Source organism: Gossypium arboreum, chromosome 7 (assembly GCF_025698485.1).
Source record: "Gossypium arboreum isolate Shixiya-1 chromosome 7, ASM2569848v2, whole genome shotgun sequence".
NCBI classification, from domain to species: domain Eukaryota; kingdom Viridiplantae; phylum Streptophyta; class Magnoliopsida; order Malvales; family Malvaceae; genus Gossypium; species Gossypium arboreum.
In genome coordinates this window covers 81893529-81965617 of record NC_069076.1, presented here as the reverse complement: position 1 = coordinate 81965617, position 72089 = coordinate 81893529, and the positions used below count along the sequence as shown (strand labels likewise).

Genomic DNA, 72089 nt, shown 5'->3' with positions numbered 1-72089 from the left:
TGTGCGATACTACTCAAATTATTAAAGCATGCCAACAAATATGGCAAATTGCACATTGAGTTGCAACCAACAATGCACCAGATAGCATTAACCTTTACAGCATTTACATCAAGTAGACAAGGTGTCGAATCCCAAGTATTAATTTTTTTTCCCAAAGCATCTAATATTTCAACCATCGTAGCATGCCAATGAGGAGTTTTAACCGCTTGTCATGCAAAGTTTAGCCCTCCAACATCAAAACCTGACACATGTTTAGATGCAACTATCAAGGCTTAGTCATGAGTTCTTCAGTACATTTCTTAATAAGGTAGAATAAAATTTATTTCAAAAATTTTTAATTTTTGAGTTAATCGAATTGAGTTATTTGAGTTATTCAAATTATTTGAGTTTGAGGCGGGTTGAATTTTACAATTTGAATAACTCAAATAATTCCAATGACAAATTGGTATAAATACTTTTTTGGTCCCTGTGAACTTTGAAAATAAGCAAATTGGTCTCTCTCACAACAAAAATTACAAAAGAAATAAAATAATTTTCAAATTTTCAAAATAATTTTAAAATTCAAAATTTTTATTTTAAAAAATAATAAAATTCTAAAAATATATTTAAAAATTAAAATTCTAAAATTTTCTAAAATAATAATTTTGGGACATAATTAATTATTCAAAATTATCATATACTCAAGTATCTTTCTTTTCTTTTCTTTTTTCTTTTTCCTTTTTTTGCTTTGAAAATATTTTCAAATATATATGGTTTCAAATTTATGTGTTCTAATATGAAATTAGTTATCTGTAACAATATTTTTATTTGACATGTTTAATTTTTTAATTTAACTCCAACAATTTCACTCGATTCGACTTAACTCGAATTTTATTTCACTCGACTCGATTTGAAAAAAATTCAAATTGAGTTAGGATGATAAAATAGGACTCATAAACTCGATTAATCTAAAATTTTTTCACTCAATTCGATCGAACACCCACCTCTACTTCGTAATATAAATTCATATTCCAATAGGATGGGTAGACACAAAAACTACATTATGAGAAGGTGGTCGCATGCCAACAGGAATGGATGAAGTAGTTGGAGTAGTTTTTCCTTTTTACTAGGAAAAAACTAAAAACTAATTCTAAAACAAGAGAAAAAAGAAATAAAAAGATAGAATGTTTTTACTTAGAAATGCAAGTAATCTTCTATAAAACACTAGGGTTTTCTCTTGGAAAAATTACAATTAATTCTTAAAAAAGAAAAAATAATAAATGAAATCAAAAGATAAAATGATTTTTTCATGTAAAATCCAAGTTTTTTAATAAAACCTTAGGTTTTTCTTTTTACTAAAAAACTAAAATTAATTCTTAAATAAAATGAGTGACTAAATGAAAAACTTATTAAATATAGATGACTAAATTAAAATGAACGTTAACGGTAGTATCCAATTTGCAAATTTTTTATTTTCGATACTCAAAATGAAAATTTATAAACATTGGTGACCAATATTGTAATTATCCTAAAATAAAAGTAAATTTGCTAAAATCATCTAAAAAAATTATGATAATAATTAAAGTGTTGAGCTAAGTAACCAAGAGAAGGACCCATAACGAATTTTGTTAAATGAAAACTTAGACCACTTGTGATTTAAAGAAAATGGAAGTTTTATGGCATTGTTTGAGACCATATTTGTTGGATGTCCCAAGTGATGTGATGGTGCCAAATTGAGTGTTCAACTTCATCATCAAGGAATTACATGTTGTCTTTCTTAGTTCCTTTTGGTAGAACATCTTGAGTTACTAAATCCTTTATCCAGAAACCAGAAGATGAGAACTCACAAGCATTATCTTCACTATACTAACTAATAGAAAGCAACTTCATCAGATGTAATAAAATTTGATATGGTGGGTGTAATAGGAAGAATAGAACCATTTCCAGTGTAAATGTTCATATGATGGTGACAAGGAGAGAAGTTGGAATTGTATAGTATGAGCATAAAAAATAGAATCTCTTTCAACAGTTAATGACACAACTGCAAAGGCCTACTTACATAGCCATTATCCAACACTTTACTACACTTCAATTATCATTGTAGATGGGTTCTCACAGCTGCATGCATTTTCTTCAAGGTGATGTCAAAGCTGTGCATAAATTTGTGATTTCCGTAGTAAATAATTTTATGGATGTCAGGCTTGCCATTTGCCTCAAGCTTTGAATGGTTAGGGTAGCTAGAAAGGTTAAAAACAAAATGTCTGGTCTCACATGCTGTCTGACACCATCTAAAATATTGTATCTCCCCTTGTGTCTTTTACTACCATAGGGATTACAGCTTATATACTAAATTCAAAGTTATTTTAATTTGATTCGTCCGGATATTTCCAACAAATATTTCCAACAAATATTCAAAGAGAGGTTTTAAATTGGTTGATATGAGAATCAGTATAGATTAACTAAATCGAATAAAAAATGATTAAAATGAACTTTTAATATTTTTATAAATATTTTAATAATTTATATTCTAAAACTTTAAATATATCCTATACATAAAAAAAAATTCAACTATAATTCAAGGATTGAAATCTCTAATATTCAAAATCAACTTTATCATATATTTAATATTTTATATACAATCATTTATTTTATGTGGCGATTAATTATTATGATAATCTTTATAACGAAAATCATAAGAACTAAAATAATTTCAGCTCCTAGATTAAAGTCTTTTTAAGCCATATATTTATATATGTCATAAAACAAGAAAAAACAACATTAACTTTTTTTACTTCAAAAGAAAAAGACGATTGATTCTTAATTTAGATAATATCGGTATTGTTGTCAGTGTAAGAGAACATGGGCTCGAGTGTGTTGAAGTGTATTATCCTCTTATTTAAAGTTGGGGAGAGGTTATAAGTAGTTTTGGGTATTATATCAAATAATAAAGACTAAAAATCATAGTGCTACACTTATATGAAAGGAAGTCCATAAAAAAAAAAGGGTGAAAAAAATTAAAGCAACTTACTTTCTATTTATCATTTACATTTTTTTTGTTCTATGAAAGCAAAAATTAAATCGATCTTACTAATATATAAGTAAAACAATTACATAAAAAATGTACCAAAAAGTCGATTGAGACTTAGTTCGATTGGTATGGGTATTATTGTCCATTCAATAGGACTTGGGTTCAAGTACATTGAAGGCATTTTATCAAAAAGAAAAAATATGATTAGAATTTATAATGAAATTGTACCAAAAAAATTATTAATAATTACAATTTACAAAGTTACTAATAAAATAATTACATTAAAATCTTGACTTGACCCTTGTAGCTGATTAATTACCTTCTTTGCATGTCCTGTAAGTTTTTAAAAGTAGATTATATTAATAGTCACTAAATTATTTTAAATTTTTTATTATTTCTTTTTTTTTTTTTACGTTAGTCAACTAGTGATCAAAAAGACAAAATTGAATAGTTGGGTAACAAAAAGTCTTTATAATAATCTATAATTAGTTGACCATTTTGTAACTTTTCATAATTGAATGACAAAAAGAAATTTTCATTTCTTTTAAATAGTGATTTCAATATAGAATAATTATAAGTTTTAGTAATTACGGTAATTATAAACTTGGTTATACATTATGTTTCAATTTCAATTCATTAGGATATGAATATGGTAACATTAGGTAAACATTCAATTCTACAATTGCATGTCTCTATTCTTATTGTCATCATATTTTAACTAATTGAGATTAAAATTGAAATAATTGAGTGCATAACTACTATGACTGTTTTATTAAATATTACTATATTCATGGAATATCAAAATCATTCACTCACTAAAATTGAAATTAATTATTAATTGTACAATTCATAGTTTTCAAATATTTTTTATAAATTTACTTAATTAAATATATTGTTAAGAAATTCATATTTTCTTATTAATAGCTTCGTTAATTATTAATAATTTTATTAGAAAGTGTAGCTTTTTTTATGGAATTGTTAAATTACTAAAATTGATCAAATCTTTGCTCCCCAAAAAGAAAAAAGTAAATTAAATCTGAAAAGTAATTTTTTTATAAAATTGTACTTTTATTATTATTTTAGTTTTCATGATTTTTATTATAAAATTTTCATTATAATGCTCAATATTAATTTAAGAAAATGAAGCAGCAATGATTTTATGAAAATTAAAGAATTAGACGATAAATGATGCAGTACGAGATCTTGGAGGTGATTCTGATTAAGATGGCGTAGGTAGGATCTTTCATACTTTAGAGAAAACAAAAGTAAAAGAAACTAGAAAAACAAAACCCTAAAAAAAAAAAAAAAGGGAGTAATTATTAGGATAAAGATAATGATGAAAATATATGTCCTGAATATATAATATTTTTAGAAATTAAAAAATAACATGGGGAAGAATAATCCCATAAATGGAAATATGCAAATGCAAGAATGATTTATCTAATTTTCTTAATGGTGAAGGGTATCCTTAAAAATATAATAATAGACACAGAAATATAACTGTCAAACCGATATATAAATAGAGGGGTAATTGATACCTATTTTTGAATAAATACAATTGGTGACTTATTAGCCACGTCTGCTCTAGTGCAGTACAAGATTTGAGACACAATTCAACATCAGATTATTCTTTATCAATAAATCTACCACATATGTATGTCCCTCCTACAATCCACACATCAAAGTGTGCCAACTAACTTAAAACCCATTTATGTCTCAACTCATTTCTAAAGTAGAATTTCTTCTATTTGAAATCTGGTGATTTAATAAACACTTCATTATTTGGAGCCGACCATACCTTCAAAACTAGGCACTGTTGACATCTAAGAATTGAACCGATTGGCGTGACTTTAGGTTGAGATAAAAAGAACCCAGTTCTATTGCAAAAAATAATTATCACAGACAAGTAAATTAGCAAATATGAAAAATCCCAATAACATACTACCAAGCCAGCATTGACAACAGCAACCAGCCATCAACATTCCACATTTTATATGCACTTAATGCAAAGAATCCATATTCTATAGTTCACATTACGACTGTCAATCTCATAATCAAAATTCTTGCAACCAGGCAAATATGTTTTCTTCTTTTGGCTCATTCAACAAAACTACAACTTTGGCTAACCAAACATATAACATCCGATTCTAGGTACACCATTTTCTTTTTCCGAATTGCTTATCTAAATCACCTAATATGAGAATTGAGAATGCATATTATTATGGCCTCAATGAACAATGAAATCAGATATACCATATAACGATTTACTTGCAACTCAGGAAACCCTGTTGCTGACGGCTTGATACAGGGATCTAAGCTGCGTGTTCCATTTATCTATAGCAGTGTACTTCTTCATGCCCTTTGATCTGCCATGCATAAGTACAGGTCAAATCACGTTCACATTAGTTCAACTTCAACCACCCCTACTATGTAGTAATTATTAAGGAATAGAGCTGACCTGTCACCCCGCTCCAACAGCCGGTTCACTTGATCAATATGCCCCTCAATACGATTATCCAAGATCAATGAAACTAGCAACTGTTCAACATCTTTTTCTGGCACATTGAGCTCCTGAATATTGAAACCTCAAGGAGTTTAATCATATATTCTCCTTTTAAAAAACTCCAGAATTTTATCATATAAAAGAAGAATCAATAATTAAATAGAATATCTGACACAACTGACTAGAAAGATAAAACTGTAGCCTTCACCTTTGATATGAAAGGGATCCGGATTCTTGTATATGGTTTTATTAGCTTAAGTAGCACTTGAGTTCTGACATTCTTCAATAGATCTTCGATATAATTTCGGATGAATGGATCATCCATGATTGTCCTTCGGTTACTCTGTGGAAGTCCAAGTTAGCAACTCTAAAGGGGGAAAGAAAGGTCCCAAGCTTAACAATAAGGAAAGCAAAAAGATGCTCTAAGATTTTTCCAAACCTTGAGGATTTTTTCAAACTCTATTATTTCATTTCGTTGATAGGCCGCTATAAGATTTGTCATTGCCAAAATCTCAGGGTCATTTTTGTACCTGTAGGAATAGCAATCAGGATATATATATATAGGAAGAGAGAGAGAGAGAGAAATGGTATAGATATAAAAGAACTTACGGCTTTGCTTCCTGGCCATCAAAAGGATTAACTTCGGATTCCATAAGCATATTAGCCAGAACAAGGTATCTGGCAATGACACGATAAAACAATCAATTTGAAATTTTATCCAATTGGGTAAAAGGAGTAGAAACAAGGCATTTATAGAAGGCATCCAATTCCTTATTTTTCTCTCTTTCTGTTCACACCGTAGCCTATCATTTTTATTTGTGCTCTTGTCAGATATTTTTCTCCTTCCATTCTCATTTTGTCTATCCCTACTTTTCTCTCAGTTTTGCTCTCCTAGTTTCCACTGACTGGGATTTTCTTCATATCTCCTCCACATATTGAACATTCTATATAATCTATCCTCAACCTTTCAGGTTGAACATTAATTTTGTTTTCTTACATTAGTTTTGTAAGTGAGCATTTTTCCTCAAAGTAGCCACTTCAGACATATTTATAGAAAAGTTACTTATTTGCTGTAGACCACCCTAGTGCCATATCAAAGGCTGGCAAGCAATCAAGTATCAGAGAATGAGCTTCAGCTCTCATGTCAGAGCTTTACTATTATAATACTAATAATAAGGAGGGAGAGTGGAGTCAATATCAAATATGAAATGAGAAAAATGCATATAGAATAAAAAATAGGAATGGCAATCATACTTAAGACATTGAATGCGTCTCTGATTCCCAGCTTCATCATAGTTCTTGAAAGCCTCAAAGAAATCTGTGGCTGCCTCAGCCCATTGACGCTCAGCCATATGCATCTTGCCACCACATTCACGAATTATTCCCATGATCCGTGGATGTGGTATAGCAGACTTGATAGCAAGTGCTTTCTGGTATAATTGCTGCATTTAATCCAACATTTCAGACTCAGCTAAACCGCAATTGATTCTATTAAGAAGCTAGGAGGACAACTACAAAAATTATGATTAATGCTTGACCCCCCCCCCAAACACACACACAGAGGTTCTTTCTATTCAAGGCTGTAAAGGGTACATGATTTTAAATTAAATGAGTCGCTTACTTCACACGAGTAAATAAAGAATATTCAACTAAGCTTCCAAAAATCCTGGACCAGCTCAAATGGACCTTTGTAACTCTGTATCCATATTTCATTTTGAAAGGCGTTTACCTTGAGCTTTTTGTTGTTCTTTGTCTCCGTATACATTTGAATTTCAATTGCATATACCTCCAGAAGCTGACTTCCCTTTTTCTGATCATCTGTACCATCTTCCCTTTGACACGATTTGTGAAGTTCCTTCAAAATCTGAGAGTGCAATATATTAGCTGATTATGTTCTAACATTCTATATTGTGGATAAATGAAATTAAAAGGTTTTGAGAAGATACCTTGCTCATTCGCCCATACTCGCCCATATCAAACCAGATCTTGCAAAGCTTTAGATTTGTCTTAAACCAAAGTCTCTGCATGACAAGAAGAAATACATCAGAGCTTGATACAAATGCTGAAGCCATAGATTTGTCCTAAACCGAAGTCTCAGTGTGATAAGAAGCAAAATATCAAAGCTTGAAATAATGCTAAAGCTCTGAATATTGTAGATTAGATACTTTCTAACCTCATTCTTTGCCTCTTCAAGGGCCTTAAGAGTGGTCTGATAGAATTCTTGCAGGAGATCAAAATTTTGACTAGCTGATCCAGAAACAAAATCCATAATATTGTTTATACATTTTTCACTGTAATTTCGTGTCACTGCTGATTTGATGTACGTTAGCATCTCCCTGTATGAGTCCATCATTTCTTTATACTTCCCTAAACGGTAATAGAGCTTTACAGTTTGCTTCAAAGCTTTGAATCCCCTAACAGAGAAAATATGAGCACAACATTGAATATTGATAAGACTCAAACCAAATACATACTTTTTTGGTGAAAGAGACTATTTTTTTTAATGGAGAGATAAAACAGTAACTACAATGTGCAACGTGCAAGAATCTATTCATATAAATAGAGTTCTTTTGTAAAGTTAACATAACAGAGAAGTCCATCCAAAGTGAAGAGGCAACTGACAGCATATGCTCTTATATTATATAGCTAGCATGTGCAAAATCATAAAAAGGAAAACAAAAAAGCATTGGCGACTATTACAGAAATGCTAGGAAATAACCATAATATACCTGAAGTTACAACTACAAAGGTCAATTCCAGAGAACTCACCACTCAGCCTTTTCAGGCTCCATGCTAACTACTTCAGAAAAACCAACAAGTGCTCCTTCAGGGTCTGTTTCTACCAAACCTTTTATAAAAAGAAGAAGTATAAGTGATAAAAAGTAAGAAATCAATAATTACCAACTAACAAGGTTTAACACATATATCCAAACAGAATTGACCCCTGATCTCTCACCCACCACTGCTATAAGGAAGAGGACATACTATTTAGGGACCAATTAGGATCTGATATCAGGACACTGAAAATGCAAACACATTTTCGCACACAAATACATAACACTAAGCACAGTCCTTTAAAAATAAAATGATCTCAACAAAACATATATTCACCCAAATGAGGGATAGACAAAGAGAGAGAGCCAGAAAACGTTAATTTAAAACCTAATAACAGCGATAGTAGAGTAAGACGGGGGTCTCATAATCAACCTAACATGTTCAGTTTATTATTCAAACACTGCGCAGCAATTATAACTAAAATAATTTCCCAATTTTACAGACTTAAACCCTAGCAGCAGTTCACAACCATATTCGAAAGGTGAACTGTTAACTCTAATCAAAGGTAAAATGTTGAAGTATATAAAAATATAAAGAAACATAAAACATCTTTTATAGGTAAAGTTGAAACAAATCTTGATCATAACCATGTCAAATTTTGAGATTAGAATATAATATGCCCAAAAATAAAAATAGAAAAAGAAACCTTTGGAATTGTAATATTGATTCTCAATATCAACGTCTTGCTCCTCGGGCTCCTCATCAGAGTACTCAAATCCATAATCTTCCATATCCGCATCTGCCCAGTACCAAAAACCGATCGGTTTTATCATAAACTTATAACGAAACTTACATATAAGCTAAAAAACAAAATTTATATTTGAATAAAAGAAAATCAGAAAGAAAAGGAGAGAAAAGGAGAGACCTGAAGCCATGGTTACTCTGACAAAACTGGAGGATCAGTAAATTTCAATGTTCTCGAAAATAAGAGAAGCGAAGGCGAAGGTGAAGCTGTCGATTTGTGAAATTATATTAAAATGAATTTACTTTGTGTTTAAATAGAACGATAATCAGGCAAATAAATTTTGGTTTCCAATCCCTCTGCTCTTTTCATAATTAAAATGTATCTCCTCTACTTTTAATTTCCACAATTTAGTCCTTCTACTATTTCCATTGAAGTTGAATTAGGATGACTCTACATCTTCAAAATGAACATTTTTATTGATGTGACCAATTTAAAATACCACGTAAGGTATGTAAGGAAAATAAAATTACTGGCTATCACTCTACTTCAATTGTTAAATCAAAATAGTCAAGAGATGAAATTTCTAAGACTAATGTGCTTGGTTGAATGAAAAAGTGGAGAGATGGAAAGAGTGAATGGAAAAGAGAAGGGACGATTACAAAGAAGGTCGGTTCACCCATTCTAAGGCCAAGAGTCGAATAGGTAGAGGGACTTAAAGATGAATAGTTTTGTGCGGAAATGAATCCCCTTACTATGTGGTATCTTTGGGATAGTTATAGGTAAATAAAAATTCTTATCCAATTATGTTACTCATTAAGCCATGAGAAACCCGATAAAGGATCAAATTCAGTCTAAAATATTACATTGCTAAAAATATTTTATATTTTTATAAATATAATGTTATCCATGTCGCATATTTTATGTTATTCATTTTAATATGATTATTTAAAAAATTATTCTATTTTTAAACTATATATTTAGATAATTAGTCTTCATGTCCAATCACATTCTATTTTTGATTTATACTTGATTTTATTTTTGAATTTATATATGTAAACAAGTTAGGTTATAAAATCACTTGTGAATTAATTCACATTATTTAAATTATTTATTTCTTAGGATTGAACCACATTATTGAGCTAGTTTTATTAACCATATATATTCATTTTATTTGTTGTGTTATATAGTGTTTTAATTTTCTTATATGTACTCTTTTTGTTGTATATCATTTTATTTCAAGTTTAACGTAATTATTTAAATACAATTTTAATATTTCAAAATTTATAATTATTTTAAAATTAATTAGAGGATAAACCACTAAAATAGTTACTTTTTGTGTCTCAGGTTACATTTTAGTCACTTATGTTTGAAATGTTACGATTTAGTCACTTACGTTGTCGTGCTATAACATTTTAGTCACTAAGCATTAATTGACGTTAACGGTGTAACGATAGGCTGACATGACACGTTAAATCATCATTTCAAATGAAAATTTTAGGTTAAATTATAAAATTGGTCCTTATTTTTTTCATTTGTTAAAACTAGTCCCTATACTTTTTTTTGAATAATTTAATTTCTTTATTTCTTTATTTTACTTTTCTTCTTCCCCTTTATTTGTCCACCAAATAAACCAAGTCCTTGTGTAACACCCCATAACCCCGAATCGTCGTCAGAACAGGGTTACGAGGCATTACCGGACAAATCAGACAACTTACGAATAATTCACAAATAAAATAACATTCATAGTATAATTTAATAACTAAGTCCCTATAATGAACTCTTGAAGTCTAAAACATGTATTAAAAGTGAAACGGGACACGTTCAAGTACTCTGGAATTTTTTTTTATAAACTTTGACAGCATTTTTGCTTATTTTTACATAAAACCCCCTACAAATTAAACCGTATCCATTTCAAATATAACCAATTCAACCAACTCATTTCACATACTCATTTTCTATTCTAAATACCTTCTAATCAAATTCAATCAATATAATATCAATTTAAATTTATCAACGTACTAATTAAATTGAAATGGATAAACTTTTTTTTTTCATTATAATTCTTAGACTTGTAGTACTAACATTTTTAACCATTTATATTCAAAACATAATAACCTTTATACACATCCTATGTACATGCCACATTACCAAAAGAAAATATACATCACCAAAAGTTTGCTAAAGTCGGGCCTGGCTTTAGATGTTGGTTCAGTACTTGACTTCTACAACCTGCACATGGAAACAACCGTACGCTGAGTATGCATATACTCAGTGGTATCACTATAATTCAATTTATAATTAAATACATTTAATCACACACATACTTTTACATTACAATTATCATCACTTAATGAACAATTCAATCTTTTTATGTTATCATTTGAATATATATATATATATATATATATATATATATACCATTCTTATTTCTTTATTTCAATTATCACCTTTCACATATGTCATATCATTCAAATTTAGTTTTATCAGTAAATTTATTTCATTTATCCCTATTAAGTTGACTCGGACTCGGCGGATACACGGGTTCCAACCAACACACCAGTACGGCACATTGTGCCTTAACGGTACACAGTACCTAAACAGCAATCAGTAACGATAGCGGTAGCAGTAACAATAACAGTAACAATAACAATATTCAACACACAAAGTGTTGAATCATATGATAACGATATAAAGATTCAACACATAAAGTGTTGAATCGATAATGAATAACGATAATGATGGTTGGCACATAAGTGCACGATCGAAGAAGGCAAAAACTTGTACTCTTCCATATCTTATGGCATGTCAACCATATCCGACTAGCCTGACTAGTTAATAGTGTATTTAATTCACTTTTCAGTACAATTTCCATCTAAGTTCGGTATCAAATATAATTTCTTATTTCATTCAGTTTCACAGTATTGCAGTAATTCATTACTTCAGTAATTTCACAGTTCAATGCAGTATACATAACAATATTCAGTAACTTCACAATTTGTAGCGACGTAAAAATTTTGGTTTGGGGTCGCTAATTGTGGCGATTAAAAACTTGGAAATTGAAATTTGATTTAAAATAAACCGGGAGTCGCCACCGATCCTTTTTTCCAGGTGTGATCGGACACCTATTAGATTTCCTTTTTTTTTTAAAAAAACGAGAGAAAGGCCGAGTTAAGGTCTACGTTAAAAGGCAGAGAAAACTTAGGGTTCGGGAGTCGGTTACGCGCGAGGAAGGTATTAGCACCCTCGCGACGCCCAAAAATTGGTATCTCATAAACAAGTGTTGTCTTGATTTTCAAAAATATGAGTTTAAAGTAATATTCAATCGTGATCCGGTTCAAAAGACGAAAACTTTCAATTTTTGATTTCCTTTTGAGAAGGGTATACCGATTAAACACGACCCGACAAATTCCACTCAACATAGCAATGGAACCGTCGACTTGGTATTAAACCGATATGTTGCCTTTGATTGTCGAAATTAATTTAGAAACAAGAACGTGATTTTTAAAACGTGTAAGACATAATGAATACAGAAATAAATAAACAAATGAAAGGACTAGGTATACATATTGAAGCAAATGACAAACATAACAAAAATATTGAAACAACAATCGTGCATGCAAGACTAAATATGACAATAATATCAAAACGAAAAAAACATTGAATATACATATGTAAAAGTGACATTACGAATATATACATAAAAATAGGGATGAAGAGATTTACATAATAATATTAATATGTGCACATAATGTATATATACATATAATAAAATACATGTATTGATAATATATATAATAAGAATAAAATAAATGTAATAATATACATATAAGAATATAAAATCTAGTTAAGACTATGGAAAATATATAAAACGATTATGATTTAAAAAGATAACATTGAAAATATGTATATACGTAATATAGAATCGAATATATATATATATGTAATACATATTAAAGGATACATATAATATACATGTACTTCAAAATAATGTTAAAAGAGTAACTATTAATTATATTGCATGAAATATACATATACATTAGAAATGATAACGACATAGAATGAACTTATACTAATACATTACGTGGATATGTTAAATGCGTGGGTATAAATAAATTGGACATTAGAAATACTCGATATGTATGGTGTTCAAAATATATACATAACATAATATATATAAATATATATACACAACGTAGTATTAAAATAAACATAATATATATATATATATATATATATATATATGTTGAAACTAATAATAATAAAACCGTCGATAATACTTAATAAGTGTATGTCTATACACTGAAAATATACTGTAATAATACATAAAGTATAGTATTAAAACCCATGTCTTTAATATAAAAAATACATATATATGTAATAATGTAATATTAAAACATTTACAAAATTTATACACAAAAAGAACTAATAGTAATGCCACATGTATACGTAAATATATTAAGTATATACATACATAAAATATACAATAATACAACAACACTAGTAATAATAATAATAACGTAAAAGTGACAAGGATATTGGATAAATATATAAAATAAACAAAAAAAGGACTAAAATTAAATCACAAACGAAGTTATGGGGCCAATTTAAAAAAAAGACAAAAATATGGGGCCTATTTGAACACGGGTAAAACCATGGGGTATTAAAAGTGCAATATTTCAAACTTTCCAAAACGCTGCGCAGGTAAAGGACCAGAATGAACTCGGAGCAAAATTATTGGGGCGAATTTTGAAAGAAATTAAAGGAGAAGGGACTTATTAGAACGCGCGTTAAACTATGGGGGATCAAATAAGTAATTTATCCAAACACTTGAAACGACACTGTTGGAAGGGGGACTAAATCACAAAGTGTAATGGATTTCGGGGTCAATTTATAAACAATGAATAACTTGATTGCGAAATATAAAAATACGGAAGGGCCAATTGCGCAAATAGCCCTTCCGCTCAAAAACACGCGAATTCTACCCTGGTGCGGGTCGGGTCGACCCGACCAGCGCCCAAAACGACGTCGTTTATGTATTAAAGGGGGTCCAAAGCAGTGCGTTTTGGACCCTATATAAACCAAGTTTTTTGTTTTTTCATTTAAACAGAGAGAAAAAAAAGAAGAGGAGGAGAGAAAAGAGGAGCGGGAAAGAGAGAGGGAGGGGAGCTCCGCCACGGGCCGGCCACCTGACGATCACGGAGGTCATTGGCCATGCCGGCCACGGAGAGGTATTTTTTCGATTTTTTCTTCTTTGTTTTTTTTTGCTTTTTTTTTGTTTATATTTTATATACTTTAAATATTGTTTTTATTTATTTAGATATTTAGATATAATAGAAATAGGTTAGAAAATAAGACCAAAAATAAAAACTGAAAAAGGTTACCTTAAGGCTTTGATTTTGGGATTTTGGCCACCGAATTTGTATTATTCTCGTATCTTTTCTATGTATTTCAATCTGTCTATGTATGTGTTGAAATCTAGTTCTTGTATTGATGTCTTTTGAACACTTGAATGAATGTTAAAAACGAAAACAGAAAAGAAAAACCCCCTCGTTCGATTTTGCTTGTGGCTTTTATAGCCAAAAATACAATATTTTGTTACTGTTTATTGCTCCATTTTTTGTCCTTTAGCTTTGCTTGTTTGCAGGTGTGGCAGAGGCATGGTGGTGTGCGTGTGGCTCTACATGCGAGGGGCGTGGTGGCCGACATGGTGGTATGGAGAGCTGGGGCGCCAGGGTATGGGGCTGATGTCAGAACAAGTGGAAGCCAAAAATGGGGCTAGGGTTTTGGTTGTAGATGGGCTAGGGTTAGTGGGTTAGTTTAGGCTGTTTTGTATTGGGTTTTAAGGGGCTTGGGTAATTGGGTTGTATTTGGTTGTAAAGGGGTATTGGGTCTAGTTTGTAATGGGTCAGTTTGTTTTAAGTGGGCTCCGGGTTAAGTAATATTGGGCTGGGGTTAAGGGTTTAATATTTGTAATGGGTATTGGATTTTGGGCCTAAAATTGGCTGTCTGATAATGCCTCTTTGCTCATTGTCGTGTAACGGGAATAGAGCAAAGACATAAAGAAAGGCCAGTTTTGCTCCGTCTTGCCGAGTCTTGATTTCATCGGTGCTCTTCTTGTTCAAATAGTTTCCTTCTAGTCCATCTCATCTTGTAGCTTTGGTTCAATCCACCGCATTTTCTGATATATGTCTTGTAACTTCAATCTTCTTTAATGTAACTTTAAGGATATGAAATATGCGGCTTCAATCTGCTCTTTTATCACTTCAGTGAGATGAGATTCGTGATCTTCTCTTCTGTAACTCTAGCGAGGCAAGATCTGATATCCTCGATCAGCTCCACTGCAACTTCAAGGAGACCGGACTTGCAACTTTGACCTACTTCACCGCACTTCAGGGTATCCAAATCTGGTGTTTTCCATCAGCTTCAATCTTTAGTCTTTGCTTGGCGTGTGATATTGAGTTCAACTCATTTCTCGCAATATGAATTGACTCTTTAAAAACGGACATTAAAAACAAAAATTGAAAATACCTCAGCAGGTGAACTGAGGCTCAACTCATTTCTCGCAATATGGGTTGATTTTTGAAACATAGAAATTAAAAGCAGAAATTAAAAGGCTCAACTCACCTCTCGCAACATGAGTTAATAATTTGAAAAGTAGATTTGAAAAACGGAATTAAAGGCTCAACTCACCTCTCGCAATATGAGTTGATCTTTGAAAAATTAAAATGTAAATTGAAAATAGAAATTAAAAAGACTCAACTCACCTCTCGCAATATGAATTGACTTTTGAAAATAGAATTTGAAAATACCTTAGCGTGCTGTAAGGCTCAACTCACCTCTCGCAATATGAGTTGATTTTAGATTTAATAGGAATTGAAATTTCCTCAACGTGCCCCGAGGTTCAACTCACTTCTCGCAATATGAGTTGATTTTTGAAACATAAATTGAAATTACCTCAACGTGTCTTGAGGCTCAACTCACCTCTCGCAATATGAGCTGATTTTCTTGGAAAACATGAATTAAAAAGCGGAAATTGAAAATACCTCAGCGTGCCCTGAGGCTCAACTCACTTCTCGCAATATGAGTTGATTTTTGAAACATAAATTGAAATTACCTCAACGTGTCTTGAGGCTCAACTCACCTCTCGCAATATGAGCTGATTTTCTTGGAAAACATGAATTAAAAAGCGGAAATTGAAAATACCTCAGCGTGCCTCGAGGCTCAACTCACTTCTGCAATATGAGTTGATTTTTGAAACATAAATTGAAATTACCTCAACGTGTCTTGAGGCTCAACTCACCTCTCGCAATATGAGCTGATTTTTTGGAAAACATGAATTAAAAAGCAGAATTGAAAATACCTCAACAGCCTCGAGGCTCAACTCACTTCTCGCAATATGGGTTGATTTTTGGAAAAAACAAAATTGGAGGACAGAAATTGAACATCAAAAATATCAAAACCTGTCATTTGGTAGAATTCAAGTGTCTTTTCATTTGATTCAATGCGACTCTCATTCCAGATTTCTTGCTCTGCTAGAGTACCTGTATATGCCATGCATGACGTTATCATGATATGCACATGTTTGTCTTAAATGCCTTTATGCCTACATGATTATACAGTGCTCCTTAAGTATGTTTGTCGTTTGTCCCTTTTTTTTGTCACGAATTTTCATGATCTGCGTCCATTGCTTTAATTCTCGACTTTTCTTCAGGCCTCATACCCGTCTTCAAATTTCACGAGTAATCGACGTTTCTCAGGTATCACTCTTTCGCCTCTGGTTAAACTTTATCTTTGCTTTGAAGTTCTTGTACTTATCAAATTTTCATCCAGGTAATGCTTAACATCTCCTTTGTTTAGAGTGTGTTATTTCACTATTTATCATGTAAATAAACACATAATGAGATGCATGAAGAAGGTCAGGTAGGGACAAAAATAATATCTCCTATTTATTTATTTCAAGTGTGGCAAACAAAGAAAGTTAACCAATGAGAGCAAAAAATGTCAAAAAGAAAGAAAGAGTCGTATTCAACGGATACAAATGCTCTAGATATTCAACATATGAACTCTTCCACGTTCCTCAATCAATAATCTTTTCGAGCATGGCTTCTTGCGTAGAAGATTTCAAGCTTTCAGAGATGCTTCGAATACTGTAGTCTCACTGTTTATCGTACAGTTTGAAACGTCTGGCCTTGTAAGCCGAATGTTTGCTTCATTAGAATTGCCTCTCGGGTTTTCATCCTAATCTTTTGTGTTTAATCAAAGCGCCCTTTTCGAGTTTTCGCTCTGATCCCTTTTTTTTTTTTTTTTTTAGATGCTCTTTTCGGGTTTTCATCTCAAGCATAATATTTCTTCACTGTATCTAAGTTCACTGGATTCGGTAGCTCCTTCCCATCCATCTCGGTAATGATCAAAGCTCCGCCTGAGAATGCCTTCTTTACAACGTATGGTCCTTCCCAATTTGGCGCCCATTTTCCTCGCAGGTCTTTTTGTATTGGGAGAATCTTTCTCAGCACGAGTTCTCCTTCATGGAATTCTCTTGGTCGTACCTTTTTATCATGGGCAGCGATCATTCTTTTTTGGTACATCTGCCCGTGACAAATTGCCCTGAGACACTTTTCTTCAATGAGGTTCAGCTGATCATATCGAGCTTGTACCCATTCTGCTTCTTCTAACTTTGATTCCATTAAGATTCGTAGAGAAGGGATCTCAACCTCGATAGGTAGCACAGCTTCCATTCCATAGACTAGAGAAAAAGGAGTTGCTCCCGTAGATGTTCGCACAGATGTGCGATATGCAAACAGAGCAAATGGAAGCTTCTCGTGCCAATCTTTATATGTCTCAGTCATTTTCCCAATGATCCTTTTGATATTTTTATTGGCTGCTTCTGTAACGCCCCCACACCCGAGACCGTCGCCGGAGTCGAGTATGAGGTGTTACTAAGCTTAGTTTAACATTTTTAGAACTTTGAATTATTTGTTTCTACATTCACAGCTTTTAAGCTACTTGCGTCACAGTCACAAGAAAATCATATCTCGAGTTACAAAACTCGAAATTAAGATCCGTAAATTTTCCTGAATCTAGACTCATAAAACTATCTAATAATTTTTTCTAGAATTTTTGGTTGGGCCAATTAGTACAGTTTATTAGTTAAAGTTACCCCTGTTTCAAGACTCGACTGGTCTGACCTCTGTTTACTACGAACCACATTTCTCTCTGTACAAAATACATATGACTATGAGGTTTGTTTATACTAAAACTAGACTCAATAAGGATTCTGAGGATATAAAATACACCACATAATTATATCTTTACAATTTATGGTGAATTTCTAAAGTAGGAACAGGGATTCAGAAACTGCTATGACTCTGTTTCACTAAAATTAAAATATCTTCTAACATATACTTCCTTTACTTGTTTCATTTGTTTCATGTGAAACTAGACATAATAAGCTTCAATTTGATATGTATTTCACCACCAAATTCAATTTCTATGATTTTAGTAAATTTTCAAACTCGCGTTAGTATTGCTGCGGTATTCTGTTTATGGTAAATTTCATCCTTTTATGAGTTTTATGCACTAAGTATCTTAATAGTTTTCCTTAACATCAAACATAATCTAAACTAACCATTTTCATAATTTATCATTATCAAGCATTTCCTCAACCATTTCACAACCATACCATAAGATCATTTACACAAAATGGGTATATTGCTATACATGCCATACTTAAATTTACAAGCCATTTACCAAAAATCTTCTGGATAGTGTGACTGAGCCTTCGACCTATCCCGACTCCTGAGCTGGCTTGTCCAAAACTACAATGAGTAAGAAGGAGGGAGTAAGCATAAATGCTTAGTAAGTTCATATGCAAATAATAAGTAACATAACAAACAGTTATACCAGTCAACATTAGCATACATCACTAAAACACATATCACATTTTTAATCATTTTTCATCATCTTATTACCTTATCGTGGTTGTATCAATAGTCAACCCGAGGGTTAAATACATACCTGTCCAAAATATCCATTTCACATCACTTACCAATACGTCTCTTTACATCTCGAATATTCCTCCATTTGAGTAGAACTTTACCCGTTGAACACATCGGAATATAATTCGGATACATGGACAACTTGCACATAAGTGCCATATATGCAATCAAGCAATCATGTAACCCGCCCATAAGCGAACTCGGACTCAACTCAACGAGCTCGGGCGTTCGCATCCATAAGTGAACTCGGACTCAACTCAACGAGTTCGGACATTCGCATCCATAAGTGAACTCGGACTCAACTCAACGAGTTCGGATGCTCAACCATCCTAGTGACATGTCACTTGTATCCTAATCTATTCCTAAGGTTCAAACGGGCTTTTCCTCGAACACTTATCCTTGCCGTCTTCCGTAGAATGCCAAATCAATACTCAGTAACAATTATATTTAACAAGTAGTTCACATAATTTACATATTATTTGAAATTAACCACAAAGCATACATTTCATAATAAAATTCAGCATAACACATAATTAATATCAATAACTTAAAAATAACAATTATGCTACATTATTTACACATGAACTTACCTTGATACCAAAATACAAAGATTTTGCAATTTAGTCCACAATCTTTTCTTTTCCTCGATTGAGGTCGATTCCACGTCTTTCTTGATCTAAAATAACGCATTTAGCTTATTTAATACTCACATTATCAAATTAATCCTTAACTCAAATTTTGGCAAAACTACAATTTTACCCCTAAACTTTTGCATATTTACATTTTTGCCCCTAGGCTCGGGATTAAACTTTATTCCTTATTCTTATGTTTTACAACATGCTGATCACTTTTCTCTTCTATGGCAACATCAAATTCTCACTCTAACATGTACTTGTGACTATTAGGTATTTTTACCGATTAAGCCCTTTTACTCGTTTTTGCTTAAAATCGAGTAGTACAAGTTGTCTAACATAATTTAAAACTTCATATTCTATCATAAAACATCAAAATACACAAATTTCACCTATGGGTATTTTTTCAAATATAAACCCTAGGTTAAATTATTGCTAACATAAGCTTTATCGAGTTGGGATCTCAAAACGTAAAAATCATTAAAAGCGGGCTTGGAATCACTTACTATGGAGCTTGGAAGCTTGAAACAAACCCTAGCTATGGAGAACCCTTGAAATTTCGGCCTAATGAAGAAGATGGACAAAATTGGCTTTTAATTTTGTTTTAATTCATTTTAATAACTAAATGACCAAAATACCCTTACTACTAAACTTTCCAAAAATTCCTTCCATGTCCTAATTTTGTCCATGAACTTAAAATTGGTAAAATTGCTATTTAAGACCTCCTCATTAATATTCCAAAACAATTTCATACTAAAAACTTCTAGAATGCAAGTTTTGCAACTTATTCGATTTAGTCCCTACTTTCAATTTAAGCACTTTAGGCATAGAATTTCATCACGAAATTTTCACACAATCATGCAATTATATCATAAACATCAAAATCATTGTAAAATAATTATTTCTATCTCGGATTTGTGGTCACGAAACCACTATTCCGATTAAGCCCTAATTTAGGATATTACAACTTCAACAGCCCCGTTCATCTTTGGGCGATAGGGTGAGGAGTTATGATGCTTTATGTGGAACTGTTCGCACACTTCTTTCATCATCTTATTGTTCAGATTAGTGGCATTATCTGAAATGATTCTTTCAGGCAAACCATACCGGCAAATGATTTCTTTTTTCAAAAACCTGCAAACTGCAGTCCTCGTCACATTGGCAAACGAAGCGGCTTCTATCCATTTTGTGAAGTAATCAATGACCACAAAAATGAATCGATGTCCATTTGATGCTTTTGGAGAAATTGGCCCTATAACGTCCATGCCCCACATAGCAAAAGGCCACGGAGACGTCATGACGTGAAGGGGCGAAGGGGCTACATGAATTTTATCGCCGTAGATTTGACATTTGTGACATATTCTTGCAAAATTGATGTAGTCACTTTCCATCGTCAGCCAATAATAACCGAGTCTCATGATCTTTCTGGCCATATTGAAACCATTGGCATGTGTTCCGCAGATTCCCTCATGGACCTCTTCAAGTATTTTTCTAGCTTCAACATCATCCACACATCTCAAGAGCATCTGATCTTTTCCTCTCTTGTACAAGATGTCCCCATCAAGAACAAATCCTGCTGCCATTCTTCTAATTGTTCTTTTGTCGTTCTCATTCGCTTGTTCGGGATACCTTTGATTCTTGACATATTCTAAGATATCATGGAACCAAGGTCGCCCGTCTACTTCTTTCTTAATGCTACAACAGTGTGCAGGGACCTCGTATATGCTCATTTTGAGGGGCATTATTTCTGCTTCTTTACTTGCTTTGAACATTGAAGCCAAAGTGGCCAGGGCATCAGCTAATTGGTTTTCTTCTCGAGAGAAGTAATGAAAAGTTATTTCTTTGAATTCCTTGATCAATTCAGCTACTAAATCACTGTATTTAATCAATTTTGGATCCCTCACTTCCCACTCTCTACGGATTTGATAAACCACTAGGGCTGAGTCCCCATACACCTCTAAGATTTCAATGTTTCGTTCAATAGCTGCGCGAAGCCCCATGATACAAGCCTCATATTCTGCTATATTATTGGTACAGAAGAAGTTCAGTCTTGCAGTGAACGGATAATGGTTCCCGTCTGGTGATACCAGGATTGCGCCAATTCCATGCCCTAAAGCATTTGACGCACTATCAAAGCACATCTTCCATGACTTCTCTTTTGATGACTCGGATTCTATTTCTGTGATTCACATTAAGTCTTCGTCTGGGAAATTGAATCTTAAAGGCTCATATTCCTTTGTCGTTCGAGTTGCTAAGAAGTCAGCTATTGCACTCCCTTTTATCGACTTCTGACTTACATAGGCAATGTCATATTTCGAAAGGAGGATCTGCCATCGTGCCATTCTTCCTGATAGTGCCGGCGACTCCATCACGTATTTTATTGGGTCCAGCTTTGAAATCAACCATGTCGTATGGTACAACATGTATTGTCCGAGTCTTGAGCTACCCAAACGGGCGCAAAAAATTTTTCAATGGACGAATACTTTACCTCATATTCAGTGAACTTTTTGCTGAGGTAGTAGATCGCCGTTTCTTTCTTTCCTGACTCGTCGTGTTGCCCCAGTACGCAACCCATTGAATTTTCGAACACAGTCAAATACAAAATCAATGGTCTTCCAGGAGTTGGTGGTACTAGCACTGGAGGACTGGACAAATATTGTTTTATCTTATCAAAGGCCACCTGGCATTCCTCGTTCCATTCTCCCGGGTTATGTTTTCGAAGAAGCCGAAAGATTGGGTCGCATTGGTTGGTAAGTTGAGCGATAAATCGGGCGATGTAGTTTAATCTCCTAAAATCCTCTAACTTCCTTTTGCGTGCGCTTGAGGTGGTAATTCTTGGATGGCTTTTATTTTATCTGGATCAACTTCGATACCTCTTTCATCGACAATGAAGCCTAGCGACTTTCCGGAGGTAGCCCGAATGTACATTTGGTCGGATTAAGCTTTAGTGAAACTTTCTCGACCTTTCGAACAACTTCTTGAGGTTCACTACATGCTCTTCTTCCCTGGATTTAGCAATCATGTCGCCGACGTAGACCTCTATTTCTTTATGCATCATATCATGGAATAACGTTACCATAGCCCTCGATATGTTGCCCCAAAGATTTTTAACCCGAATGGCATCACCTTGTAGCGTAACGTTCCCCACATTGTTATGAAGGTAGTTTTCTCCATATCCTCAGGGGCCATCTTGATCTGATTATACCCCGAGAATCCATCCATGAAAGAAAACAATGAATGTTTTGCTGTGTTGTCCACCAACGTGTCAATATGTGGCAAGGGAAAATTATCTTTTAGGCTTGCTCGATTTAGGTCATGGTAATTCATGCACATTCGTACTTTGCCATCTTTCTTTGGTACCGGGACTATGTTAGCCACCCATTCTGGATATTTGGAGGCTTGTAGGAAGCCAGCATCAAATTGCTTCTTGACTTCCTCTTTTATTTTCAACAGCATTTCAGGCCTTATCCGTCTTAATTTTTGCTGGATGGGCTTGATTCTGGCTTTAATGGGAGCTTATGGACCACTAAATCTTCGTCTAGCCCTGGCATGTCCTGGTATGACCATGCAAAAACATCTTTGTACTCGCGAAGTAGAGCTATCAAATTATGCCTGGTGCTCGCTGAAATAGAAGTCCCAATCTTCACTTCTTGTTTCCTCTCTTCAGTGCCCAAATTTATTGTTTCCACAGATTCTTCATGAGGTAAAATCTGTTTATCCTCTTGTTCCACCATTCTTAACAATTCAGGAGACGAGACATAATCTTCAGCATTTTCTTCAGCTTCAAATTCTCCTAAGCAAACAGCCTTCTCAAAATCAATTTCAAGATTCGTAACGGGCTTATTCATGTCGTTAATATCTGAGCACCTGAAAGTTGAATGGAAAAGGAAGCTATAGAGGGACATCCAACAAACAAAAAATTATGTTGTGGCAATGAGGCAAATGTAAGGATAGGCTATGAAATGAGAAAATGATTAGTGATAATGCGAAAATCGTGACAAAATGCATCTCCATTGATATTCATGATAAAGAACGAATGCAAACTCTTACAAAAGAATTCTATTATATCTAAGGATACAATAGAAGGTTAATGTTTAGCATTACTCTGAAGACTTATAAACTACAAGAAGCTCCTCAGCAGTCCAATTGTTCAACATGAAACCAGGAGGGCAAGGGTGTATCCTCGAGACATCTTTACTTGCACCGACTTCTTTGTCAATGACATTTATATCGACATTCGAAAACCCTTTCAATTAACCCCAGCATGTTTCGTGGATCATCTTGTCCAGGGTACATCATTCCCGCAGATGTAAATGTTTTTGACAAAGGAGGGCACTCTATTGGTTTCCATTCTGGTTCTCGGCCCAAAGTTCTTGCAATTCTTCTCTCTTGATCCTTCTTCCATTGTCTTCTTCTTTGACGCATGTCAGGCTGGAACCCCAAACCGTATCGGGCATTGTGGTGCACTGGCTTTAAAGCCCTAACTATTCCTTGCAGATGTCTCTCTAAACCTCTTCTCACACGAGCTCCCCTTCCTACGGTAAACTTGACACCCATTTTGGTATTTCTCGATAGTTTTGGCATCGAAATTCTGTTTCCTTCAGCGATGAAAGTGGCATTGACGAATTCAAGGGATCGAAAGGAACATTCCACTGCGTTCTTGCTTACTTCCAGGTATGGCACATCGCCAGTAAATAGATGCTACAATGTCTTCTTCGCCTCGATTGTGACCAAACAACCATCCATGATAAATTTCACCTTTTGATGGAGGGATGATGGGACCGCTCAAAGAGAATGGATCCAAGGTCTTCCCAAAAGGCGCTTATAAGAGGGTGTAATGTCCATGACTTGGAACTCGACATCATAAATGTAAGGGCCCACTTCCAAAGGGATTTTGATCTTTCCCATGACTTCGCGCCTCGTCCCGTCGAATGCTCTTACCATGGAATGACAGGGCTTTAAGTAGGACAAATCCATCGGTATTCTGGAAAGCTAGCCAATGGCATAACATTTAACGCTGACCCATTATCGATGAGTACGTTCGGTATTATGTAGCCCTTGCAGCGGGTCGTGATATGTAGCGCTTTCACCGAGCCTCTACCATTTAGCGGTATCTCATCATCACTAAAAGAGATGAAGTTGTCTGCATTCAGATTGTTTACCCACCTATCAAGCTTTTCGACAGATATGTTGTTGGCCACGTAAGCTTGATTTAACACCTTCAATAAAGCATTCAGGTGTGGCTCTGAATTCAACAGTAGAGATAGAACTGAGATTCGTGCTGGCTGCTTACTCAATTGTTCCACCACACTATACTCATTGTGCTTAATAAATTTCAAGAATTCTTGAGCTTCTTCCTCATTCACGTGCTTTTAGTTTCTTGCACGGTGGAATTTCTTGCTCGACTTCGACTTCGTGCATCACTGCTTTCCCTTTTTGCTTCAAGTCGCTACTTTTCTTTACCGATTCAACTTCTTTAGAATAACATCGTCCACTTCGAGTAAAATGACCTACCTCCCCAACATCTTCAGTTATGGCTTTGGACTTTTCAACTTCCGGTGTAACGATATTAACATCATATCTCCACGGTACTATTTTGTTGTCCTTATACGGGAAAGGAGACGGTACTTCAATTACCATCTGTGGTTTCAATGGCTCTCTCATCGCGTCGTAATAAATTACCAACGGTCGATCAGCACCATAAGGGGGCCCTGATGATTGGCTATCAGAGACGTATACTTCTCTTTAATTGGCATCTTCCCTCTTGTTAAGGACCTTGATCTCCTTATTATCCATCCGGTCTTGAAGTAACCTTTTAAAGTCCTCACACGACTGAATGTCATGTCCAACAATCCCATGAAAATTGCAAAAACTTTGACCTTCTTCTCCAAAAATTCTATTAGAGTGACTGAGCAATCCTTTCTTAACCAATACCTCCCAGATTTTCTGCAGAGGCGCCCTTATTTCTGAAACACATCTTCTATCCTTCCATTCATCCTCTTTCCCCACTGTGCTCACATTCCCTTCGGTATGGTTAGGGAACGGGTTCCCCGTGGCGTTACTGGCACTATCAAATCGTAGGATACCTGCGTCAATGAGTCCTTGAACTCTTCTTTTGAAAGCAAGACAGTTCTCAGTAAAGTGGCCCTGGTTCCCTGCATGGTATGCACAACTAGCGTTTGGATCGTACCATTTCGGGTATGGAGGTTTAAGGGGTGCCATGTAATGGGGAGATATTAATTGCTTCTCCAGAAGTTTTGGGTACAGTTTCCCATATGATCTGAGAATAGGGGTGAATTGTTGTCTCTGGATTGGGCCTTGTTGGTCTTGGTTCATTTCGGGTTGGCTTTGAGTGGGTAGAGTGTTTTGTGGGAATGTGGTGACGGGCCTTTGGTTATTCATGGCGTATACAGGGTAGGAAGGAGGTGATGCTTGGTAGTAAGGGGTTTGAGGAGGATAATAGAAATTCGGGGATGGATAATTTCGAGGTCGGGGTTGGTTAGGATACAAATTGGGAATGTAACGACTCCGAGTTCCCACCATGTGGGCTTCTGGCTCTTTCTTCCTTACGGGTGCTGCTTTTCTTGAGCCTTCTGATCCTTCCATTCTACCGCTCTTGACGGCATTTTCTATGAGTTCACCGGATATTACGATATCTGAAAAATCCTTCGTAGCACTTCCTACCAGCTTGTCATAAAATGGTGCTTTCAGAGTATTGATGAAAAGGACTGTTATCTCGGTCTTAGTCGATGGAGGCTCCACTTGGGCGAGATATCTCTCCATCTTTCGCATCTTGTCTAAAGGATTCTGTTGGTTTCTTCTCCATCATTTGCAAGGCCATACGGTCTGGCACAATATCCGATACATGCTTGTCTCTGCCTTAAAATCGACGCCAAGTCCTTTCAGATCGAATCTTTTCTCTACTAAGTTGATTGTACCACCAAGAGTGACCTGTTAGACTATCTTGAAAGCAATGTATGAGTAGTTTATCCTCGTTCACATAACCAGTCATTTTTCGACAGAACATAATGAGATGTGCTTTTGGGCACCTTGTCCCATCATACTTCTCAAAATCAGGCACTTTGAACTTCTGGGGCAAAATTAGATCAAGTACCAAACTGAGTTCCTTGGCACCTAGTGCGGAGAAGACTTGATGGTTTTCTATTGCTTTGAGTCTTTCCTCTAGACTCCTATATTTTGCGTCATGGTTATCCAATTTCAACTTGGCTACCTCTGCTGGGTCATCCAGATCTGGAACTAGTGGATCAGCAGGACTAGCCCCTGGGTTTGACGCGAATATTCCTTGCCCCAAATTAGTGGGTGGAGCAGGTGGCATAGGTCGATGTTCCAAACCAGTGGGTTCCCCTTGAGTATACCCTCTTTGTGTTGTATATGCGAGCGGTGAAGTGAATCCTGGGGGATAGAGTGGATCCTGATCGTGGTGAATTCTTGATCGAGATTCCTCAATGTCAGGGCTCCGCATGGGTCCCTTTCCTTTAACTAAATCTGACATCATCTCCATTATCTTGGCCATTTGATCTCTTTGCTCGAGTGATTCCTCTCGAGATCTCACCATTAGGTCTCTCGTTTCTTGTTGCGATTTGGCCAGTTGCTCTTGTAATTCCTTTTGAGCCCTTTCCAACCTTTCAATTTTCTTATTGAATTCAGCCTCCATCACTTTAGCTTGTCGGCGCGTTTTATACTGATGATGTGGTTTCAGTCTTGTGGTATTACAACTGCGAATTATATATTTTGTCTTCAGCGATCGAGTATGGAATATGCAATGTATGGATGAATGCATGAACGAATGCACGAGTGTCAAAATGTTAGTTATGCAAGGAATGCAAAAAATTGGTGTTAATTTCAAGATAGCCCCATATTTAGGCATTTCATTTATCAATATAGTCTATTACACAAAGTTTCCATTTTTCCAACGGTTACACAAATTTCCTAGCCACATTGCCTTGCTTCTTCACTTGCTCTAAAAACTCTGATATGCTCAATCTTTGGCTCGGAGGGAATTGGCAACTGAGAACTTCGGCTTCATCTGATAATTGAACAACTTGCATAGCCGCTTTGCGAATTTCATTGATCAAGAAGTCGTGTTGCATTTCTTTTTCTTTGAGAGTTCCTTCATACGCGTGAATGTCCCTATCGTACTGCTCACTCTTTTCTTCTAGAGCCTTCAGGAGGTTATCTAATTATTGTTGACGAGATTGCAGCATATTTTCTAGATCTCGTGTTTTCCTTTTTAATTCTTGATGTTCAGACTGACTATTCGCCAATTCTGCAGTCACTATTTCATACTCGGCGTTCTTCCTTCTTAACTCTATCACAACGCGCGCAGCCTTTTCCTCCTCTTTCTTTGCTTTTCCTTCCAAAACTCCATTCCTCCCTTGATATTGCTAATTTCTTCCTTCCATTCTCATTGTCGACTTGCCCAACCCGCTATTCTTTATAGTGTTTCTTAATTTCTTGTTTTCCAAATGAAGGTCCCTTAAGTCGTTTCTCACGATCTCGGCTTCTCTTTGTACTTTTTCGATTCGGACCTTTCAACCCGAGCTTCAATCTTGGTGATAGTTTTCTTCTTGAAGGGCACTAAGGTCCCGAGACATCTTGGCCTTTTCTCATTCGAATTCTTGTCTTGCCATTTCCAGCTCAGATGGCGTTTCCTCCGAGAAAGGATTCTGGATGGTGTAGTTTGTTGACGAGATTTGCTGACTATTTACCCGTTGCTTCCTCCATATGTCGTAATCTTGGGTAAGGGTATCAGCATACAAGGCTAATTCCATGAAATGAATTTCCTTCCAAGACTTTGCAGTGTCTCGGACTCTCTTCATATATCCTTCACCCGCAAAACGAACTCGAATCGTGCTAATCCTCCGATTATGGGAGGAATTGTCGCAAGAAAATTGCCTTTGGACCAATAGCGGAGCATATCCAACTCCTCCCATAACCCAAGTAAAGGTACCCAATCTTGGCTTCCACATTTGTATAATTGAATCGAAGGACGGATCCGTGGTGCTCTCCATGTTATATCCTCGGCGAAGATTCGAAAGATCGATACCCAATGTTGCTCGGTGACTTCCTTGACCATTCCTTCTTGAGGTAAGCTTCTAGCGGGAGAATGTTTTAGAAAACATATGGAACGGGTGCACTTTACCTTCCGTAAGTGACTCAAAATCCAAACATTGAGCAATCACAGATCCGATAAATCGTCCCTCCCTTTTCTTCGACAACTACTCAAGGACCAAGGTCTCGGCTAGGATGGTCGGGACAGGTTGATTCCTTGTTTTAACCTTTCAAGAAATCAACTCATCGCAACTTCGAGATGTCCGAGAACTTTTGGGAAAATGACCAAACCATAAATGGCCAAAGCGAATAGATTTACCCTTTTCAAAGATGTCGGGATGGTTCGAGTCAAATCTCGTAGGGAGGACCATGGAATGCAAATGGTTTCATTCTTCTTCTTTATCATTTTTCAGCCCATGCATCGGTCATGTCATCGGTCTCACTAACTTTTTCTTGAAGGTCATCGGCTTAGGCTCCTTCACATATATTTTGCCGAATTGTACATTGTCGATGCGAGTAAAGCAAGATACTCTTCTATGGTTGGAGTCATGTCTTCTTGATTGAAGGTGAAACAACGATAAGTCGGGTTCGAACCGAACCATGGCTTGAATCAACTGTTCGCTCACACGGATGGTGATCGGTGAGCTATATCTCCATACCTCTCGGTGAAAATGTCTCTAGTGTCTGAATCCCACTGATTCCAAATTCGAACCAAATCCTCAAAGTTATTTTGGCAAATATTTACAGTTATATGTTCGGGCAAATTGGCGACACACCCTTCTACTAGACTATCCCCCTTTTCTCTCTGAGTTTTTAGAGACCAGTCCCGAACCATGACATTCTTCTCGGTTATTTGTGTAATTGACTCCTCTATCAGAAACCCGTTTTTTGGCAACCAACCTTTAATCAACACCTCTCTAATATGATGCCTTGATGCATGATGAAAATAAAAATGAAAACAAACAAACTTGGTTAGTAAACACAACAAATATAATTTGAAAAGCAAACTAAACTACCCAATCCAATTATTTTGCATAAACAGTGTAAATGAAAGGCAAACGGCATTTTCCCCGTGTACTTATTTTGGTGACTATAAACGGACAGAGGTTCGGCATGGCTCTAATCGGATAGCTCGTATGGTTCGTTATATGCAGTCTCGGTTCTAGACAGGTACTCGAATTGCTCGTACTATCATCTGCTAAGATCAGCACGAAGCCTCGGTCATAACCTATCACAGGCTCACGAGTTCAATTCGAGGGATTACATTTACTTATGCCTATGCGGAGGGACAAGTTAACTCACGAAAGCATAAGTCATATGTAACCCAAAAGTATTCACTAGCCTGTGCGGAGGGACGAGTTAACTCACGAAGGCGTAGCGTTTACTTTCACTTAAACGGACGGAGCCCGGGTAGAGAACTCATGTTATGCGAAAATGCAAGTGCACGGTGTGTGGGGAAAAACTCATAAACCTTTGTGTTTTACTTAAAGAAACTAAACCAAAATTAAAGCCATAAAAATTGAAAACTGAAAAACAACCAAATAACAAGTTAGAAGAAATATTTACAACACGATACAAATGCATGAATTTTGAAAACGAGATTTTCGGATCACGACCAAATATTTACTTTGAACAAAGAAATTTGAAAATTTTGACAAAACGTGTTTAATTCGACTCGACTCGCAAGTTTGGTCCCCAGTGGAGTCGCCAGCTGTAGCGACGTAAAAATTTTGGTTTGGGGTCGCTAATTGTGGCGATTAAAAACTTGGAAATTGAAATTTGATTTAAAATAAACCGGGAGTCACCACCGATCCTTTTTTCCAGGTGTGATAGGACACCTATTAGATTTCCTTTTTTTTTTAAAAAAAACGAGAGAAAGGCCGAGTTAAGGTCTACGTTAAAAGCCAGAGAAAACTTAGGGTTCGGGAGTCGGTTACGCGCGAGGAAGGTATTAGCACCCTCGCGACGCCCAAAAATTGGTATCTCATAAACAAGTGTTGTCTTGATTTTCAAAAATATGAGTTTAAAGTAATATTCAATCGTGATCCGGTTCAAAAGACGAAAACTTTCAATTTTTGATTTCCTTTTTTTGAGAAGGGTATACCGATTAAACACGAGCCGACAAATTCCACTCAACATAGCAATGGAACCTTCGACTTGGTATTAAACCGATATGTTGCCTTTGATTGTCGAAATTAATTTAGAAACAAGAACGTGATTTTTAAAACGTGTAAGACATAATGAATACAGAAATAAATAAACAAATGAAAGGACTAGGTATACATATTGAAGCAAATGACAAACATAACAAAAATATTGAAACAACAATCGTGCATGCAAGACTAAATATGACAATAATATCGAAAACGAAAAAAAACATTGAATATACATATGTAAAAGTGACATTACGAATATATACATAAAAATAGGGATGAAAAGATTTACATAATAATATTAATATGTGCACATAATGTATATATACATATAATAAAATACATGTATTGATAATATATATAATAAGAATAAAATAAATGTAATAATATACATATAAGAATATAAAATCTAGTTAAGACTATGGAAAATATATAAAACGCATTATGATTTAAAAGATAACATTGAAAATATGTATATACGTAATATAGAATCGAATATATATATATGTAATACATATTAAAGGATAAATATAATATACATGTACTTCAAAATAATGTTAAAAGAGTAAATATTAATTATATTGCATGAAATATACATATACATTAGAAATGATAACGACATAGAATGAACTTATACTAATACATTACGTGGATATGTTAAATGCGTGGGTATAAATAAATTGGACATTAGAAATACTCGATATGTATGGTGTTCAAAATATATACATAACATAATATATATAAATATATATACACAACGTAGTATTAAAATAAACATAATATATATATATATGTTGAAACTAATAATAATAAAACCGTCGATAATACTTAATAAGTGTATGTCTATACACTGAAAATATCTGTAATAATACATAAAGTATAGTATTAAAACCCATGTCTTTAATATAAAAAATACATATATATGTAATAATGTAATATTAAAACATTTACAAAATTTATACACAAAAAGAACTAATAGTAATGCCACATGTATACGTAAATATATTAAGTATATACATACATAAAATATACAATAATACAACAACACTAGTAATAATAATAATAACGTAAAAGTGACAAGGATATTGGATAAATATATAAAATAAACAAAAAAATGACTAAAATTAAATCACAAACGAAGTTATGGGGCCAATTTAAAAAAAAAGACAAAAATATGGGGCCTATTTGAACACGGGTAAAACCATGGGGTATTAAAAGTGCAATATTTCAAACTTTCCAAAACGCTGCGCAGGTAAAGGACCAGAATGAACTCGGAGCAAAATTATTGGGGCGAATTTTGAAAGAAATTAAAGGAGAAGGGACTTATTATAACGCGCGTTAAACTATGGGGGATCAAATAAGTAATTTATCCAAACACTTGAAACGACACCGTTGGAAGGGGGACTAAATCACAAAGTGTAATGGATTTCGGGGTCAATTTATAAACAACGAATAACTTGATTGCGAAATATAAAAATGCGGAAGGGCCAATTGCTCAAATAGCCCTTCTGCTCAAAAACACGCGGATTCTACCCTGGTGCGGGTCGGGTCGACCCGACCCGCGTCCAAAACGACGTCGTTTTATGTATTAAAGGGGGGGTCCAAAACGGTGCGTTTTGGACCCCTATATAAACCAAGTTTTTTTGTTTTTTTCATTTAAACAGGAGAAAGAAAAAAAAAGAAGAGGAGGGAGAGAAAAGAGGGAGCGGGGAAAGAAGAGAGGGAGGGGAGCTCGGCCACGGGGCCGGATCACCGAAACAGTTCTTGGAGGTCATGGCCGGCATACGGAGAGGTATTTTTTCGATTTTTTCTTCTTTGTTTTTTTTGCTTTTTTTTTATTTTGTTTATATTTTATATACTTTAAATATTGTTTTTATTTATTTAGATATTTAGATATAATAGAAATAGGTTAGAAAATAAGACCAAAAATAAAAACTGGAAAAGGTTACCTTAAGGCTTTGATTTTGGGATTTTGGCCACCAAATTTGTATTATTGTCGTATCTTTTCTATGTATTTCAATCTGTCTATGTATGTGTTGAAATCTAGTTCTTGTATTGATGTCTTTTGAACACTTGAATGAATGTTAAAAACGAAAACAGAAAAGAAAAACCCCCTCGTTCAATTTTGCTTGTGGCTTTTATAGCCAAAATACAATATTTCACATTGTTTATTGCTCCATTTTTGTCCTTTAGCTTTGCTTGTTTGCAGTGTGGCGAGGCATGGTGGTGTGCGTGGTGGCTCTACATGCGAGGGGCGTGGTGGCCGACATGGTGGTATGGAGAGCTGGGGCGCCAGGGTATGGGGCTGATGTCAGAACAAGTGGAAGCCAAAAATGGGGCTAGGGTTTTGGTTGTAGATGGGCTAGGGTTAGTGGGTTAGTTTAGGCTGTTTTGTATTGGGTTTTAAGGGGCTTGGGTAATTGGGTTGTATTTGGTTGTAAAGGGGTATTGGGTCTAGTTTGTAATGGGTCAGTTTGTTTTAAATGGGCTCCGGGTTAAGTAATATTGGGCTCGGGTTAAGGGTTTAATATTTGTAATGGGTATTGGATTTTGGGCCTAAAATTGGCCTGTACACAATTCAATTCAATACTCAAAACAATATTCAGTATTTCATAATTCAGTTTAGTATCAGTCTCAATTTCAATACCCAATCATAAATTTATCATTTTACTAAACACTTACCTTAAATACTTACCACACATAAGTATTAAATTAAACACATAATAATGATAAAGTTTGAATTATAGTGATACAAACTAGAATTCTCTTCGGATTTAATCCTTGACGATCTTTTCTTTTCCTTTTTGGGTCGATGCTTCAGGCTCAATATTTGCTACAAACAATTAAAATAATTTCACAATCATTAACACAACATAATTTAATTGCTGAAATTTTTATCTAACTTTTACTTTAATTCCAATTTAATCCTAACTAAACCTATATATTTTTCTTTCTCAATTCATACCTTTTTACTACTCAATTTCTTGCCAAACTCACATTTAACTCTTTAATTTTTATCATGTTTTCATAATTTTGAATTTATTTCAATTTAATCCTAAAACTCAAAACTTATAGCTTAGTTTACAATTCAATCCTTTATTTAATTCCAATCAAAATTTCTATCAAATAAACCCCCAATTCCATCATTTGTTCAACATAAACCCCACTCAAAAATCTATTAACTTTCAAAATTTCAACTTAAATCCAAGAGTATTTCACTCTAGAATTCCAAAAACATCAAATTTATAAGAAAAAGACTTGATTAAACTTACCAATTAAACTTCAAGCTTTAAAATCTCAGTTTTCCCTTTCTTCTTTCTTTCCCACTTTCAAATGGCTTTCTCTGTTTCTATTCTGTTTCTTTTTGTTTGTTTTGTTTTTTATTTATTTATTTATACTTTCGTGGTTTATTTTATATTTATATTTAAGGTAATTTAATAATTATAAAAGATCTATTTAATAACAATATAATTAATACATTTGTATACATGTTTCTTTGTACATTTGTATACTATTATTACTATTTATTTGTTTTTCTTTTATTTATTCAACAAATAAAAATCTTATAATATCAATATTTAATTAATAAATATCTTTAACTTAGAATTTAAATAAATACATAATTATAATACAAATGTATATATTCATATTATTACAACTGTCATTATCTAATTTGTTTTTCATACCAAAAATCTTATAATTTTAATTATTTATCTAATAAATATCTTTAACTTATTAATAATAAATAATAAATATCTACTTAATAAATAATACTTTTATTACAATTGTATTATACAAATTATTACACATGCATCATCTCATGATCCTACATTTGTCAACTTATTAATTTATTCACTAATATAATATCTATTAAATAATAATAATCAATATATATCTTTTACTTATTATTGAAGAAAATATACAAATATATTACAAGTATATTTTCTTGTATTTTACATATATTTAATTATAACCATACAATTGACATGTTTTGGTTTATTTACTTATTTAAGTTATAAATTAATAATACTATAAATTAACATAATATAATATATATATATATATATATTTATATATAAATAATTAAAACAAAAATCTTAGATTTTAACGCATATGTGCCGCCTCATTTCATATAAATGGTTTAATTTCTATTTTAGTCCTTTTTATTTTCTATTACTCTATAATTCAAATTTTACCCTTATTTAATTTAGTCCTTTTTACTAATTACTCTAAATTGAGCTAATTTCACTTAATTAAAACTTAATTAAACACACTAATAGACTTATAATTATTCCTAATAATTATTTACGAACCCCTTTTACTAAGATGGAGGCCCAATAACACACTTTTCCGGTACTCACGAATTTTGGGTCGTTACACCTTGTTTCTTTCACATGATTCCTAAATTGAATTTCACTTCAAACCGAATATCAATCATTCTTAATCAAATCTCGCTTTAAATATAACCTAATTTTGAAACTAAAATTGGATCTAACTAATCAACATAAAAAACCATGTCATTAATCAAATCTAAACATAAGTTGGATTCTTTATATTCAAAACAATTTTTTCCAAACTTTTACAGAATCGTGTAGATTATTCCTTTTTTTTTCTTTTATTTTCTGACGAAGACAATTAAGCAAATGATAAAATTGATCTAAACCTTTTTGGATATTCCCAAGCAAGCTTGATTGGAAGCCGAGTATGGATGAATCGAAAAGAGAAAGGGAGTATGGAACCAAACTGGTTTAGGTAAAGTTGAGGGTAAGTTTCGTATGATGATCGTTTTAGTCATTGAGAGTATAGAACTCGTTTGAAAAAACTGTGAAACAATGTAGTTCTGAGAGGGCGAGAATGTTGTAGGTAAGATAGATACGGTAGTCATGGGGGTTGGTTAGAAGGTTAAGGGAATAGACTCAGTAAACTTTGTTGAGGTGAACTACCATAAGTCACGATTGGTGAGGTATTTGAGTGAGGCGAGTTTGTGGACTAGGTCATTGAGAGGTCCAAATTGGTTCCTTAAAGCGATAATAGACGATGGGAGTTTGTAATTGTGGAGTGAGAATATGCGAAGCAAGTTTTATTTTGGTTTCAACTTTCGTCTTTTATTTTTTCATAAACATAAAAAAGTTTTAACGAATGAAAAACATAGAAAAACTACATTAAAAGAGATGGAGAAAGGAGGAAAACAGAGGGAAAAGCATAATAGAATGGAAAATAAATAAATAAAAAGGAAAGTTAAAAGAACATGAAAGAAAAAAATTAAATTTCTCGAAACAAAAAAAAAATATAGGGACCAATTGTATAAATTAACATAAAATTTTTGTTTGAAATGATTGCTTAACATGCCATGTCACTTATCGTTACACCGTTAATGGCACTTAACGGTTCAAGAACTAAAATGTTACAACATATTAACGTAAGTGACTAAAATGTAACATTTCAAACATAAGTGACTAAAATGTAACATGAGGTAAACAAAAGTGACTATTTTAATAGTTTTCCTTAATTAAATAATATGATGAAAAGTAAATAATATTCTTGTCAGTCCTTTTATATATTATAGATAAATAGAATAAATGGATCCTAAACTTAAAAAAAAAAGCAAGGACTGGGATTCCAAATAGTTTCTTTATTAGGAAAAATATTATCACCTGAGGTACTTATTACATTTCATGTAAACAAATATAAGTTAAATTCTACTATTAGTCCCTCTACTTTAATAAAGTTGTGAATTTAGCTCTTGTACTTTAATTTGGCCATTTTAATCCTTACATCTTTTGAATTATAAAATTCTAACCCTCACCAAATAATAACTATTAAATTCATTAAGTTTTGTTATTTCCAAAATTTGCCTTAACAAATACATTATCACATGTATAATGTCATATTAGCTAGTTATTTCCACATATTACTTATTAAAAGTCCAATTAATGGATTAATGACGATTATTTCCGTCAAGAATGAAATTTTAAAATTTGAAAAGTATAAGGGCTTAGAATGATCCAATTAAAGAATATGGATTAAATTTACAACTATACGCATAGCATAAGACTAGTAATTGCATATAACCAAATGTATATAACTACTATTGTTTGGTTCATAACTAAAATTGATCAAATTAAAATATAAAAACTAATTCCATAATATATGTAAAATATGAGGACTAACAATAGAAATTAACCAAAAGTATATGATGTACTTTTTTTTCAACTGATGTATTTCATTTAACATCCTTTTAAATAAGATATTGAATTAAAAATTTTAAATCATACTAGAAATTTTATCACACATGTATGTATATGGAAACCCCGTATTTAAAACATAGATATTAGTTTTAAAATAATATACTATAAATAAGGAAACATCACTTTGAAACTAATTAATAACAACACATGAAATATATAAGATATTAAAATAAAATATATATATTCAATTATGTGTAAAATGAAATTTAAACACATAAATATATCATATTAAGAATGTTAAATGCACTACAATTATTTATTATAGTGTTGTCATCAATATTGAGTTATTGTCAAGTTGACTTGTGACACCAACTCAATCGACATCATTATCAATACTTAAAAATTTATCATATACGTATGCATGTGAAAATTGCATATTTAAAACACAAATACAATTAGCATATAAATATCACATTAAAATAAAACCTCGGTTCAGTGGTAAATTTAAATCCCATCACATGTAATTTTTTTATTGACTTTCAAAAAAGTAAAAGACTAAAGTACTATCGAATAATATAACTTATTTCAAATACGAAAAGACATTTTTGTAACTTACCTAACAAGTTGGCATCTGGTTGACTCGTGACAACAACTCAGTCAAGGGCTTAAATAATAGCATAGATATAAAATTAATGAAGGTAGTAAAGTATGCATAATATAGTTAAAATGTAAATATTATATTAAAATAAGGCTTTAGTTAAGTAGTAAAATTAATATTTGATAAATGTAAATAACAAAAGTTTAAATTCCACCACTTGCAAATATTTTATTAATTTTTTAAAAATAAAAAAAACTAAAGTCTAGAAGAATATTTTCTTAATTTTTTAATTTATTTAATACTAAATTAATTTGTAACACAACTCAATTAAAGACTTAAATGATAATGTAAATTACTTATTTATTTTCCTTAAAAAGCATTATTTTGGGTTTGACCCAAACTTGAGTATCTCAAGAATATTAGTATAAGATGGAGATAAATGGTGTAGGCATGTTTGAAAACATGTGCCCCTCGTAGCTTTGTCTTTGGATTTGTTCAATTATAGCACCCTTAAGGCACATGGCATTCATGTTCACGGCAAATAATGGACTGACCTTTTCACATGGCATATAAAATTTAATTAACATTGTAAATTTTCATCCAAATCATATTATCCCCTAATTTCGATTCTTTCTGGCTTATCTAGCTTTCAACAAGTATGCTTTCTCCTTTTTTTTTTTTTTTCACTCTCTCTAATGGTGAGAATAATTGGACTGTTAAATAAAATAGGTGGAGCTTGGTTATAATCATTCTTTTATTCAATTTTAATTTAGACTCACTTGAAAAGTTCATATTAAAATTTTAAATTAATTTTATTTTATAATTTAAATTTTTATTCAAGAAATAGTCATTTTAATATTTTATGTTTTTTATTTATATGATGTACATCTAGCATACTATACGAGTCATTTCAGTATCGTTAAAATTTTATTTGTTTAGTCAACTTTTTCGTCTAAAAATAACAATTTGACTAAAATTTAAAGTTGAGAACCAAAATTATTCCAAAAAGAAAAAGATTTAACACCAAAATTTCGAGAAAATTCATTCAATATGTCACAACTCAACATGTTCATTATGATCGAATGATTTATTTTCATTTTCAGGCTTTAAAACAGTTCAAAAATATAAACTCGTTTTTTCATCATTTTTTAAGTAATCTTATATGTGCTGCAAGTTTTCATTTTCATTTTTATTTCCATTTTTAGAAACCTACATTCATTTCCAAATGATTCAATTTCTCCATTTTAGAGAAAACTATAATCATTCTTGAATGTTTCCCATTTCTCTTTTTCTAATCATTCCATTCATTTTTATTTAAACACACAATTCATTTATAGTTTCAACGAGCTAGCGGAGGGATCGATTGGACATATGTAGTTGAGGCTCAAATGATTTATAATTAAGTTCCAGCTTTTCGCATATTAATTATAAATTTATTTAGTCACGAAGTCATTCCACTATAGTATCATGATCAAGTTCTCCACAACGACATACTATTACAATGTCTAATGACATTGTCATTAGTGTATTACCCTTATAGGATATCTTGGCCTTTTGGGGATAATATCCGTTCTCCCAATATGATCCTATTTTATCTCATAGTAACCATTACATATTCTTTCATGAAAAATCAATCAATATCAATTAGTAATCAAGTTATCCATTACAAAGATTGATGGCACATGGCCATGTTTACTTTTCATCAACCATGAATGTGAATTAGAGGAAATCATTTATCCATGTTCTGGGGTATGAATTCCACTGTTGTGAATGACTATATACTACAAAAATCGTACATCCAACGCACCGGCTTTTGGTTCCTTATCTATTTGAACTCAGGCTTTTACTTACATCAAAGTGTACGAGTTATGCATACATAGTCCGTCATCCACTTAGGATTTAGGTACGTTACACTATGAACGTCACAAGTGAATAAATCCATAAACGGATTCAAGATCTATTCTACTTCGGTCCTATCTGATGTATTGTCAGTCCAATTAATTACATCTATGTCTCCATCTTTTGGGAGTCATCCGCTCCGATGCCCAAGGCAAGACATCTCTCCAATTGGACTGGATAGACGACATATTAGTCTTTCAATCGATTTGCTCATTTCTGATTAGACTAAAGACATGTTTAAGTTTTTCTACTAATACAAGTTGTCTTTCCGTACTACGATTTGACCACATAATACCGCTTAGTATTAGTTAAACATTTAACAACCAATGAGCAATATTTACTCCTATTTTGCTTTGCGTGCAAAAACCATGTGAGGACATTTATACAAAGCACGTTAATGTAATCAATGAATTTGTTTTATTAACCAATTTATTCAAAAAAATTACAAGTGTATATTGACGAAAATACTACACTTAAGACACCAGATCCAACAATGATTCCAATAAAATGTGATTACTGATAATGCGATTGTTGAAAAAGTTATTTTGCAATGTTTGATATACATTGAAAAGTATTGATTAAAATATCAAGAAAATCTAATTATCGTGTTTGATTCACTAATTATTTTATTAAGAATATAATTGTAATTTACAAATTTACCTTTATTAAATAAAATAATATTTATGTATTTAATATTTTACAATAAACTTAATTAATAATAGATATTTGGATTTAATATTTAATAATATTTTAATTAGATATAAAATTATTTCAAAATTATTTTACATATATTTTCTAAATATAACAATGCATATATAAAATCCTACCTATATAAAATTTGTTTTGCAAAGAATACTATAATACAATTGAAATTTCAATTAATATAGAAATGATAAAACATAAAAGATAAATATAATATGTAAACAATATATTATATAGTTAATTAAATGTGTATATCGAAAATAAAATAAAAAATAAATTTCTAAGCATCAATTGATATAACAAAAAGTTGGTAGTAAAAAAGTAATAATTTTTTTTATCTTTAATAGATTAATACCTAAAGCAAAATAAAATAAAATAAAAATTATCTTTAATATGTTATTAACTTTTCAAATTGGGTATATATCCAAATTGGAAAATAGTTTTGTTTTTGTGAATAGGAGATGTTGGATATGAAGAGACCAAATTGCCCTCTCCCCCTTAATATAAATCCTCGCATGATATCTCCCCAAATAAATCACCATCCCTCGCTCCTCTTCCTTTGTCCCCCATCCTCCGATCCGTCTCTACCCGCATTCGTCCCGCCGTATGATTCAATCACTAGATTTGTTTTTTCTTTGTTACTAGATTATTCTTTTTTTGAATTTTTAGTTACCATTTCTTGATTTTCGCAGGGATTTAACAAGTTTTCAAACGAAAAATGAGGGAAATCCTTCACGTACAAGGCGGGCAATGCGGGAACCAGATCGGATCCAAGTTCTGGGAAGTGGTTTGCGACGAGCACGGCATTGACCCTACCGGACGTTACACCGGAAACTCCAGTCTACAATTGGAGCGCGTTAATGTTTACTACAATGAGGCTTCTTGTGGAAGGTTTGTCCCACGCGCCGTGCTCATGGATCTTGAGCCCGGGACCATGGATAGTGTGAGAACCGGGCCTTATGGTCAGATCTTTAGGCCCGATAACTTTGTCTTCGGCCAATCTGGAGCTGGTAATAATTGGGCTAAGGGGCATTATACTGAAGGAGCTGAGCTTATTGACTCTGTTCTTGATGTTGTCAGAAAGGAAGCTGAGAATTGTGATTGTCTCCAAGGTATAAATTTCTTAGTTTTTAACATCTTTTTCTCATTTAATATTGATTCTTTCAATGGAATTGCTGTAGACTTTTTCTATGTATCTGTTTAACGTTCTCAGTTCGTTTGATTGTATAAAAAGAAAAATAAAACAAAATTGGATTAGTATTATGTTAACAGACCAAAAGTCATTTATGGAGCATTCTAAACATATTTTGGTGATGGATAATGTAGCGATGCAAATAAAGTTTGCCATGTAGATCTTTAATTTTTGAAGGGAAATTTTTAAATTTAAACACTAAAGACTCTAGATTTTTACAGGAATTAACGTTGGTTAAATATAAGATTATTTGTTTGTGTGAATAGGTTTTCAAGTTTGCCACTCTCTTGGAGGGGGAACTGGTTCGGGTATGGGTACTCTGTTGATTTCTAAGATCAGAGAAGAATACCCTGATAGAATGATGCTCACGTTCTCAGTCTTCCCATCACCAAAGGTTTCAGATACTGTGGTTGAGCCATATAATGCCACCCTTTCTGTTCATCAGCTTGTCGAAAATGCGGATGAGTGTATGGTGTTGGACAATGAAGCTTTGTACGATATCTGTTTCAGGACTCTCAAGTTAACTACTCCTAGCTGTGAGTTTCTATTGTTCAACTTCATTTTTTAGTATATGATTGTCTATTCCCATGCTACATTGCCACAAGGTCATTTCCTAAAGTAACTTTCATTTGTCGATTGTAACAGTTGGTGATTTGAACCATCTAATCTCTGCAACCATGAGTGGTGTGACATGCTGCCTTAGGTTCCCTGGCCAGCTCAATTCTGACCTCCGGAAACTTGCTGTCAACCTCATTCCTTTCCCTCGGCTCCACTTTTTTATGGTTGGATTTGCTCCTCTCACCTCACGGGGATCACAGCAGTATCGTTCTCTAACTGTCCCAGAACTCACTCAGCAGATGTGGGATGCTAAGAACATGATGTGTGCTGCAGACCCTCGACATGGTCGTTACCTCACGGCCTCAGCCATGTTCAGGGGTAAGATGAGCACCAAAGAGGTTGATGAGCAAATGATTAACGTTCAAAACAAGAACTCATCCTACTTCGTTGAGTGGATTCCAAACAATGTCAAGTCCAGTGTTTGTGATATTCCTCCTCGGGCCCTGTCTATGGCATCTACCTTTGTTGGCAACTCAACCTCCATTCAGGAGATGTTCAGGCGAGTGAGTGAGCAATTCACTGCTATGTTCAGGAGGAAGGCTTTCTTGCACTGGTACACTGGTGAAGGGATGGATGAAATGGAATTCACTGAGGCTGAGAGCAACATGAATGACCTTGTTTCTGAATATCAACAATATCAGGATGCAACAGCTGAGGATGAACTTGAATACGAGGATGAAGACGAGGAAGGTGTTCATGAGATGTAAAGGTGGTATGCTACTTGATACTATGTCATGTGGTAATGCCTCCTTATACTAGAGAGCGAAGTTTGGCGATTATGTGCTGTTTTGTGTAGTTTAATATATGTGAAAAGCTTGTGTGTATTACTCGTTACGTTTGCATTCCAGCCTTGTTCTATTGGTTTTCAATAATGAAAATTAGTAGTATTGGCTATATCTGTTTGGTTCTTGGTATTACGTATTTCTTTTATATTTGGTTCTAACAAGAAAAAGAAAAGGTTGAGGTACCAAGGTTTTTTTATTTATTTTATTTTATTTTATTATAACATAGATTTAATGATTTGACTAAAGGAAGTATCAATTTGGAAAAAAAAAAGAGTTCAAATATAGAAAAGGAAAAATTTATAATTTAGATATTAATTTATGAATTAAGGCTTTTAAAACTTATTTATAAGTTTTTATTTAAAAAAAAAACACTTTCCTATCTAAACATTTTATAAATTAAAATTTTCTAATGGTAATATTTGAATAACCCTTAGGTTGAGATGGATTAAAGGAGCTCCTCCGCTAGTAACTTTTGACATTAAGGGTCCGTTTGTTTGTCAATAAAATATTTTCCGGAAAATGATTTCTAGAAAATGATTTACTTTTCTGGTATTTGGATGAATCTGTGTAAAATATTTTCTGTTGTTTGGCAGATTTCCTGAAAATAATTTTTGGAAAAGCTGTTTTAAATTAAACAAATATGTATTTAAGAATTTATTATCTTTTCATTGTTTAATTGAGTTTATTATATATATTAATAAATTTATATTTAATATCAAGCATGTACAAGTTGCCAAGTTCTTATATTACTCTAAAAAAGTTAGACAAAAAAAAATTTAAACCATTATATAGGAACCATTGCCATGTTTAGGGATTTAACTTGGACAAAACAAAAATTCAAGCCTTAAAACAAAAATAATTGCTTAGTTCAAATCTGAATGTAAGAACAATTGCCTAACTCAGTGGATCAATAATAAATTCAAGCCCTAATGTAGTTAGGGGTGAGCAAAATCTAATTCGGTTCGAAAAACTCGATAAAATTTTCAAATTTTGAATTAAATAGTTCGAGTTATTTGAGTTAATCAAATTATTTGGGTCAACTCGAATAAAAAAATAAGTTTTTCGGTTTAACTCGAATGTGAATTACATAATTCGAGTTATCCGAAAATCTGAATAAGAAAAGGCAAAACTACGTCATTTTGATAAATGTTTACCTTTTCAAAAGTTAAAAGTCAAAACCATTAAGTAAAAAGGTAAAACTATTTTGTTTTGATAAATGTTTACTGATTAAGTTAAAAGGCAAAACTATTATATTGTTTATGTTGTTAAATAATTATATCGTTTATGTTGTTAAATAATTTTATACTTCGTTTTCTAGTTAAATAATCGGTTCATGTAAGCGCAACATTGAGTATAAATAATAGGATTCGTTAACTCGACTCGACTTGACTCGAATTTTTTTTGACTCGGTTCGGTCCGATTCGAAAAAATTCAAATTGAGTTCGGTTACTAAAATAGGATTCGTCAACTTGACTAACTCGAAATTTTTTGACTCGATCTGACTCGACTCGATCGAATGCTCACCCCTAAATGTAGTATCAATTACCAAATTCAAGTCCCAAAAAATGATACACCATCAAATTTATTAGAAAACTTGTGAAATAAAGTCAGCAATTTCTTTTACTAAAGCGTCCTAGTTGCCTTTGAGAAACAAAAACCCTAGACAATAAAGTTCAAACATTGCAAGCCAACTCATTGAAGTAAACAATATGTGATAGTAAATTAAAGAAAATTCAACTTCAACCAGTCAGATGTGGCCTAGGCTACTCAAATGAAAAAACAATATCCAATCAACAAACTGACAGATGTTCACTACCAAAAATTTTAGAACTATAAACCACATTAATTCTCTTTTCATTGCAATGAAAGAACTTAAACAAGTTAGGCTTTGATGCCTTGTAAGTGATCTTCAGCTTCTTGGTAGGCGGCCTTACCTTAGTGAACACCAATGGGAACTTGATTTTGGAGTTATGGAGCTGCTTGATGCTATCTCTCTTGCATAGCTTGGCTGGGATAGTTGCAGTCTTGATAATCTGGATACATGGGAACCGAACTCTGTTGCAAGAAGCCATCTCAGTGTACTTCTGTTCAGCAGCTCCATTTAAAGTAGTGTCACGGTATTCCTTGTACATGTTATGATAACCAGTACGACTTTGGTAGTAGAGCAATATACCATAATTCTTGATCTTGGTAGGGTTCTTCTCCAATATCTGCAGAGAAATTTGATTTAGATACCAAGCATTAAAAAGAATATCAAAGAATGCATCAAAATTTGTGTTGCCTTCGGTGTACAGATAATCAATATGCAATCACTAACTACAACATTTTTTAAAACCAGTAGCCATTTCCTAGGCTGCAGCTGCCCAAACCTTGTTGGAAAACTAGCTGCCCAAACCTTGTTGCTTCAGTAAAGTAATAGCAAAACCAGCTGCCTAAACTTGCAAAGGATGAGCCCTTTTCACCTTGTTGCAAAGCATACAATAAGCAGTTGACAATCAAAAACCAGGAAAAAGTAGCCAAAGCTTTCGACAAAATACTTTTTGAACCAAACCAAGAAGATGCACTTTGATGGTTTTGCTGTTTGAAAATATGATTTTGAAAAAGAAAAATGAAAAAAAACGTCATTTGTCTTGTCTTTCTTCTAACACCATGTTTTTAAAATTGACATTTTAACTTTTCATAGCAGTAGTTAACAGCAATGCTAAAAGCTTAAAATTCCCAAACCATAATTTTTCAAAGCAATATTTTCCAAATGCACTTTTTTTTAGACCAAACTTTTTACAACTGTAGCCATAATGCTAAGCTAAGCAACAATAAAGGTTGGACTAAACTGATAGATATATTACGCAAGATTTGATTTTGCAATGACAAAAGCCAAAACTCAAAGAAATCAACTAGAATATTTACAGGTTTGATTTATTCACTTACTAATTACTTTTTTTTCTTATTTTAATAAAACAACACTTCCAAATTCACGAACAAGTCATTAGACCTGCTTATTTGCAGCTAAAAAACGACCATGAGAAGCAAAATATTCTTTTGAAAGCCTATCAAGCTTGAACCTTTCAAAAAATAACAAAAACCAACAGTTTCCTTTATTTTCTTTCACTTTCTCAGCAATCAAATAGAAAACTACTATGTTAAATCAAAAACCAAGAGAAAAGGAAATTACAAAACATATCACCAGCATTCATAATCGAAATAAGCACATTCATCCATAAAAATGTCCAGTAATTAAAATCTAGGTTACTTACTTCACTACTCCCTCTCTCTCAGTTTCATTAAAAACTTTAATCTAGGTTTTTTGATGACCATTTCAAGATCCTTTCAGTCCTCTCAAACCAACCACACTGACTACTCATAATTGCTGTGACTCAGCTATGGCCTCTCAAACCCACATATCTCTCAATTTCAAGATTGGTGTTATTGGTTGGGGCTCTCAGGTACCAAACCAAACCCCTAGAATTTTATTTTTATCATTTTATTTTTATCAATAATGAAAAGAACAAAGATTAGAGATTTTTGAAATCGATCGATTTCAATTTCTAGATTATTTTCGGTATTTCTCTTTTCTAAAAATTTGAGTTTGAGAATCCCTAAATCATTCAGGTTTCTTCCCTAGCTAAAGAAACAGAGGAAAGAATAAAATTTCAGGCATAAAATCTGTGGAGAAGTAAGGAACAAGAAGAAAAAAAAGAGCTTTGGTTCATACCTTAAGCCAAGACCCAACGAAGAGAAATGGTATAATCCTGAGAAAGAGAGAAACAGAGGAAATGAAACAACAGCCTGAGAAAATGATATATGCGACGGACTAGAAAATGAAGAACATAAGAAGTAAAAAAAATGAATAAAGGAATAATGAGAGATTTTTACCTAGATGGAGGGACTCGAAAATGTCTTACAGAAATGAAATTGGTAAGACAATTTCCTTAAAACGTAAGACATTTTACCCGTGTCTTGGAAATCATTTTCCAAATGGAAAATGTTTTTAGGCAACCAAACACTGGAAAATAAGGAAAATATTTTCTTGGTAAACAAACGCACCCTAAGTATGAAACATGTAAAAATTAACATTTGTTATAAAGGATGATTACAATGCTTTATCAAGGACCTAAGGAAGGAAAATGAGTACACAATCTTCTATTACAAGCTGCATTGTTAAAAACAATGGGACAAAACCTTTAATTGATTAAAGGGAAATAGTATAACTTGTTTTTAGACTCCCATAATGGCAACTTTACATTACATCTTTGAGTTGACGCATTTCAATCTTGTGTAATAGTCTTTCAAATGTTAAAGTTGGCAATGCCTTAGTAAAACAATCTGCTAAATTCTGACTAGAATGAATTTGTTGAACATTTATATTACCTATTTTTTCAAGATCATGGGTGAAGAATAATTTTGGTGAAATATATTTTGTTTTGTCACCTTTGATATAGCCACCTTTCAATTGAGCGATCCATGCTGCATTATCTTCATATAAGATAGTTGACATCTTTTCCTATAAAAGCAAATTACATACTTTCTAGATATGTTGAGTCAATAACCTTAGCCCAACGCACTCTCGACTTGCCTCATGCATTACAATTATTTCTGCATGATTTGAAGAAACAGCAGCTAATGTTTGCTTAGTTGAACGCCATGATATGGTAATATCTCCACATGTAAATAAATATCCTATTTGAGATCTACCTTTATATGGATCCGATAAGTATACAGCATCAGCATAGCTGACTAATAGGGATTTTAAATCATTTGAATAAAATAACCTCATATCAATAGTCCCTCTGAGATATCTAAATACATGTTTATTTCCATTCCAATGTCTACATGTTGGAGAAGAACAGAATCTTGCTAACAAGTTTACAGCGAAAGATATATCAAGTCTTGTGTTGTTTGCAAGATACACCAATGCCCTTATAGCACTTAAATATAGTACTTCAGGACCAATAAACTTTTCACCATCTCGTAAGGATGAAATTTTTCTTTATTCACATCTAATGATCGTACAATCATTGGAGTACTTAATGGGTGTGCTTTATCCATGTAAAATTTCTTTAATATCTTTTTTCGTAGAAGTTAATTGATGAACATGAATTCTATCTTTTAAATGCAGGATTTGTAAGCTAAGACAAAACTTTATTTTTTGAAGATCTTTCTTCTCAAATTCTTTCTTTAAACAATTTACTATATTTTGGAGCTCTTCAGGAGTTCTAATAATATTTAGATCATCAACATAAATAACAATTATCACAAAATTTGATCCAAACCTTTTTATAAAGACACATGGACAAATTGGATCATTTTTGTAACCTTCTTTTAACAAGTATTCATTAAGACGATTGTACCAGATACGTCTAGATTATTTTAATCTATATAAAATTTTCTTTAATCTAATTGAACAATTTTCTCGAGAAACTCTATATCTTTCAGGGATTTTCATATAAATTTCACTATCAAGTGTGCCATACAAATAGGCTGTAACAACATCCATTAGATGCATGTCAAGTTTTTCATGTACTGCAAGAATAATAAGATATCTAAACGTGATTGCATCCACCACAGGAGAATATGTCTCTTCATAATCAATGTCGGGTCTTTGCGAAAATCATTGTGCTACAAGTTATGCTTTATATTTATGACTTCATTTTTTTCATTTCGTTTTTGCACAAATACCCATTTATATCCTACCGGCTTTACACCTTTAAGAGTTTGGACTACAGGTCCAAAATCCTCACGTTTAGAAAGTGAATTCAATTATGCTTAAAGTGCATCTCTCTACTTTGGGAAATCTTTTCTATTTCTATAATCATTAATAGATTTAGGCTTAGGATCATCATCTTCTTTTTCTACTTCAATAGCAAAATTATATACAAAATTGTTGTCGATAACTATATTTTTCCGATTCCATCTTTTCCCCGAATTAACATAACGTATCAATATCTCTTCGTTATCATCATTTTTAGGTACTTAAATCCCTTCTGGGGTTTTATGATTATAATTAGTTATATCTTTGGCCTCTTCTTAGGAATTTGTCTCTATAATATAATCACCTTAAATATTTGCTTCTTTCCTTTTACGAGAACTTTTATCTTTGGAATCAACCGGTCTTCCACGTTTCAGGCATTGATTACTTTCTTTTGCACTAATAGTTTGTCCTATTTGGATATCAATTAGTATTGTAGCATTTTCAGCTGGTATGTGAGATTTTGTAATTCTCTTTAGGTCAGTAAATGAATCTGGTAGTTGATTGGCGATGTTTTGCAAATGTATGATCTTTTGAACTTCTTGTTCACATTGACCTGTACAAGGATCTAATTGAGATAATGATGATCCATTCCATGTAATTTCTTTTACCAACTGTATTTTCTCTCCCTCTAATGTTGGGAATATTGTTTCATTAAAGTGACAATCAACAAATCGTGCAGTAAATAAATCTTCAGCTAACGGTTCAACTTACTTAATTATAGAAGGAGATTCATAACCAACATATATTCCCAACCTCCTCTGAGGACCTATATTTGTTCGTTGTGTTGGAGCAATTGGAACATATATTGCACATCCAAAAATTCTAAGATGAGAAATATTTGGCTCCTGACCAAAAACCAATTGTAATGGGGAGTATTTATTATAACTTGTTAGCCTGATGCGCATAAGTGCTGTTGTATGCAAAATAGCATATCCCAAAGCTGTAATAGGGAGCTTTGTTCTCATAAGTAATAGCCAAACTATTAGTTTGAGGCGTTTGATAAACGATTCAACTAAACCGTTTTGTGTGTGAACATGAGCTACAGGATGTTCAACTTTTATCCTAATTGACATGCAATAATCATTAAAAGCTTGAGATATAAACTCACCAGCATTATCAAGACGGATAGTTTTTATTGCATAATCTGGAAATTGTACTCTTAATCGAATTATTTGAGCAAGTAGTCTCGTAAATGTCAGGTTGCGAGTCGATAATAAACATACATGTGACCATCTACTAGATGCATCTATCAATATCAGAAAATATCTAAATGGTCTACATGGTAGATGAATACGCCCACATATATCACCTTGAATACGTTCCAAAAATGCGGGAGATTCAACCCCAACTTTAGCTGGTGATGGTCTAATAATCAGTTTGCCTTGAGAACAAGCATCACAAGAGAAATCTTTGAATTCAAGAATGTTTTGGTTCTTTAATGGGTGTCCAATTGAATTCTCAATTATTTTTCGTATCCTAATAGATCTGGGATGGCCTAACCGGTCATGCCAAATAGTAAAAGTATGTGGTTCTACAAACTTCTGGTTTGTAGTAACGTGTGCCTCAATTTCACTAATATGTGTATAATATAAACTTGATGAAAAAGCAGGTAGTCTTTCCAAAACATATTTCTTTTCATATTCAACCTTTGTAATATATAGATATTCAATATTTTTCTCATTCATTGTCTCAATATGATATCCATTAATACGAATATTTTTAAAACTCAATAAATTTCTTTGAGACTTAGTGGAAAATAAAACATTATCAATGACAAATTTTGTACCTTTAAGTAATAATAAAATTGTTCTTCCGGAACCTTCAATAAGTTTTAAACTACTCGAGATTGTATTCATATGAGCATCACGTATTATTAAATGAGAAAAATATTTTCTCTTTAAGTATCTTATGTGTTGTAGCACTATTAATAAGACATATGTCTCCATTGATTTCAGATCCAACAAAATTTTGTTGATCATTTGTATTCTTAGGTCAATAAAGAAATTAAATTCAACTCCTTCCAAGAACTTTAAGCAAATCGCTGCACAAGTTTGAATCACTTTTTTTTCATCAATTTTGGGTAGCCAAGCAACCAATTTGAATGCTAGGTTAGGAAAATAAATAAAATAATTCAATAAGGGATTAGAAAAGGATAGCAAACAATTGAGGTATGGGTTTCAAATTTTTTTTTTTGGGGAGGGGTTATCAAATGAAAAATAAGAACGAGGTAGGTTTAGAAAAAAAATTGAGAATCGTGCTAATAATGTATTATAAAATAAAGAGAGATAGAAAGAATAAAGAATAAAGAAAATATGAAAGCAATAGATAATGAACTTTATTAATTAAAAGGGATGATTACAATGCTTCATCAAAGTCTCTATTTATAGGGATAAAAATATAAAAGAAATAGAGATCGATTCTAATAACTATTAGAATTTAAAGTATATCAAAATTTTATCTTTATCATGATAAACATCCACTTAATAAGATATTCATGACAACATTAACCTAAAAATATTTTTAAAAAGTCAATATTTTTAATTTCTTATTTTAAATTTATAATTAGACAATTTTTTATTGAAATATAACTACACTAGTTTACTCATTTATATAATTTTTATAAGATTAATACTTTAGCAGATTTTGTATAAAAGATATATATTTATCAAATTAATCATTAAATTTAACAATGATCACACATTTTAAATAAATGTGATATCTATATTGTATAAAAAATCAATATATAATAAATGGTTTAAAGTGTGATACATTCAACAAATACTTATACATTTTAAATTTATTATTTAAAATGAAAATAAAGTATCACGTTGAATTGTTATTTATTTAAAATTGAAATTAGAGTTATGGAATATAATTCAATGTTTTATAATTAAATGTTAGTTATTTGTCACCATAAATTGTTGATATTATGTTACACACACTATAGTTATACCCTTCCAATTTAATTATCTAAAGTAATATGAAGAGAATCATAAATTGTTTTCCTTCCCATTTTAATCTACAATTTCTAATAAAATAATAAATTTTCAACTGAAATTTACTACACTCAATTAACTAAATTTAACAAACTAATCTTTAAAATCATATACGGATAATAATTAAGGTGATTTATATTATTATTGCTCAAGAAATTAATTTTGAAAAAATTAATAATTGCTATATATTAAAATTTAATAATAAAAACACATTTTTAATCAATAATTATCTAAGATTTTTTTGATATTTTATTCCTAACAAATATTACTATTTCGATTTTTCAATCTTAAAAAAAAAATTAAAAACAACTCTAACAATTTCTTTAATTCATAAATTTGAGTTCTCCTTTACTTATACCTAAATTAGAGCGAATATTTTGGTTGCTGATATATACTTTTTAAATTACTTTACAAACATTTATTAAATACTGGCACTAAGTTTTAGGCACCTATCTTTTTAATGTATATTTAATTTATCTATTCTCATGAAATAATTATAAATTAATAATCAATGTTAAGCTAATTACTTAAATACTAGAAACTTATTACACGCGTATGTGAGAAACCACAAATTTAAAACATAAATGTATGTTTAAAAATAACATCCAATAAACAATCAAACATATAGTTTCCATGTGAGATATATACGATATTAACATAAAAAAATTAAATTAAATTATGATAAAATGAAGTTTAAACACATAACTAAATGCACTACAATTATTTATCATGGTTTTTTCATCAATAATGAGTTGGTGTCGAGTTGACTTGTGACACCAATTCAATTAATAACATTATTAATAATATATAGCTCGTGGAGATAATAATTTGTGCATATTAAAAAAATTAAAATACAGCTTTGATTGAGTGATAAATTTAAGGTTTTACTATTCTAATTGGCTCGGACTCAAATATTATTATATGCATATTTTTCTTAATTTTGTTAAAATAAAAGATGAATATACCCTCAAATAATATGGTTTATTTTAATAAAGGAATGACATTTCTTTAATTTCTTAACTAAGTTAGTCTTGGATTAATCGTGATACAAACTCAATAAAAGAATTTTATTAATAGTATAGATAATAAACTTAATACCCTTATTATCATTATTTTATAAATAACACAACTAATATAACAAAATTAATAGTATGGTACTTCACACTAATGCATATATGGTTTTCTACATTTATTAAATATTTTCAATTAAAAGATAAAAACTTTTTAAAAATTATTCTCATGTTTAATTAATTAATGAATAGTTTATATCATAAATGCTTTTATAAAGAATCCTTTATCAAATATGCACAATAGTTAAAAATTAATATAAATACATAAAACCCAATTCAAAAAATATACTTTTAAATCTCATATCAATAAAAATAATTAATTTTAGGGATAAACTTTTGACAAATTTAATGTTTCATGAATATTTAAATATCTCACGCAAGAAAAAATCGTAGCTTTCTAATTTATTAAAAATCTATCTTAATATACTTTCATAGAAACAACATTAGGAATTTCATTTTTTCTCAATTGCATATAGAATAAAAATAATTTATATTTGATTTAAAAAAATACATATCTACTTTTTTTTTATTGAAAACTTGTAGTGTTTTATAATTTAGGGGCTTTAATGGATTTGAATACCCCCACATTAGACAAGATTGTTACTTTCTCACCAATGAAAATCAAAGGATGAGACGGTGATAAAAATTCTATTTGAAAAGATGAAAATTAAAGATCGTTTTTGATTTCTAAGGAGGTGAATTTTATTTTCAACAACACAAAGATTCGATTTTTTCAAATACAAGCTATATATATATATATATATATATATATATATATATATATATATAAAAGACTTTATTTTTAAAAAAAATCTGTTGACTTTTGATTCTCTAGCAACTTATAACTGGAGATTTAAGTTTAATCCGTGGTGTGTAATTACCGATTTTAAGAAAATTCTTATAGTTAAAAATAAAAAAATTAAGACCTCATAAAAAAAATTGCATCAAATTGAGATTTTAAAGTTAAAAAAGTTGAATCAATTAATTACTCGTTAACATTTATTAAGTTTGATTGTTAAATTTTGCTAATGTGATTGACAAAGCAAGCAAGCAAGCGAGATACATCATATTAGGGGTAAGCATTCGATTAAATTGAGCTTAATCAAGTGAAATTTTTTTGAGTTAATTGAGTTGGTAAGTCTTATTTTATCATCTTAAGTTGATTTAATTTTTTTTGAATCGAATCAAGTTGAGTTGAATAAATTTATTTAAATTAAATTTAAAATTAAATTGACCATATTGAAATCTTGTTGACAATATGACTAAATTCCAAGTTAAGGAACACAAATACCACATATATATGTATCAAAACTCTTTCAACAAAAAAAAAAAAAAGAAAAAACAAGATAATTAATATGATAGACTTGATTTGATAATTTACTTGTTCAACTTCTCAAATTTGTCATTTTGGAATTTTTAAAAATATGTATATAACTTAGCATTTTTATATGTTTTAAAGATTTTGTTAGGTTTGAAAACACGAAGAGGGGGGATGAATTGGTATTTTAAAAATTTCTACAAACTTTTTTAAATGATAATGAAATGGAAGAAAAACTTGGATAATTTAATTTGTAGTAGTTTGACCCCAATTGGATGAGGCGAGGGGTGTTACAAGTAAAGTACGAAACAAAAACATTTATTAAAAATTTAGATAAAAACCAAATGATGCTTTGGCTATAATGGTAAACTTAATTATTTATCATGTATGGCTTTACGGGTTCAAATTTCATTATGATTAAACTTTTATTGATTTATTATATAAAATGTTAAAACATCCTAATAAAAATGTAACTTAATTTTTACATGAAAGGGTATTTAAGTAATTTCATAATTAAATTAATACCTGATTGACCTATGGCATCAACTTAATAAAATAAATACAATATTTTTAAAAATTAGCATAAAAATAACTTGATGCTTTATTATAATGATAAAGTTAATTATTTATCATGCATGTATTTTGGATTTAAATATCGTTAAATAAAACTTTTATTGATTTATTTATATAAAAACAAAAAAAAACTGCACTCATAAAAATATAATTTAATTTTTATTTAAGATGATATTTTAGTAATTTCAGGTACACCAATGCAGTAAAAGCATAAGTATAGATTTGAGAAAGAAAATAGCAAAAAGATTATATCCAAAAATTTATCTGAAACTAGGATTTTGTTTAAAAGCATTGGGCCGCATTTTAGGTTGGATCATTATAACAATCCAAGTTTTATTCAAACAAAAGCCCAAATCCAATCAGCTAAAAACCCTAGAGACCGGAAATCAATCACTATACTAGTTTGTAAAAATTTCCGCAAACCCTAGATCCTCTTCATCTGCCGCATCTCAGTACCTCCGCAGTTCACTGAGGTAAGCATCCGCTCCACTTTCTGGCAAACCTCCAAGAACTGTAATGAAGGAACAGCAATTTCTATGTAATAAAATCTAATATTTTTGGTTAATTGTTCTGTTTTGCTTGAATATTTATCAATCAATTGTACGGATAGGTATTGGTTTTTTTATATTGTCAGTGAAATGGCAAGGTACTGTGTTTAATTTCCATTTCTTTAACAATTAATTGCTCATTAGAGGAAAATGGGTTTTCCTTCGCACTTATTTTCTAGTTTTCTTCTATCAAAGAGCTTGATTTAGATAACCCATTTCGTTGTTTCTATTTTTTTGTTTATGTTTCGAGGGTTTTTTTTTTTTTTAGAACTGTTAGATATGTAGAATTTGTTTGTTTTCTGATGGGTTTTGAATTGATAATGCCGCGGACTAGAAATGGGTGAGGAAGTTAAGGCTGTGGTTCCTGAGTCACTCTTGAAGAAACAGAAGAGGGCTGAAGAATGGGAGCTTGCCAAAAAGCAGGAGCTTGAAGTTGCAAAGAAGAAGAAAGTCGAGAACCGCAAGCTGATTTACACTAGGGCTAAGCAGTATGCAAAGGAGTACGAGGCTCAGGTAAATTTGTTCTGATTTTGTTTTTGTTTAATTTGATTTTATCAAATCTTAAAAGCTTTGGAATCTTATTGTTTCTGGTCTACAACCGACAGGAAAAAGAGCTGATTCAATTGAAGCGGGAGGCAAAGTTGAAAGGAGGATTCTATGTAGATCCAGAAGCTAAACTCTTGTTCATCATCCGAATCCGTGGGTATGTGATTATTGTGATATTATATTTGTATATGAATATAAATTACTAAATTGTAACATGTTAATGCTTGTTTTCAGTATCAATGCCATGCACCCGAGAACAAGAAAGATCTTGCAGCTATTGCGTTTGAGACAGGTAACCTACCAAATGTTTTCCAATACCAAGAGAATACAGATTATGAGAATTTATTCCTGCATTTCCTATTTCTCTGTTGCAACGTTGCAGGTGTTCCCTTTGAGGGGTGACGTGTGTTATCTAATTGAAATAACTGTTCTTTTGATATAATATTGGTATTACATTTGCTGGTTTTTGAAACTGTGTATTTTTTCATTTGGATAGTGTAACTCAAAATCGATGGTTTCTATTCATTACAGATTTTCAATGGTGTTTTTCTTAAAGTGAACAAGGCAACAATGAACATGCTTCACCTGGTCGAGCCTTATGTGACTTATGGGTATATTTTTACCTTCCTGCTTCGTGGCTTTTGTATTTAGTAGTTACACATGCTTTCCATACCTTATTTCTCAGTTGTCTATGCTTTGTAGATACCCTAATCTCAAGAGTGTGAGGGAATTGATTTACAAAAGAGGTTTTGGGAAGTTGAACAAACAGAGAACTGCTTTGACAGACAATGCAATCGTGGAGCAGGTCTGTGTCTTCTTTCATTCACTGATTTTTATATTTGTATTAAACTATGTTGCTCCAACTTGTCATTATGATTCTTCAGATATATGGAAATAACTTGGAAAATATTGAGCATTCCCATGTTGGACACAAACTTTTATCCAACTGAGTTGAGTAACATAGATACTGAACATTTACTAAGCTATGCTGGTGACAGGCTCTGGGCAAGTTTGGCATCATCTGTGTGGAAGATCTCATCCATGAGATCATGACTGTGGGACCTCATTTTAAGGAGGCCAACAATTTCCTCTGGCCCTTCAAGCTCAAGGCACCTTTGGGCGGTCTGAAGAAGAAGAGAAACCACTATGTTGAAGGAGGAGACGCTGGCAATCGTGAGAATTACATCAATGAGCTAATTCGGAGAATGAATTAGACGTTGGCTTTATTTGTTAATTCAGTATTTTTGGTTTGTTTTGAAGGATCCTGATATGATTTCTTTTGGCCTTTTAGAAACAGTTTTGTTTAAAAGGATGAATATTTTTCACGGTGTTTACCATTATCTTCTTAATGAACTCTGTCAAAGTTTTGTTGCTTCCAGATGGATATAATTGTAGTTGGGGTGCTTAGATAGATAGATGAATACCATAATAATGCGCTCAAGAATCGACAGCACAGCTGATTCTTTGAAGGTCTTTTACAAGCCCAATTTGGGTCAGGCCAGGGCCAAGATTGCATGCATGGAAGTTAGTTGGCCGTGGCTCAACTAGCGCTTTCCTTAAAAGCATTAATTTTCTTGAAATGCTATTATTTCATGTTTGAGACTGCGTCAAATATTAAACCTGTTTTTGATATGTAAAACACATGCACTGTATCTTCTTTTCTGGACCGACCAACCTTAAAATAGTGGAGACTGTTAGTTTCTTAAAATTCCTCGCCAACTTCTCTGTTGTCAAATTGTATTAGCTTACCTTCATTGAATGCTTCATTGATTTGTTGAATAGATGCTTCTTCCTCAGTAACAACTTCATTTGCCTCGAATGCTTCATTGATTTGTTGAATGTATAATTCTTCCTTAATGACAACTGGATTTTAGCTTTATTCTTGGCAGTCCAGATTTTCCAAAGAAAAATAGCTAAACCAACGAGTTTTTGTTTCACGAAAGCATCACCCAACCTTGCCTGTTGTATATTTTGTATTAATCATTTGATTGATTGCAAATTAAGATCAGAGGAACGGAAGCTATAGTTTGATCCAAACCAGATTACCCTAGCAAATGATCATTCCCAAAATAAGTGTTTTTCATCCTTCGATTATCTTTGACAAAGTTCAAGTTGTGTCTAGTGAGTTAATTCTCCTATTGATTGTCACTATACACAGAAGGGCATCATTAAGTATTTTCCAAAAGAATAGAATTACCTTGTATGGAAGTTGATTGGACCAAAGAGAATTTCAAATCTTTTTTGGAACGTTCTGGTTGTATAAGTTCGAAAATTCTACCTGCTCAATTAAGGCTTGAAAGTAGGCCAAGTTAATCGAAAATTCACCATCACTTGTATGTATCCACTTTAGTTTTGAAAGTCCTTCAATCAGTGGCTTTGGAATTGTTAGGTTTTGCCATCTCAAGTTTTCATTACTTACCTGATTGTGAGCCACTCCAGTGACTGTATTCCATTCACTCTCATTTTGTCATGAAATATTCTTTCATTAACTCCTTTCCAATTAGAATGCTCTTTCAGGCCCATGAATCTCTTGATTTCTTCTCTGTCTAAAGGAAGTTTTCCATTGTACAAATTTTTTTACCAAAGTTTCTTTATTTGAGTCAACTATTTCCATTAACAATTTTTCGAGCAACTTTGGCCAACAGTGTTTTGTTCATTGCTTGCATATTCCTAACCCCAAGTCTACTTGTGGATTTGCTAGAGCAAATTTTGTTCCAGTTGATAAAAAAAGTGTAACTTTCTCTTATTTGTTTCATCTATCCACCAAAAATTTCTCATAATATGATCCATTCTATCACAAGTTTTCCATGGGGCTCGGAAACATGATAATTGATAAATAGATACACTAGAAAGCATGATTTTATCAAGGTTAACTTCCCTCTTTGTCCCAACAATTTTGATTTCCACAACGATAATTTGGACTCCATTTTATCAATTACCAGCTAAAAAAATTACAATTTTTTATTCATGAGCCCAAAATCCATCCCTAAATATTTACCTGAATTTCCACATGACTTTAGTTGCAAAATACCTCTGAACATTCTTTTGAACTTCAGGTGATAGTTGTTGCTGATTTTGAGCTCCGATTTGTTGTAATTGATCCGCAAGCCTAATAAAGTACAATATTGTTCCAAAATCCCTTCATTGCATGACAACGATTCCCTCCTCATTTAAAAAAAAAAAAAAAAACAATAACTTGAGATATCAATATACTCCTTCTGCCCACTTTGAGACCTTGGATTCGACCCTCTCTTTACTTTACTAATCATAATTGACAAAATATTTTGGCATAAAACAAAAAGATAAAGGTGATAAAGGTTCACTTTGTCTCAGGCCCCTGGTGGGATTAAAATAAAACATTCAACAATATTTGGTATGAAATTGTTGAAATACATTGCATGATTAAGTTTGTCCATTTATCCTCAAAACCACTTGCTCTCAAGATCGCTTATAGGAAATTTCATATAAACTTGTCATAGCTTTGTTCATATCTAGCTTCAATGCTCCTATACTTCCTTTGCCTCTCATTTTCTTGTTGATCAGATTGATAATTTCCGAGGCAAGAATAGTATTATCTCTTATCTGTCTTCCTCCAATGAAAGCATTCTAGTAAGGGAAGATGAGATTGTTAAGAATCGGTCTCAATCTCTTAGTCAGCACCTTTGATATATTCTTGTAAGCAACATTACAGGGATTAATCAAATGACTGACTTTCCTCGAGCATTTGGTTTTGGGTATTAGCACAAAAAAAGTTTTGTTTATTTCTTTTCATAACTTACCTGAGTTAAGGAAGTTTAAGCATGCATCAATCACTAGAGGACCCATCACTTCCCAATTTTTCTAAAAAATGATAGATGAAAAACCATCCGGTCCAGGTGCTTTGAGGAGACGCCTCCGAAGACTACTTCTTTTATCTCCTCTTTTGTGAATGGTGCATTGAGTTGAAGCGATAAATGTTCAGAGACTTTTGAGATATCCAACCCTCTAAAAAAGATTTCGATATAATTTACATTATTTTGATCCTCTTCTAAAAATATGTTTTCAAAAAAAAAAAAAAATCTTGAAACACTTCTCAGTATCCACTTAATTGTCCTATATTCTTCCCTCTTCAACTTCAATCGTGTAGATTGTGTTCTTTATTGTCCTTTTATAGGCCAACAGATGAAAGTATCTTGTGTTCCTTTGACAATCTAGTTACTCTTCGATTCCTGATGCCATTAAATATGCTCTTTTCAAGGACACTTTCTAGTTCATGCTTGAAACATTTTACTTGCTTTATGGATGGGTAGTCGTTTAGATTGTTTTGCGCCACTGCTAACTCCTCCATGAGATCTTGCTTCCTTTTTTTTTTTTTCTTAATATTACCAATAGATTCCTTATTCCACAACTTGAGTTTATCTCTTCTAATCTTCAATTTCAAGATAGTCTAAAGAATGGAAATCCATCTACCTTTGTTTTCCAGGCTTCTTTCACAATGTGGTTCCATCAACCACATTGCTTCAAACCAAAAGGTTTCCTCCCCTTGGAAATTTGCTTATTCCTATGAAGTAGAATTATACCATGATCAGATTCCACAATTGGGAAGTTGAGCAAGTGAGCTTGAGGATGATCTTCCATCCATGTAGCATTCCCAAATACCCTGTCTAATTTTTCTCAAATCGCCTCATCACCATTTTTATTATTTGTCCATGTGTATAGTCCTCCATGCATAGGAATTTCAATAAGATTACATCATTTATACAATTTAAAAAATTTTCATTACCCTTTACCTCCTTATACGCCAACGAGAATTTCTCATCTCCCCTTAGAACATGATTGAAATCTCCTATGACAATCTCCTTCCTTTTCTTATCTTCAGCTATCTCCTCATCAGCTTTCCTTTTCGATGAGTTCAAGGTCTCCATAATTATTGTTTCCCAAGTTTCACTTTGAATCTCCTCATTCCCTACCTGCAACCTACCCTTTTCATCATACAGTTGAGATTTAGGGGAAACAATCAACTTATTCATCCAGGTTTCAAATAACATCTCATCATCAAACTCAAAAATATTTAAATCAAAAGAGACCGCTGGTGTGTTAGGCTGATTTGGAAAAACTTCTTCCATCCTATTCAAGCCGCCTCCCCTTTGACTGCTTTCCTTAAATTCGAAGTTACTTGAGGGAATATAAGTGCCCGTCGTTAATCCAACAACTTCATGGTCAATAGCCCCGCTTCTTTAGTGTCTGTTGTTTCTCATTTGCGCGTGGGTGCCAGGCCGTTACTGTTGGAGAAATTTTTTTTTACTTCCTTGTTGGTAAAAATATTTTTTGGGCCCTTAATAGTTAATTTTTTTTGAGCCTTTAAAAAAATAATATTTTGAACATTTTTCATTCTTGGACCCTAAGCAGTACACCTCCAGATAACAGTCAAAGTCTGAGCCAAGGGGTGCATGGCTTTCCAAGTTGTAGGAATTTCCCTCTATGTGAATAGTGTTGTTGTCATCATCTATTTTTTGTTCTTTTTTGGGGATAATGATAAATTTAGTGTTTAACATTTATATTTTTTATCAATTTGATCATTATATTTTTTAGCTGAACTTGGCCTTCAGTTTTTTTTAAAAGAATCAAATTTGATATCAATCTTTTAAAAAGTTTAAAAGAGTCAATTATTTTTTTGAATTTTTATGAACTTTTCATTTTGCTTTTTATTTTTATAAAATTTAAATTATTTATTGACGTGACACATAAGATAATTACTATTATGTGAACATAAAATATACTTGAGTTGTCACTTGATTTTCACATCAACAATGTTAAAAAATTTAATATTTTAGTCATTATTTTCATTAAAAATGATTTTCCTCTTTTTTAACAAGTTAATAGTTAAATTTAACTAAATTTATCATTGTGTATTTTTTTTGTAATAATATTTTTACGTATCAATTGTAATTTTAAATGATAAAAGAACTATACAAGTATATACTAAACTAAGGTTAAAAATATGTTTTGTTCATTCAAAGTTACATTATTGACATCGGTATCATCTAGTTGTATTTTGATCACTTATTCGTTAACTTTCATTGTCCCATTAACAAAATAATGATATGGCATGTTAGCCCAACAGCTAATAACTAATTTAGCTCTTGAGCTATAGTTAAAATTTCAATTTGGTATTTTAGAATTTTAATAATAATTCTAAATTTTTTAAAATAAACAAAAATATGAAAATTCATAATTTTTAAAAATTTAAATTTATTTTAAAAATGTAATTATGCAAAATTTTTTTTTAAAATCATAAATTTTTTATCAAGTATCATAAAAGTTATTATGGTTATGTGTTTATGATTATTTTTTATCATACAATAGTGGTGAAGAAGGAAAGGGTTATAGGATTTGAACTTATGTCACCTATGTATCAGCCAAGAATTCTAACCATTGCTCTAATCAAATCTTGACTAGTATTTATGATTATTATTATTCTTTATATTGATGTTTGTTTTAATTTAATGTCTCTTTTAACTTAATTTAATAAGTCATTATTCTTCGCATGATAAGATGCTTGTATTGTCTTGTGTCATGAAAATTTAGATTCAATCTCAAAATTGTTATCTTTATAATTTAATCACAATTATGATAAGGAAAAAGTATAAATATAACATGAATAGTTTAATGAGCTCAAAGAGGGATAACAATGTTATTTTTCCCTTTCAAACCATATATGAGATTAAATCCGAACAAATTTGATTAGAATTTTTAGAGTCGTATGATTTTCTTTAAAACTTTTTTTGAATTTTTCTTAATTTTAAAAATTAATTTTATAATTTTAGAAAATAAATTATGAATTTTCAGATTTTCTAAAAGAAATTTATAATTTTTATAACTTTCGAAATATTTAAAATTTATCAAAGTATTAAACGATATTTTAAATATAATTAAGGAGACAAATTAATTACTAACCCTTGATTTAACTTCTTTGGATCATCATTTCGTTAAAGAAAACAAAAATTAACAGACAAGCATTCAAAATGTAACAATTTAGTAAAGTGGGTGACTATAATGTAAATTTTGATAATTGGATGACTATTGTAACACCCCAAAAATTTTAATGTTGTTTTTTAAATTTTAATATAATTAAGTCTTTATATTTGTGGATAAGTAGTGCTTTGTTTGTTGTGTTAGGGGTCAAGGGTTCAAACCTCATTTTTGGAGATTTTGTTATTTTGTTTGACTTCACCCATATCGTTGAATGTTTGACTTAAGTTTATTTTTATGTTATTTGTGTCAAGAATGAGTTTGCTGGTTCAACGGTTAAGCTTATGTACATTCTAGTATTGTGTTTGAACCTTTATGCATGTGCAATGAAATATTTTTATGCTACTTGGTAAAAGCATGTTAGTTTTTTATTTTATTTTATTTTTGTTTTGTTGTTTTTAAAAGTCCTACTCTTTTGACTTTTTTTTCTTTCCTTCCTTCTCCCATTCACAGTTCTTCTGTTCTTCTGCCTTTCTTTCGCATTTCTGTTCTTTTTTTTTTGCTTGCTTCCGTAAATTTTTACCGAATTTAGTTGGGAATCTACATTGTTCGTTGCGTCAATTGAAGGGTTATTACATAAGTTCTGTCGTTATTCTCTTTTGTTTTCGTGAAATTTTGTTGTTTTTCTTCGAGGATAGAAATTTCTGTTGTTTGTTTGAATTTCTGTTAATTGTGCGATTGGGGTTTTGTCAGGCGAAGGTCTTGCGGGAAACGTTCCTCCAACGCTCTAGCTCCATAATTCGCCACTACGTACAAGGTAATTGGATGATTTTCGAGTTGGGGTTCTATGTCAAAATTTTGACATAATTCTGGGTTATACGTTAATCCTAGCGTTTCGTTGCGAATAATTGCTTAATTCGCTTTTGGACTATTGTTTTTAGGTTTTGGATTCTTTTCGAGTGCTTCTATGTCGAAATCATACCAAGTGAGTAACGAAAAGCCAAATTTTTTGTGATTTGCGAATGCCAGAAAACATGGTTATCGACGCCACACAAACGCGTGGTAAGACGTGTGAGCCACACGGCCGTGTGTTAGACCGTGTAACTCATTATTTTGAGATTAAAGGTACACAGGCTAGAGACACGGGCGTGTATCCAGGCCGTGTGAGAGATATTTTGGGTCTTAAGTCACACAGACGTGTGCTTGGTCGTGTGCTAGACCATGCAACTTACTGTTTTGAGCCACACATCTGTGTGCGGCAATGAGGAGAACTACACGGGCGTGTGCTAGGCCGTGTGGACCACATGAGCTAGCCATCCAAACCGTGTGAATCCACACGCGCGTGTGGGCCAAAAATAAGAATTTTTCCTTGGGGCTGTAATTGCCGTTTGAATCAAACATAGGCCTACCGTAAGGTCCATATGATCTAAATTAAATAATGAGACTATTATCTTACGATCTGTTACTGAATAGTCTCTTACATTTATTCATATAATTAACATGAAATCTGATAAGTAACTATAACAACCTTGCATGAGTATGATCTGAATTGTTATTTTTGTATACACATATTTGACATATGTTAAATCTGCATCTACATTGGGTTGGGATTGTGAAAAAGACAAAGCGTGGGCAATTTAATAATCTACTGAACTTAGTGGCTAAGCCACAAATCTGTTACATTTATTTAAATAGTTAACATGAAATCTGATAAGTAACTATGACAACCTTACATGAGTATATCTGAATTGTTATTTATGTATACGCATATCTGACATATGTTAAATCTGCATCTACATTGGGTTGGGATTGTGAAAAATAGGAAGCGTGGGCAATTTAATAATCTACAGAACTTAGTGGCTAAACTACAAACTTATATTTGACTTTGGCGAGTTATCGTATTCTGATTTGGCAGCTTGACTGCAATCTTTCTGAAACGTGACACATAGTCACTATGCGGTGTGTAGGGATAGATGAGTACTTGTTACCCTATATGGTGTGTAGGGATGGACGAAGATGATGTGTAGTGGTTGGGGGTAAGAATCTGCGTCTGTATCTGAATTGTTCTGCAATTATATCTGATATCTTTTGTTTTTGTATCAGATTCTGAGAAATTACTGATTAAAGGCGAACTGAAATCACATTAGTTATATTATTATTTAATTGAGAGTGTAAGTTACACACTGAGTTGTATACTCATTTAGTCTGTTTGTTTGGATTATAGGTAACCCACAGACTTAGACGGGTCGGCGTGATAGAAGCTTGGTCATTCCTCTCTAGTTTTTTTTTTCCATTTTTATAAACCTATGCTATTGTGTGTTTGTTTTGGATTACGCATCGGAAGTTTGAATTTCTATGTTTGATTTAACTAATTACATGATTTCTGACTGTTAAATTTCAAGTAGTTAAAGGCTAGTTTGTTTTGAAATAAATTGATGTAGCCTCCAGGCTTGGTTTTAACTTCTAGGCCGGGTATGTGGTATTACAATCATAACGTAATTTAACATTAAGTTAGTGACCACTTTCTATAGTTTACCTATAATAAAAGGCTTAAATATAAATTTAGTACCTCAACTTGTTTATTTTTCTTAAATTGGTACTTACAATTTTTTTAATTTTTTTTCTTCAACTAATTTGATGCTTTTTTTGTAACTTTGTTAAGTTTGGGATATGATATTACAACACATATCATTGATGATGTCGTAAGCAAACATTTAGCAAAATTATAAAAATCTAAAAATTTTAAAGAAAATATAAAATAAAATTCTTAAAAATTACAAAAGATCTTATAAAAAGATATTTGAAAAAACTACAAAATGAAAATAAATTAAATAAAGAAGTTCAACTAATTTTTTTTTTCTTTCACATCTTTTCTCATAACCATTCCAAAATTTCTAGAAAAGGAAGGGACAAAAAATGCATACAACCAAACAAGCATTTCAAACTAAGCGGAGTTGAGCATGTTATTTGGGAGCAATTCTTTTCCTTTCTAGGCTTTAGTTCCTGTTTTGTTTTTCTTTTCCCACTCACTTGAGTACTTAAATTTTTATGATGTATAAAAAAAACCCTTAAACTTTTTAAAAAAAAGTAATTAAGACCTTGCTTTTTTTATCACTCAATTGGGTACATGAACTTTCAAAATACATCAAAAAGGTTCTCAAACTTTTTCAAAAAACCAATTAAGCCCCTATTTTTTTTTTGCACTCAATTGGGTACTTGAACTACCTCTAATTTTTTCAATTAAAGTCACTACATGTCACAGTCACAGTGTAACATGTGGAAAAAATATAAAAAATATAACTTTTATTGATTTTTATTTTTTATACTTTTTTCACATGTCATGCTGTGGTTGTGACATGGGATGACTTTAACTAAAAATAAAGTAGGACAACTAACTTTAGCGGTTAACGGTTAAAGTTAATGGTTAAAGAGTCTTTTTGATGCATTAAAAAAAATCAGGGGTTTAATTGCTATTTTTGAAAAAGTTTGAAGACCTTTTTAATATATTTTGAAAGTTCAAGTACTCAATTGAGTGCAAAAAAAAATAGAGGGGTTTAATTGCTTTCTTTGAAAAAGTTTGAAGGCCTTTTTGATGCATTTTTAAAGGTCAAGTACCCAATTGAGTGCAAAAAAAAAAAAAGAGCTTAATTGTTTTTTTTTTGAAAAATTTTGAAGGCTTTTTACACCCTTTAGTCGGAAAAAAACTATCACTGTTCTTTGAAAAATCATTTTTATAAACCTTCCTTGTCACGTCATCCATGGTTCTTATCAATTAAAAATAAACATATTAATAATGTGTTTATTTTTAATTGATAGAGACTATGAATGATGCGATAAGCAAGATTCATAAAATGTTTTATCCAGTTCCAATCACCCAACTTTTTTTTTTGAACAAAGCTAGCACTAATGTGATAACAAAAATAAAAAATACGACTAAGTGACATCAGTCAAACGATCAAAATCTGTCTTGAGTAAATTTTTTACCGACTCCGGCCTCTCTACAAAAATCTGCATCTCGCTGCAATTCATACTTAGAAGTTTAGCAATATGGTCAACAACTTTGCTATGGTCCCTTGGAAAATATCGAAGACGAACTCTCCAATGACAACCCAAGAGTTGATGAATTAGATGCAGCTCTGATATATTGCTATTTGCAGCACTACCCGCTAGGATAGTTTCAATTACCAAAGCATTATCTCACTCCACCTCTACTTGTCTAAATTCGGAATCCCATGCTATCTTTAGACCTTCCAAAATAGTTTTTTCCTCCATTTTAAATTCTGATTCCTACCCAGTATTTATAGTGAATCCACAAATCCATCTAGCACTATGATATCTTAATACGCTTCCAACCGAAGCAAAACCATTATGGGCTGACACTGCACCATCAGTGCTAAGTTTAATCCCCCCTTTTTCTGGTACCACCCATGAATCACCCACTATTCTCTGAACACGATATATCTCTTTCGATTTCAAGTTTGAGATGTTTTTTTTCCAAGCCTCACCTGTGGTTACAACATCCTCAATATTGTTATAACTATTATTGAAAATAAAATTTTTATGACTCTTCCATAGAAGGCAACACATAATTGCAAACAAAGTCGGCCATTCTTTCTCATTCTCCGTATCTCCTCATTGATTTGTAAAGTTCCATTCAATCTAATATTGGAAATTAACAGAGAAAAACATGTTTCTTATTAAAACAGTAACAACCATTTGCCATATCACTCTCAAAAAGCCATAGGCACATAAAGGATGGATGCACGATTCCAATGGATTTCTGCAACGAACACAATGCCTGTCATCAGTTATATGCCTTAGAGCTCGTTCATCATTTATCAAGATCTTATTCTACCATAATAGCCACAAAAAACTCGAACTTGTTGTGGAGCCTTACACTTCCACAATAACTCCCAATTGGTACTTAAATCCACACTACCAAAACCATACAAGTTCCTGCAGGTTTCCTCTATAGAGAAGGAATTGCTAGTCGACTATTTTTAGCTAATTTTGTCACCTCAAGGGGGAAGTATGGCTGCAATATGAGAAAACACATGGTTAGGTAATAGAGAAACTAATCTACCCTAATCCCATTTTCCTTCTGCATCAATCATGTCACAAACTCGAAGTGTCTCATTTGGTTGACCAAGTCCTTCAAAGAAAAGTTTGAGTGGCTCAATCTTCTTAATCCAAGTGTCAGAAATTCACCAATTGACCATCACCAGCTGACCAAAAAACATTCTGGATGACTTGTGGCTCGTAATAGACCTCTAAATAAACGAACAACACCCTTTTGAGATGGAGCACGTAATCAAACTCAGACCATTGTATTTATTCTTTAACACTCGAACCCACAAAACATCCAGTTCAACAATAATGTTGAAACCCAACTTAAGTAAGAACACTTTATTTTGCTCAGCAAGTCTTATAATTCCAAATCCCCCATTACTTAGAGGCTTGCAACAATCCACCCAATTCACAAGGGAAGGTTTTCACAAATCTCTACTTGAACCCCATATAAATCCTAAGCTATATTTTTAATAGTACCACAAAACGATAAAGGAAGACAAGTCATACACATGAAATAATTCAGGATGGCTAGAAGAATTGACTTTACCTAAGTTATTCTTCCAGCCATCAAAAGATTCCTGGCATTCCAGCCACTAAGCTTGCTACTAATCTTATCAACTACAAAGCTAAATGTTAATGATGTGATTCTCTGGTGAAAAATAGGTGTAATAGCCTAATTTTGCCCGGCCTCACACACATAAATAAACCCAAACCAAAAAAAAAAAAAACAAAAACAAAATAAACAAAGTCCATTTACAAAAAAAATACACTAGCCAAATTACGAACCCAAACGTATCCCAAAGCCCAAAACTTAAACAATTTTTAAAAACCCTAAAAAAACCCTTAACTTTAGTTGCCACCGCTCTTCTGCTTTGCTACGTCAGCGGACATGCTTCCCGAAGTCCTCTTGCCCCGAGGTTTGCCTTTTCTGTAGCCATTTCACCAAAATAGCAAGGGCGCCCTTCTCCACCACTATTGACTCGGCCCCTTGCCACGAATACCTACAAAAGAGAAAGAAAACAAAACAGACAACAGAAAGCAGAAACAATAGGAATAGCAAAAAAAAAAAATAAAAAAAGAACAATATGTAATATATTTGGCTATAAAAGCCATAGCAACGAGATGTAATTTTTACAAAAAGCAATCGAGTAGGTTAAAAAAAAAACAAGATACAAAAAAGAACAAATTTCAAAAGGAAAAAAGGTAGCATTTTTTTTTACTTCGAAGCAAAATATAAAAAAAAAGAGAAAAAAATCTTACTTGCAAAACGCCACCGCTGTTGCGAGTCCCTTTCCTTCGACTCGAGAAGCCTCAGAACGAACCCCTTAGGGTTCCGTCGAGGGCCTCGTCGAAAAAAGGGAGAAACTTTTTGGTTTCTTTTCTTCGGCCGAGCATCAATTAAATTTTTTGGGATTTAAACCCCGGATTTATATTCTACTCGAGAGGGATCAAAAAGGATTTTTTGGGGTTTTTTTGGCCACCGGAGGCGATGGCTGTCGTTGCTGATGACCGATGGCTTGCGGTGGCCCTATGGCCGGACAATGAGAGAGCTTTAGAGAAAAAAAAAAGGATTTTTTTTTAGGCTACAAACAAATGATTTTTTATTTTATTTATATAGCCCTATAAAACAGTGTCATTTTGGGCTTAACTTTCAGACGCCAAAATGACGTCGTTTTGAGATGACCCGAATGTCTAACCTGAAATACCTCAAAATCCGTTTGTGTTTTTAAGAAAATGGATATTTTTAGTTTTGGTCCTGCCGCTTTCTTTGTTCTTTTTAATTTCATCCTATTTCATTGTTATTTGTTTTATTTTTACCCCTGATATTTTGTTCTTGTGCAACTTAGTCCCTCAACCCACTGTGGACCCATTGAGGGAATGACACGTGTAAATGTGAGTGGGATAATTGCCTTTGAGTCCTTTTACATTTATCCTATTTTAATTTAATTCTTTTATGTCCTGTTTCTTTATAATTTAGACTTTTAATTTTGTTATACTTTCAATTTAGCATTTTATTTCCTTTTATTTTCTTTATTTACCCATTTATTTATTTATTTATTTGTAATACATACTTTAAATGTCGTTTAAATTTCAATTTAACTCCTCATTTATTTAATTTTGCCTCTTTATTTATTATATCTTTTATTTTAAGATTTAAGATTTATGTTCTTTATATTTCTTTTTATGCATTTATTATTATTATTATTGTTGTTGTTATTATTATTATTATTATTCATGTTAATATTATGATAGTAACTATAACATGATTATCGCTATTATTACTATTAATTGATGTTTTTTTTATCATTATAGTTGCATTATTATTACTCAATAGCATAACATTTCTTTTATTTTATCTTTTTATTTTTATTAATTTATTAATTTATTTATTTAGTCATTTGTTTATCGTTTTAATGTCATCATTTCATTTTTCCCCACTACTACTTTACTTTATTTTGCTAATTACCATGACATGTATCGTGTTAGAATATATTTATTCATTTTATTATTAGGCCTAAAAAAATTAGAAATTATATTGTTTTAAAAGTAATGTTCGTTCTACCTAACGTATAGGAAATATTTAAAACCGAAGCAATATTCATTATTTTTGAGATTTGAAGGGTCGTGCTCCTAACTTACGGAGTATGGTCTCTTTCTAAAACCGAAGTAATCGAATATCCTATTAAAAAATAAGAACGAGAGTTAAGTAAAGATCAAATGGTGATTATTCTTGTTAATGAGGATTCAAAGAATTGTGTCCTAACTTACGGGGCATGATCTTTTCTTCTCGACTAACTCGAAATAGGGCCTTTTCGTAAAATTTAATTTAGTTAAGTGATTTTAATGAAAAATAACATCATGCAATGAGGGATCCTATTTTAAATTCTCTTTTGATTTTTAATTTTCAACATCAAGACATTAAGTAATAAATTAGGTACCAATTTTGGGCGTTATGAGGGTGCTAACCCTTCCTCATGCGTAACTGACTCCTGAACCCATTTCATGGATTTTGTAGACCTAAAAGTATCATTTTAATAAATGTAACATTCTATTAAAATGATTTTTGAGGTGATCTAATCACACCTAAATAAAAAAGATGGGTGACGACTCTATTTTTAATTTTTTTCAAAATAAAAAAAGTCGATTTAAGAAAAAAGCTTTTCTACAACAAGCATACTCAAGTATTTCCAAAGATCATTCACTCTTGAAAAGCCTAGTTTCTGTAACACCCCTCGCCCGTATCCGACGCTGGAACAGGATTCAATGTGCTACCTGAATCAAACAATAATAAACGAACAAAACTGAGTCATAAATCTGTATTTCAATTTAAAATTTCTCAAATTTCATCTTTAAGTCCCTAATATGGACCTACGAGGCCCAAAATATGCTTAGGAATTGAATTGGGACTAAACCGGAAACTTTGGAAACTTTTCCTTGAAAATAGGGGCACACGCCCGTGTGGCCTGCCTGTGGGGCCAGCCCGTGGGAAAATCTGTCTTATTCACAAGGCCGTAGGATTAGCCTGTGGGCGATTTTGACTTTTCCACACGGCCTGGGCACACGCCCATGTGACTTGGCCGTGTGAAAACCTAAATTTTCACCATTTTTAAGCTATTTTCACATATCAAACACACCTAGTTCATGCTCAAAACATTGACTTATAAATCTTGATCAAATAACATTCATTTATCCATTTCCTGTACTGAAACACAATTATACACTAATAGAATCCAACCAATTAATTATTTCAAGCCAAAACATGTATATTTTATTTTCAAACACAAAACATCACATTCAACATACTTTACATATTTAATCATTCACACAATTACATTATCAAATCAACTCCTATACATGCCATATAAATCAAAAAGTTGTCTAACAAAATCTACCAGAGTAAATCTGGATAATGTGATCCTTGTTGTAAATCCAATCCTCCGTATGTATATAAGTCAATCTACAAAACAAATAACATACACACGTAAGTTTATAGAAGCTTAGCAAGCTCATAGGCATAATTACACAAATCTTACCAAAAATTGTACACAATCATATATCTATTAGCTTATCTAATTTATCCTGCAAATCACAATTTCATTAATAAACTCGTTTGGATAATTTCCAGGTTACTATTCACAAATTTAACTCCCTTGGACCCATTTCTCATTTACTTCCATTGTCAAATTAAGGAACAATAAAGGAATTGAGTGCTTCATTATCACATCGCCATAGTAAACTATGGAATTTCACATTGTCACACATCACATACCGAAGCCATAGCCCTGCCATGATCTTACACGGATCACATAACATACCGATGTCATATTCCAGATATGGTTTTATACGGAATCACATTATCACATCACACTGATGCCATAGCCCAACTATGGTCTTATACGGGAA

The 72089-nt window shown here is 32.3% G+C and overlaps 3 protein-coding genes across 4 annotated transcripts; 2 read left to right on the top strand and 1 right to left on the bottom strand.

The window, feature by feature from the left end:
• Window positions 1-4962: 4962 nt before the first annotated feature.
• On the bottom strand, window positions 4963-9360 carry LOC108465828 (COP9 signalosome complex subunit 2-like). The gene is made up of 12 exons (XM_017766206.2): window positions 9211-9360; window positions 8992-9084; window positions 8280-8358; window positions 7684-7924; window positions 7457-7531; window positions 7240-7374; window positions 6765-6952; window positions 6120-6188; window positions 5950-6040; window positions 5719-5853; window positions 5466-5578; window positions 4963-5373 (listed from the first exon to the last, which is right to left on the bottom strand). Exons 1-12 carry the CDS (start codon window positions 9218-9220, stop codon window positions 5283-5285), a joined length of 1320 nt encoding a protein of 439 aa, XP_017621695.1. The 5' UTR covers window positions 9221-9360; the 3' UTR covers window positions 4963-5282.
• A 31384-nt stretch (window positions 9361-40744) lies between these two features.
• On the top strand, window positions 40745-42973 carry LOC108449924 (tubulin beta-4 chain-like). Its single transcript, XM_017747312.2, has 4 exons — window positions 40745-40873; window positions 40962-41381; window positions 41728-41997; window positions 42107-42973. The coding sequence occupies exons 2-4, from the start codon at window positions 40988-40990 to the stop codon at window positions 42784-42786; spliced, it is 1344 nt and encodes a 447-aa protein (XP_017602801.1). The 5' UTR covers window positions 40745-40873; window positions 40962-40987; the 3' UTR covers window positions 42787-42973.
• An 11923-nt stretch (window positions 42974-54896) lies between these two features.
• On the top strand, window positions 54897-57053 carry LOC108449932 (60S ribosomal protein L7-4-like). Of its 2 annotated transcripts, none has more exons than XM_017747325.2 (7): window positions 54897-55043; window positions 55453-55631; window positions 55724-55821; window positions 55899-55956; window positions 56196-56275; window positions 56367-56469; window positions 56663-57053. In XM_017747325.2, the coding sequence occupies exons 2-7, from the start codon at window positions 55455-55457 to the stop codon at window positions 56876-56878; spliced, it is 732 nt and encodes a 243-aa protein (XP_017602814.1). In that variant the 5' UTR covers window positions 54897-55043; window positions 55453-55454; the 3' UTR covers window positions 56879-57053. The 2 variants fall into 2 exon arrangements, with proteins under 2 accessions (XP_017602814.1, XP_052887122.1); XM_053031162.1 differs by having other exon boundaries at window positions 54969-55108.
• The last annotated feature ends 15036 nt before the right edge of the window (window positions 57054-72089 follow it).

What these genes read in the sequence shown, in the direction of transcription:
- LOC108449932 (XM_017747325.2), top strand. Translation starts at nt 55,455, where the DNA reads ATGGGTGAGGAAGTTAAGGCTGTGGTTCCTGAGTCACTCTTGAAGAAA. An exon ending in CAAAGGAGTACGAGGCTCAG is followed by an intron (nt 55,632 to 55,723) that starts GTAAATTTGTTC and finishes TACAACCGACAG; the next exon opens with GAAAAAGAGCTGATTCAATT. An exon ending in TTCATCATCCGAATCCGTGG is followed by an intron (nt 55,822 to 55,898) that starts GTATGTGATTAT and finishes GCTTGTTTTCAG; the next exon opens with TATCAATGCCATGCACCCGA.
- LOC108465828 (XM_017766206.2), bottom strand. An exon ending in GAGCCTGAAAAGGCTGAGTG is followed by an intron (nt 7,925 to 8,279) that starts GTGAGTTCTCTG and finishes TTTCTCTGTTAG; the next exon opens with GGGATTCAAAGCTTTGAAGC. An exon ending in GATGGCCAGGAAGCAAAGCC is followed by an intron (nt 6,041 to 6,119) that starts GTAAGTTCTTTT and finishes CTATTCCTACAG; the next exon opens with GTACAAAAATGACCCTGAGA.
- LOC108449924 (XM_017747312.2), top strand. Translation starts at nt 40,988, where the DNA reads ATGAGGGAAATCCTTCACGTACAAGGCGGGCAATGCGGGAACCAGATC. An exon ending in GAATTGTGATTGTCTCCAAG is followed by an intron (nt 41,382 to 41,727) that starts GTATAAATTTCT and finishes TTGTGTGAATAG; the next exon opens with GTTTTCAAGTTTGCCACTCT. An exon ending in CAAGTTAACTACTCCTAGCT is followed by an intron (nt 41,998 to 42,106) that starts GTGAGTTTCTAT and finishes CGATTGTAACAG; the next exon opens with TTGGTGATTTGAACCATCTA.